Source organism: Nilaparvata lugens, chromosome 11, assembly GCF_014356525.2.
Source record: "Nilaparvata lugens isolate BPH chromosome 11, ASM1435652v1, whole genome shotgun sequence".
Lineage (NCBI taxonomy): Eukaryota > Metazoa > Arthropoda > Insecta > Hemiptera > Delphacidae > Nilaparvata > Nilaparvata lugens.
The window spans coordinates 41,786,935-41,859,023 of NC_052514.1; the positions used below are offsets into that span (position 1 = coordinate 41,786,935).

General features: G+C 34.4%; 3 protein-coding genes across 3 annotated transcripts in view; 2 read left to right on the forward strand and 1 right to left on the reverse strand.

The window, feature by feature from the left end:
- Positions 1 to 2,556, forward strand: part of LOC111059458 (keratin-associated protein 5-2) — a 12,982-nt gene extending 10,426 nt beyond the window's left edge. The window contains exon 4 of the mRNA XM_039437310.1: positions 1,739 to 2,556. Within this exon, the coding sequence (XP_039293244.1) occupies positions 1,739 to 2,188 (450 nt within the window). The 3' untranslated portion in view covers positions 2,189 to 2,556. The remainder of the gene's footprint in view (positions 1 to 1,738) is intronic.
- Positions 2,557 to 10,083: 7,527 nt separating this feature from the next.
- LOC111059456 (keratin-associated protein 5-4) lies at positions 10,084 to 13,887 on the reverse strand. The gene is made up of 2 exons (XM_022347113.2): positions 13,000 to 13,887; positions 10,084 to 11,058 (listed from the first exon to the last, which is right to left on the reverse strand). The coding sequence occupies exons 1-2, from the start codon at positions 13,048 to 13,050 to the stop codon at positions 10,255 to 10,257; spliced, it is 855 nt and encodes a 284-aa protein (XP_022202805.2). The 5' UTR covers positions 13,051 to 13,887; the 3' UTR covers positions 10,084 to 10,254.
- Positions 13,888 to 36,942: 23,055 nt separating this feature from the next.
- Positions 36,943 to 47,112, forward strand: LOC111059455 (pollen-specific leucine-rich repeat extensin-like protein 1). The gene is made up of 3 exons (XM_022347112.2): positions 36,943 to 37,042; positions 39,130 to 39,226; positions 44,566 to 47,112. Exons 1-3 carry the CDS (start codon positions 37,019 to 37,021, stop codon positions 46,266 to 46,268), a joined length of 1,824 nt encoding a protein of 607 aa, XP_022202804.2. The 5' UTR covers positions 36,943 to 37,018; the 3' UTR covers positions 46,269 to 47,112.
- The last annotated feature ends 24,977 nt before the right edge of the window (positions 47,113 to 72,089 follow it).

Sequence of the window (72,089 nt, forward strand, 5' to 3'; positions counted from 1 at the left end):
CAAATTCGGTAGGTATATTCTGTTGGACCATTAGAGGCGCACTAAGAACGGATTTGGAAAAATTTCCTAAGATACGCCCAAAATCTGCGTTTTTTTAACGTTTTCTCAGCTTTATCGAGAACAAAATGAACAGAAATTGTTCAAATTGAGTAAAGAAGCTAAGCTAGGGTATAATAATGTTGTGTTGGGAGGAATTTCAAATAACGCCAAAGATACGCCCAAAATCTGCGTTTTTCCAGCGTTTCTTGCGCTTTTTCAGCCTTATCGAGAACAAATGAACAGAAATTGTTCAAATTCAGTACAGAAGCTCAGCTAGGGTGTAATAATGTTGTGTCAGAAGGAATTTGAAATAACGCCTAAGATACGCCCAGAATTGGCGGTTTTTTGCGTTTTCTCAATTCTTTCATCAAGTAATAAACAGAAAATGTTCAAATTTGGTAAACACATTATTTAGCTAGGGTCTAAAAATTTTGTGATGAGGTGACTTTAATTTTCATCAAAGATACGTCCAAAATCAGCGTTTTTCTCAACTTTTCTGCATTTTCGCAGTACTTTGACTTTCTGATGGAATGAAGCACGCTCAAATGAAAAATGCAGGCGAGCAAAGCGAGCCCGCTGATCTCTTCTTTGGACGATCCAATCGGGGGTCCAGTGGGCTCCGCCCCCTGGCGGTGAGGGATAGAGGGGATAAACCTCTATCCCCTGGCTAGACGTATATGGCGAGCAAAGCGAGCCTGACGGCTAGTAGAATTATAATATGCTTCAAATAAAATTTGGAACAACGAATATATCATATTTCAGGAAGGTCTTACAAGGCTTACAGGGATATATCTGGTTATTTGAACAGGGAACAAATAAAGACTCTGAGGGATTTCATGATACTACAGACAAACGTTTTGAAGCCATAGTGAGGTCCACATTATGACGACTCTCTTTGATCAATATTACATTGGTGTTGCTATCCTTATCTAACATTCGACAAAGCAGATAGCGCCATTCCTTTTCAATAGCGTTACTCCGTAACGATGCCATATCGTTTTCAATAATATGCGAATATAATTTATTAACAAGATAATTTATCTGAGTCATGAAAATTGAATGATTATTCCATTAAAAATATATTTTCTTGAAAAATAAAATAATATTGATTATTTCAAACCAGGATGAACAGTTAATATTACATCAGATATACTGGTATCATTTCAAGAATCAAGAATAGGGGCAGATTGGAAGAGAAGACTGAAGAGTTTAAGATGAATAGTTGGAGTGAATTTCAAGTTGACAACTATCATTTAAAGCACAGAAATGAGCGGCCAATCACGAGCAAGTTCCTTTTTTATGAAACGCCTCCAAACTTCTCCCACTCTCTCCTGATTGGTCGACAGTTCAAGTGACTGTTTTCGGATACGGCCTCTAGATAGCACCACATGCTGGGTTTATTATGATTCATTCTCTTTCTGTATTTTGTTTTTGAAATTAGTAAAGAAGATGATGAAGAAGAAGAAGAAGAAGAAGAAAAAGAAAAAGAAGAAGAAGAAGAAGAATGAGAAGAAGAAGAATGAGAAGAAGAAGAAGAAGAAGAAGACAGGAGAAGAAGAAGAAGGAGAAGAAAAGAGTGGAGAAGAAGGAGAAGAAGATATTTAAATATTTTATATATTGATCATGTCTGTGTATTATGATATATGAATTGACTGGGTAGAGCTTATTCTAAATCAATTACTACTTTTTCTACTTTCAGGCTACCAACGCCTGTCACTGTGGTTGCGGCTGTGGAGGTTGCGGTGGTTGTGGAACCTGCGGTTGCGGATGTTGTGGCTGTGGAGGTTGCGGCTGTGGAGGTTGCGGCTGTGGAGGTTGCGGTTGCGGTACCTGCTGCCAACCTTGCTGCTGTTGTTGTCAGCCATGCTGCTGCGACTGCGGTAGCTGCGGTTGCGGTTGTGGAGGTTGCGGTTGCGGTTGCGGTAACTGCGGTTGCGGTTGTGGAAACTGCGGTTGCGGTTGTGGAACCTGCGGTTGTGGAGGTTGCTGTTGCGGAAACTGCGGTCGCGGTACTTGTGGTTGTGGAGGTTGCGGTTGCGGTACTTGCGGTTGTGGTTGCTGTGATTGCGGTTGCGGTACCTGCGGTTGTGGAGGTTGCGGTTGCGGTACTTGCGGTTGTGGTTGTGGTGGATGTGGATGTTGCTGTTAATCTGAAATTGTTACCTTTCTCCTCTTTGCCTCTTCTTCATGCATGAAGAAGAAGTCAAAGAAAATTCTCTGACAAAGATTCATTCTACCAAAATATCCCCTCCACTTCAAGTTCCAGTGATAGTCCCATCAACATACTAAAAATGTTGTTACAATCTCATTTCTTCTCCAAAATATTAATTCATTCTTACCACATATTGTGTATACAAGCATATTTTATACTCGAATCTGCAGTCAATTATACCAAACAACATGAATATTATTGGTGAAACGTTTTGTGTTTTGGATTCGAAATAATGTATGTACATCAATTTGGTTCACATTTAATCAATTTAAAAATAAATAAAAAAATCTTTCAATAGCCAATAACACTGTTGTTTGATTATTTTATGTACCCTATGCCCAAATTTACATGATGGCATGTATAATTATTATTATTGTATGGTGTTTTTCATCTTGATTATAGTACAAAAATGATAATTATATATTATACTATGTCGCTACACCCACTACAGCGTTGTATATCTATCTATACGGGTGGAGTGAATGTTGAGAATATTATTTTTGTGAGAATAGTGAATGATTATTATGTTGTTCAATTAATTTGGTCAAAGAATATGTTCCAGCTCCGAATCATTGCCATAATTATCTTATGTGGTACATGAAAAAATCTGATGAACTTTCAGAATATTATACCAAACAACCATGTTGTTGATTCGTTATCAATGATACGAAAATTTATTATAGAATATAAATTATGAAGAGAAATTTTCTCAATATGAATATAATAGCCTATCATATTTTGAGATAGGATTGATCATAATTAACAAGATCAACGATTAAATGGTATTAGATCAACTGGAATGACTTGAATCATAGCTATCTACTAGAGAGTACAGTAAAAAAGGGGGAACAATGCCATCCTACAATTTCCACTGAATTCATGACGCTAATCTCACGTATGAAGTAATATCAGTTGAAAAAAGCTTGGATTGTTGGCCAACAATCTCTATCCTTAAAATGGTTCGAGTCGAGGAATAATACAGTGTTGAAAATTTGCAGTTGATTCATGAAAGCGAATTATCAAAATAAATCGTCGAACAAACGAATCGACCAATAAATAAATCGTCGAACAAACGAATCGACGAATAAATAAATCGTCAAACAAACGAACAAACGAATCGACGAATAAATAAATCGTCAAACAAACGAACAAACGAATCGACGAATAAATAAATCGTCAAACAAACTATAAATCGTCAAACAAAGGAATCGACAAATTACTCAAGCCCCCAGTCATTTATTTATTCCCAATCGAGACAACGGGTTTCCCAAATGTGTCTCCTTTACAATAAAAATTGTACAGATACAAATGAAGAAAAAGTTATCAGTAAGAGCTCACTATGCTCACTCAATCATTCCTCTCCGACCTTAATTTTCAGCAATTTCCATACTTTTATTTGTGTTCTCTAAAAAAACTAATTATCCCAAGGTTAAGATAGGCTACTGTAGCCCACATGTTTATTTGAATAGAAAATTGTGAATATAAATAAATCTATTTCATAGACAAATCTGTGAATGTATCAAGTACCTATGTATGTATATATTCATATTTTCTTATCAATTCAGGATATGGATCTATTGAAGGAAAGCATACTAGACGAAACTAGCCTCAGAATGATATTTTGGAAATCATCTTCCTGAAAAATTAAATTCATGAATGGGACAAGTTTTGTGGATAGCCCATGTTTTTTCATTCCGCTACAATAATATTAGCCTGTGATTCGATGGATGCATCAATAAATACGTAATGACTATCGTATAAATTGAGATAATTTGATAGTGTTGATGAAATTTGAACATTAACAGAAAAAAAATCATTCTATTTGTTCACGGACTAGCCATACAAATACTGTGTTAAATAGAGATACATGCACAATATAATTATTCTATAATTTAAACATTAACATTCAATAGGTTTTAAACCTATGCAGGTATTATTCTCCCTCAAATATTACCCGTAATTATTTATAATAGACATAATAATTATCCCCAGCAGCAATGTTACTTTCTTATTAATGAACTATATATAGCTACATTTAGCATCAACTTGCTAATGCAATAAGTAAGTACCCATATTGTTTTTCGTTTTATTTGTTTGTAATGTTTTTTAGAAAGTAAAGTTCAAAGTGCAAAAGATCAATAGAAATGAAATACTAAATTGAAATGCCAGTTCATGGGAGAGCACGATTTCACTCTTTATGTCTCATTAACAAAAAAATGAAAATCAGTTTTCCAATACCGAACTGCACAATAATGCTCTAATGCATAACATTGAGCGCCTAATGTCAGTCAATGCCATTTACCTGATACTGCACTTCCCATACAAGGATAGACGCTGACATTACTCTGATCTACTTTCAGGTATTTAGATTTCACACAACTCTGGTTATTTATAGTAAGAAAGTTATTCTAGACAACTACCAAATCGACAAAATTGGAGGTAAAAATTTCATCACACGAATTATTCATATTCAACAAAATGCGATACAGTGTCACAAACTGAAAAGCTGTCATTTAGTTCAGTCATTGTTCTAGCCTTTCAAAAATAGCCGTTGAAGCCATCAAACATTATTTGGAACAAGCTTGGCAAGGAAGAGACTCTCGTGAAATGAAATCTCAAACATTAAATCATGAAGAAAAGACACTCAAATATCAATCTTATAATAATTGCTGCCTTATCGTTATGTCAAATAAGCCTAGATGTCTACTATCTTTGTGTTAATGAAGTGTGCTAATAAATTTTCCTAATCAGTTAGAAGAATAGATGTCTAAACTATATCAATAAAATAATATTAATTCTCTGATGGAATCCAATAAATTTATGGATCTACATATAATCAATCCAAAGAACAAGTATTAACTAATTATAGATTATATAAATAATATATAAATTCATACTAGTGACCCCCTGGGTTGTAGAACTCGCTCAAGAACTGTTGTATTGTAATCTTTGAAACACACAACTTTTAAAGTATAAAGAGTTGATGAGAATCATGGAAACAGCTGAATAATCTTCTAACAAGAATAATTTGACATTAGTTTTCATTGGAGAACCTATTTGAAATGGTAAATTATTCTGTCGCATTAACATCCTTGACTCTCATAGTATGAATGCAATAATTCATTTCTTGTAATGAGAAGTTCATTAATTCATGTAATACATATTATTTCGATACAGAGCTCCAAGAGAAAATAAATGGCGAAAACCGCACATTGATATCTCAACCCGCATCAGTTTGTTGATGTAAAAGTTGTAAATTATGTTGAATATTAACCAGCAGAAATCAGCGCATGTGATTGTGTCCCAAATAGCCTCAGCTGATGTTAGGAATGGAAATACTGTAGTAATTGCATGTAATGCAGAATTCTTCAGGTCACTAAATGATAAATCATAACAATTTTATTCTAATGCACTTTGAATGTTATTTTGTTGTCCAACGAACTAGACCTGTGAAAAGGTTCGAAGAATACGTATTTAAAATTTGAAGCTGATTGATCAATTTTTGCTAGTTATTGTAGAACATACAAACAGACGGACGAGTTAAAAGTGAAAAGTGAGAGTTAAAAGTTGAAGGTGAGAACTCGTTCAATGAATCTACGAATTTTGGCTGTGGTTGGACTAAACAAACGTATGATTGTTCTGAAACAATCCAGATACTGGATAACTGAAAATTTGAATAAAGCCAGTATAAAATCACTAGAGCTATGGGAACTTACATTTGAATAATACACTTTTTGAGACACACTTCTCATGTTTCGAGCTGTTTCTATAATTATGTTCTATTTTCCAGAATTCGTGCTCTAGTTCTATGCACGTTTGACCTTGAACTAGAATTTGTTCTATCTAACTTGAATTTGATCTTATCTTATCTGATAAGATAAGAACAAATTCAAGTATTAGTAAATCAAAATAAATGGAAAATAATGAAGAGATCCCGGGTTCAAACCCTATCATTAACAAAAGTTTTTCAACCAGATCACTCCTATGTTATCGGATGGGCACGTTATTTTGTCGGTCCCGGCTGAAGTTTGACAGTCGTGAGACCCATTGACGGCTTGAAAAATATATAGGTCAGGCAAGGTGGAACCCTCCCGCAAGGGACTCCCCAACAACAAAAGCCTTACGAATTTACTTAATTAAGCCTTTTCAAGAACTGATGGTAGCCTATAGGATAAAATGAGCATTATGAATGATTTAATTCAATAACAGTCTAGTTAACTATTCAATGGTTCTACAAAATCCATGAAAATGAAATGCAATTTGAAATTATTGTACCTTCATAATTGAGAGGAGTTCCAACAATATGAACTCATGGATGATGAGATGAGAGAACCCACAGTTTCATATAGCTTCCGTATAAAAAAAGCGATTTTTGTACTCATAAATAATGAGATTCAACAGAGCTGGTTCGAGTGGTCACCCATCCAATGCGAGAAGCCCACTCACTATTCTCATTTGTGATTGGATCCCAGCTCAACCAATCAGCGATCAGTATTATCGATGAATGAGTATGGCACTGATGATAGTCTATCACCCGGTTGCACAAATGTTTGTTAAATTTTAATCCCGATTAAATTCCATGATAACCAATCAGAGAAGCCTTCTTCCCAGAAAAACCGTCTCTGATTGGCTCTGGTGGAATTGAATCTTGATTAAAATTTAACAGGCTTTTGTACAACCAGGCCTATGAGTGATGGAATGAGTTATTATACAGATGGAATTAAATAGAGAATGCATTTATTCAAATGCTAATTAATATATAACTATTATTTAACGAAAATCCTAAATAAGTTATAATCCCAAATGAGTTATTATATATTTAATAATAGAACTGATTAATAATAATATGAATAAAGCTGGATTCTAAACAGTATTAGTGTGCATGTCCGGTACAGTAGAAATGTAATTCTCATGAGTTGTAATGGGAGTATTCACACTCAGTCCGGCGGAGCGAGTATGAATAGTCCTATTGAAACTTACAGGAGTAATATTTCCACGGAAATCAAACTTCCATGACCCTATTATAAATGCAATGGGATAGATAGCCCTACATCAATATCCTTGTACAGGGAGAATGATGAGCAGTCACAAATAATCTCTTAGAAAAAAGTAGCACAAAAAGTTATCCAAATCTTGTTAACTCAAGCCGATAATCCTATAGTGAGAGCCTCGTTATAATGGCAGTGTTTGATTGGCAATGATATTGTTATCCTTGTCTATCATTCAACAAAGTGGATAGCGCTATCTCTTTCTCGCTTTGCTCTGTTGCCAGATCGTCTTTTCAAATCAAATCAAATCATTTATTTGCCATACAATAAATACATATTCAAAACATAATAAAATACATAATTTTATAATCAAAAGTATAAAATAATTAAAATAAAAATTAAGCATAAATAATACCAAAATCATAATTAGATACTTCTCAATGGTAATCCGGCATCACCAGCAAAAGGAATCAAGCCTTGCCCGCTGGTGAGAGTTGCAATAAGCTAGTTACATTGGTTGTTTTCTAGTTTTATACAATAATAGAGAAGAAAAATAATCCACGCTTTGAAATATGTTTTTAAAAAATTATATAATGCTTTCAATTGAAAATAAATAGTTTTCTCTTATCCAAGTTTTTAGTATTTTGTAATTAATTTTTGCTTCCAGATCAAAAGGCAATTCATTTATGAATCTTGTACTTATAATATAAATGAGCTGTCTTCTAACTACTGTTAGTTTTGTTTTATAAATTTTATATTCATAGGTTGTATTTGGTCTAAAATCATATTGAACTATATCATTTAATAAAAATTTGTTTTTATACTTTATAATATATTTTGCTGAATTTTTCAAGAACAATTGCCTTACAGTCATCACATTAAATTCTTCAAATAGCAGATTAGTTGGATGCAATCGAGGTTTATTCAATATTGTTTTAATAATACACTTTTGAGTGATGAATAAGTTATTTAAATGACTATCGAAAGCCCCACCCCAGATTGTTATCCCATATTCTAATATTATTTTAATAATGTAGAATTGATAATCAACAAAATATTTCATCTCAATCATCAAAATTCATTATCAAATATAATTTCTTGCTTAATAAAATATAATTGATTATTTAAACGATAATGAAATGTATATATTACATCAATAAACCTGTATCAACTACCGTCTACAGAAGGTAGAGGATCGGCAACGTAGTTCTCTTATCTTTCTCCACTGCCATTATAACGTAGACCTCACTATATTGGTTGTTTTACTTTCCTTGCCCTATTACCATAGGTAAGGAAAGTATTGCTTTCCGAAAAAAATTAAGGTACCCCAGTTTCTAAATTTCTATACGTTTCAAGGTCCCCTGAGTCCAAAAAAGTGGTTTTTGGGTATTAGTCTGTATGTGTGTGTGTGTGTGTGTGTGTGTGTGTGTGTGTGTGTGTGTGTGTGTGTGTGTGTGTGTGTGTGTGTGGTGTGTGTGTGTGTGTGTGTGTGTGTGGTGTGTGTGTGTGTGTGTGTGGTGTGTGTGTGTGTGTGTGTGTGTGTTGTGTGTGTGTGTTGTGTGTGTGTGTGTGTTGTGTGTGTTGTGTGTGTGTGTGTGTGTGGTGTGTGTGTTGTGGTGTGTGTGTGTGTGTGTGTGTGTGTGTGTGTGTGGTGTGTGTGTGTGTGTGTGTGTGTGTGTGTGTGTGTGTGTGTGGTGTGTGTGTGTGGTGTGTGTGTGTGTGTGTGTGTGTGTGTGGTGTGTGTGTGTGGTGTGTGTGTGTGTGTGGTGTGTGTGTGTGTGTGTGTGTGTTGTGGTGTGTGTGTGTGTGTGTGTGTGTGTGTGTGTGTGTGTGTGTGTGTGTGTATGAGTGTATGTGCGTCTGTGTACACGATATCTCATCTCCCAATTAACGGAATGACTTGAAATTTGGAACTTGAGGTCCTTCCCCTATAAGGATCCGACACGAACAATTTCGAACAAATCCAATTCAAGATGGCGGCTAAAATAGCGAAAATGTTGTCAAAAACAGGGTTTTCTGCGATTTTCTCAAAAACGGCTCCAACGATTTTGATCAAATTCATACCTAAAATAGTCATTGATAAGCTCTATCAACTGCCACAAGTCCCATATCTGTAAAAATTTCAGGAGCTCCGCCCCATCAATGCAGATAGATTCCCAATTATCAGGCTTCAGATACAATTGAAACAAAAAAAAATCAAGTGGAGTAGATTGAGCATGAAAATTTCTACAATTAATGTTCAGTGACATTTTCACCTAAAATTGGAAATAAGCTCGAAATTCGAGAAAATGTGTTTATTCAATAATGCAAACGGTTGGCTACTGTTGATTCTATTAAATCATTCACTATGAAGAGATAGCAGACTTCGTGTGTCTCCAACGTTATTGTCCTGTCACCAGCTGGCAGATCTTTGAATAGTAGACTTGAGATGCGCGTGTACACTAGTGTAAGGTGATCAATTCTCATAACGGCAAGGAAAGTTGTGTGAGTGCGCCACACCAGATTTTTTTGTGGAGCTATTGACGCTGGTTGTCTCATACAGAAACTATATAATCATTCATTTCCACTGCAATCATACTATGGCGTTCTTACACTGTCACCCAGCCAAAACAGTTCTATAACAGATAGTAACCGGCTTGAGTTAACATAAAAACGGCTTCAAATTATAACATGATTGACCTATACCATGAGATGTCTTCTTATGATGTCTTTTCTTCATGCCAGTTAAAAGTGTTGAATTGAATGTGGATTAGGGTTTTGTAATATATAAGAGTGCTAAGTACTCAATATTGAGTATGAATATAGGCTTGACATGGGATGAATGAATAATAAAAGCAGACATCATAATTTGCTAATTGATTGCATACTTTATTATTTATGAACTGTTACAATACTGCATTTTTATACATGGTTTGACTGATAGGTAATTCATAGGTATGATAAGTACATTTTTGTAAGCTAAAATCACAGACATACATTTGAACTTTTGACACAAACATCAACTCTCTTATTTTTCTAACAACAACATGGCTTGTGACAACAACAACATGGCTTTGGACAACAACATGGCTGGCAAACTGGAGTGCAACAACAGGTGTCTGGCTCCTTGATCACAATGGTATCACCGCACTTTTTCTGTGGCACACAACAACATTTGCAGCATGGCTGACAACAACATGGCTTTGGACAACAACATGGCTGACAACAACATTGCTGTTGACAACAGCATGGCTGGCAAACTGGAGTGCAGCAACAGGTGTCAGGTTCCTTGATCACAATGGTGTCACCGCACTTCTTCTGAGGAACGCAACAGCATTTGCAACATGGCTGTTGACAACAGCATGGCTTTGGGCAGCAACATGATTGTTGACAACAACAAGGCTGGTGACAACAACATGGCTGGCAAACTGGAGTGCAACAACAGGTGTCTGGCTCCTTGATCACAATGGTGTCACCGCACTTCTTCTGAGGAACACAACAGCATTTGCAACATGGCTGTTGACAACAACATGGCTTTGGGCAACAACATGACTGTTGACAACAACATGGCTGGTGACAACAACATGGCTGACAACAGCAGGTGTCTGGCTCCTTGATCACAATGGTGTCACCGCATTTTTTCTGTGGAACGCAACAACATTTGCAGCATGACTGTTGACAGCAACATGGCTGTTGTTGGCAACAACATGGCTGGTGGCAACAACATGGTTGTGGAGGACAGCAGGGCTGTTCGCAACAACATTTGTCCTGTTTGATGACAACAGCTGTTCTGCCACAACTGCAGCCACAGTTTGATGAGTGGATTGGAGAGCAGTATACCTGTAAAACAGGAACAAGTGGATTAGAATCAATCAATCTATCAATCATTCATTAATCAATAAAATTATCTTAATAGTATATAATAACTATAGACATCATAATCTAAAAGAGAAAAATTGAGCTTCGGTTGTACTATTCTCTTTTCAAATGGTAATGAAAACCAAAAGGTTATGTCTATGTGAGGCTCTTCTGGTCCGAGAATACTCCTTGAGACTAATTATTGAATAGTGATAATAATTTTGCATTGAGTAATGTATTCAGGAAACAGAAAAAACACTTGAAAGCTTAATAATATTGAGTTGGAAAGAAATTTTGGGTCAAAAATTTACAAACAACCACAAGAATTAGGTCAAAAATTTACAAACAACCACAAGAATTGGGTCAAAAATTTATAAACAACCACAAGAATTGGTTAAAAAAAATCAGAACATTGGATGAAGTACTTTTGAATCTAAAACAGTATTTCTCAGTCTACTTTGATGCGGGGTAACTATGGTTGAAACGCTCTGGACAAACTAAAAATTGTGTAGGCCTGACTCTACATTCAAGCGTGAAGGTTGAAGGCCAAAATTGAAGGGAGCATAGATATGTTTATTGAGCCTATAGAATAAATAGTAGCTTTGTACGAGTCTACGAGAATATATTAAAGATCAGTAAATGGAAACATAGAATTGAAATTTTCTCATAGCCTCGAGGAAATAGTAGCCTACGATCAGCACTCTTGGGCCTGTATGCAGAAACTCGGTTTAAACGGAAAAACGTCAGCTGTTCGTTTAAACCCCATATGAAACACATTATGATAAAGGCAACCATACAACCATATCTACAAGTAAACGAGGTTTAGCGTAAAACGTAGTGTTAGCATAGCTTAGACTTACTTGAAAAGTATAGCCTACTCGGCCTTTTGGACAATAATTAATAATTCAAGATAAATAGTTTTAATGTTTATTTTGGACTACAATTTTATAAAAATTGTACACGTGAAATTCTAACCTTATCTTGGACTTTGTCACCTATAAATTTGGAATGAAAATAGCACAAGGACTACCTTATTATTTTATCTTTCAATGTTATTACATTAGTGTCATTTGCATTGTAAATTACGAATTCATCAGTGGAAAATATTTGAATATTGTTTCAATCCAATGTAATAACCGATCTATCTGCCTTGAGAATAGCCTACGGTTGTTGATCCGAATTGAGAAGAACCTATTGCAATATATTGTTACAATTGAATCCAAATGGAAGGTGAGAAGGTAGTTCAATATAATATAGCCTACTAGAGAAACTTGTGATAATGATTAATTCTCCATTATAATAAAATTGAGTAGTCTTTTCAATTATGATCAATGATACTGGCTTACGATAGCCAACTGAACTTAGAGTTATAATTTATAAATTCAACTAATAACTTGATTAAAAATATTGCATTCCATGTGAATTGAATATAAATATAGCTTGATATCAGTAGAAGTGACCAGTATGATAAAAATATAATTCTGATGGATATCAATTGAACTATTCCCATTTAGTCCGGCCGAGCAAGTATGAATAGTCCCATTAAAACTCATTAAAATAATATTTCCACTGTACCGGTCACGTTTACTGACACTGAGAAATCCAGTTTGACTATTGGAAGCTTTGAAGCGAATAAATGTGTGTACAATATGTTTATTCTCTCATAAATTTCAAATAAAATATTTGAGAAAGTGACGAGTAAAGCCAGTTTTACACACATCGTTTTTTGAACGTACGACTTTTTGCCGTCCTTATGAATTCTATCAGAATAAACGGAATTTGACAAACATTTTATGTTTGATATCCATTTGATCTAATATAATTCATAAAGACGGCAAAAAATCGTACGTCCAAAAATCGATGTGAAAAATAATACAAGTTTCAATATTTAACAGTATCTTTACTCTATTAGGTAATACTTACTTGAGAGATGACACCAAAGGCACAGAGAGCAATAGCCAATTTGAAAGCCATTTTCAATAAGATCAGTTACTCCTTGTTGAAACCAATAGTTCTAGAATGGTATTTGATGAGAAAAATCTCTCATCCTCTCAATTTATACAAGTCTATGCTATCATAATCACACTGTAATGCTTCAAATTTCTCGAGATTAGAGTCATTTCGAGGTGATTGAACCAATATTAAATTCCATAAATGCAGATAATTCCAGTAAATTATTGAGTTTTTCTGTCGTTTCCCTTCATTATCACACTCGACAATAAGAGCAAACAATGGCATTGATAAGGGTAAGATGAGTCCAAGTTGGGAAAGATGAAAATATTGTTGCGAATATTTAAATTTTTCATAAACAATTTCAAGATTTTCGCGTTCTTGTATCTCACTCTTTGCAGGCTAGGCTACTAATAATCTATGCAATTGCGAGATAGTGAGGAAATTGTTCGTAGTGGAGATTAGAGACGTTTAACTTGAGAATTGAAAGTTTCTGCTGAGATTATTGTGAGGATTAGGGCCAGACCATATTGAGCGTTTTCTCAGGCTCCAATCAGCCAATCAAAGAGCTTCCTGCCCTTCTGACTCAGCATGAAATAACGCTCAATATAGTGTGGCCTTTAGTTTTCAACTGGAGAACTTCTATAACATGACGAAAACATTCATGCTTTATTAGGGCCCGGTTGTACAAAAGCTTGTCATAATTTCAATCATGATTGAATTCCACAAGAATCAATCAGGAAAGGTTTTACTGAAAGAATACTTTTCTTATTGGTTATCCTGGCATTTAATAGTGATTAAAAGTTAACAGACTTTTGTGCAATGTGATGTACGTCTTGAAGCTTTTTTTCTCAAACTTTTTAAAATGTTCCATTTTTTGAAAACCATGAAACTTTCTCATAGAACAGATTATAATATGCTTGTAGTCTTCTATAAAATGCAGATGGGGAGATTAGTAGGTCATTAATAACGTTCAATGGGAGTTGAATTATTGAATACCATCCATTTGTTGGTTTATAAAATTGAAATGAATTTATTTGAACCAGATAATCGAACCAAAACTACTGAAAATTAGGCCTACCATACTTCCTGTAATTGTGTACGGCAATTTTTGAATTGCTATGTTAACACGTTCACGGAAAATTAGCTAACAAAAATCGTGGATTTTAATACGAAAGTGGTGCTTGATACTATAATCTTCGATAAATTTTAATAGCAGAACACAATAAAATTTGAAAAAAACTTATGGTTGTGAGTTAGATAATATTCCAGTTAACAATAGCTGAATGGAAGTATGAAAATGACTTATCGAATTCTAAGTTAAGATTACTTTATTGCTCGAAGTATAAATACACTTTCAGAAAACTCGATCAACTATTCTAGTTTTGCCAAACTCTAATCACTGCAGAAAATGGCCTTCAAAACTTTCTTTGCTGCTTTCTTGGCACTTGTTGTCATTCTTGAGGTAAGAGTAGTTGAAAATAATTTCAAATGCTATGAAAATATACAAAATTAACAAACTCAATCATAATATTATACAAGGTGGAAATATTGATTCTTCCTACTCGAATTCCATCAGCGAAAGCTGGAAAACTTTGTGATGCCACTATTAACTTGAATCGTTTCTCATAAATCCTCATAATAATTAATTATATTTCAATCAAATTATGTTCGTTGAGTAATCTTCCTATTAATTATCCCAAAGACCTTAAAGATGCATAGACTCACATGCAGCGCTAGTGTCGTACTTGGAATTGAAATCCGCCATTGTGGGGGCAACCCATAAGATTATTCAATACCAGTGCCACCAATGCCTTTCTGATCTATAGTATTACAAATATATTATGTATAATATCTCGTGCTAGAATACCCCAATGGCGGCCTTCAATTTCAAGTAAGAGCTATCATTGGGAAGGCATAAGCATTGTGAGTCTATATCTCTTTAAGGTCTTTGAATTATCCTATTGTATCCAAAATCAATTATTCGGCTCATTTTCAAAAGTGTAGTTGTATAGTCAGTCATACAAATCAATTACCTTTGATTATATTACCTAAAATAGTGCAGAATGGAATTCAATGTCCGTCGTGTCGTTAAATTTATAACTTTTCTAGAGAAGTATTGTCAGATACGTGGACTTCTCCAAAAGTATTATGAGTGGAATAGGAAGAAAAATTCATTAGGATGGAATAAAGCGTTTGAGAAATGTTGATTCACAATGTAAAAAAGAAAGACGGAATCATTTTAATGGATATTGGAGTATAAAATCAATTCACTAGTCTAGTTGTGAATTTTTAGAAAAAATTGTAATTGTCTTTGCAGTACGAAAGAAAATATAGTCAGATAGGATACTTCAAAGAGAAGACCTATGTTATAAAGTACAGAATGAATCAAATTGGGTAAGTTCTCATTTTTACTGGAGTTATGGTGATCCACTGTTACAAGTTTAGTGGAAACTAAATAAAACTTACTTTAGGTGAGTTTTTGTTTTAGTTTCAGGTTAGTGGAAACTAAACTAAAACTAAAAAATATGGAGGAAATAGGAACTTCGCAACTAAGACATTCAATTGTGTCCACTGATTTTATTACATGAATTTTACTATATGAAATATATTTAAGTCTGTTTGATTTTTTATTTTATTATTATAATTTTGAAAAATAATTTTTTAAAGTTATGAATCGATTCGAATTAGATGGATAAACTTATATTTATTATTCATTTATTTATTTCACTTTTATTTATTTATTTATTCAATCATTTAGAATTACACAACTTTCAGAAGAGTAGCACAGGCTTACACCCAAAACGGTTCCAATTCTAATATATACAACAGTCCAAATGTAGCTAGGTTATGTGTCACTCATTCTCCTATAATTACACACTCAATTTACAATTCAAAACACACAAAAATTATTTTTAAATTGAAAATACTTCAAAATTAAATTAAATCAATCACAATTAATTAGAAAATTCCAATCTATTGAACAAACTTCCAGATCGAATGTGGTCTTCTTGGATTCGATCCTTAATGATTCATTATTTTATATTCCTCAGCATTGTAGCAAATTCAATTCCTTATTGATTTGCATAAATATTATGGATGAATTTCAAATTTATTTATTCACATCCATAGAAAAAATGACAACATATAGAGGCTTACAGATTCATGCCAAAGCAAGCCTCATTGAAAATAATTTTCACACAAACAGAAACTAAATTAATATGGAGGCTCCGAAATGATTATTATTGAACGGAATTCCAAATCAAATGCAGTCTTTCTCAAATAAGGTTAAATAATGTTTAATTATTTTCATAATCATCAGCATCAGAACATATGCAATCTCTCCAACTAAATAAATAAATATGGAGGCTCCGAAATGATTATTATTGAACGAAATTCCAAATCAAATGCAGTCTTTCTCAAATAAGGTTGAATAATGTTCAATTATTTTTATAATCATCAGCATCAGAACATATGCAATCTCTCATCTAGAAAATAAATTTGTCTTTGATATTCTCCAGTTTTTCTGGAATTGAAGTGAGTAATATTTATCATTTCATATACATAAGTATTCAATACAAAAGCAATCTCTTATCTTCAGATGGAAATTAATTAGAAATTGAACTTGTTCAAATGCTGATCACAGCATTCTTGCCTGAATATAATTAATCTCTAATCTATTTTTATCTATAAAATGTAAATTTGTCGGTGATATTTTCTACAGGTAACCAACGCCTGCCCATGTTGTGGATGTTGCCAGACCTGTGGATGTTGTTGCCACAAGAAGTGTGGAGACACCATCGTGATCAAGGAGCCTGACACCTGTTGTTGCAAGCCATGTTGTTGTCAACAGCAATGTTGTTGTTGTCAACAGCCATGCTGTTGTTGTTGTCAACAGCCATGCTGTTGTTGTTGTCAACAGCCATGTTGTTGTTGCCAACAATGTTGCTGTTGCCAGCCATGCTGTTGCCAGCCAAGTTGTTGTTGCTGTCAGCCATGTTGTGGATGTTGTTGTCAGCCATGTTGTGGATGTTGTTGTTGCTAAATGAAGATCAACCATCACTTCTAAATCGAAAATGAGAACAACATGTAAAATTGAGAGCAATAAATGAGTCTTCTTGAAGTTGAAGACTATTTAATGACAAAAAAATTGTTGTGATTTTTCAATCCATTTCTTCTACAGTAAGTTGCACGTTATAATGGCAGTGTAGGAAGATAGGAGAACGATGCCAATCCTCTGTTTTGTCAATGCCTTCTATAGATGGTAGCTGATACAGGTTTATTGATGCAATTAACTGTTCATTCTAGTTTAAAATAATCAATCATATTTTATTCAGCAAGACATTATATTTTTCAATTATTTTATAATAAGGATGAAATATCTTATTATTTGGTTATTAATTCTACATTCTTAAAAAACAATATGGCAACAGAGCAAAGCGAGAAAGAGATAGCGCTATCCGCTTTCTTGAATGATAGACAAGGATATTCAATTCATTTTTTTTTTTCAATTCAATTCAACTTATTGCCAATTCAGAATATTCAAAGCATATAACAAACTCTTTATAATATTTTTTGTGTAGTTGAGAAGTTGATATTGTGGTAAATTATTCATATTGAATGAAAAAGACTAAGAAATTGTCAAAAACCACAGATTTATTGATACCTCGAAAGACCGGTTTCGATTATTACACCATTGTCAATCTCTGATAAACTCTAAGGTTTTTTAAAAAGACTAAGAAATTGTCAAAAACCACAGATTTATTGATACTTACAAAGACCGGTCTCGGTTATTACACCATTGTCAATCTCTGATAAACGCTAAGGATTTTTATGTTTATCAGATATTGACAATGGTGTAATAACCGAAACCGGTCTTTGTAAGTATCAATAAATCTGTGGTTTTTGACAATTTCTTAGTCTTTTTCATTCAATAATAATATAATATAATTTATAATTTATAATATGACATATCATTGATAATATAAATGAATAAACATACTAGTTACTCATACATATACTTAATGCCATTGCTAATCAAATACTGCCATTATAACGTGAACCTCACTATAGTTAAAAATACACATTCGTTTCTATTGATACATCTTCATTACTCCTTTTTATTATGAACAAGCAGGTAACCAATGCTCAGCAAGGGTAATTAAAAACTTGACAAACTGAAAACTTGACCTACTGGTATCTTGAAGAATTCAAAATAGTCCAATTACCATCCTCAAAAAATTAAGATTCTATATGCAACATTTTAAGTTAATCGGTCCAGTAGTTCAGACGTGATAGGCCTAATATTATTAAATTTGTAGTAGTTTAAACACTGTGAATCTTTGTCAATATTATTGAACCAGCAGGTAATCAGTGCTATGCAAGGTCAATTGAAAACTTGACCAACTGGGATCTTGAAGAATTAAAAAAAGGCCTATAACCATCCTCGGTGAATTGAGAATCTGTATGCAAAATTACAAGTTAATCAGTCTTAGTAGTACAGACATGATAATGCGTCCATCATTCCTGACTGTCCTATCCCGTACGTGTATAAGCAGAGAAAACTACTATAATGCTGTATTCTGTGATATAAGTCAATTTCAGTGGCGTAACGTTTCCAAACCGGGCCCCCCCGCAAAAAAAATTCCGGGCCCCTCTTTTAAAATCGTACCACCTTTCTCCAGCCCCCTTCTCCCTTAATCCCAAGCATTAAACTCTAATGTGAACGTACATCTTTCATGAGTGAATTGCATAGCTTAGTTGAAAAAATAAAACTTGTTCTCGATTGAATTCTACAATTCAATTTCGATTTCCAATATTATCAAAAGCTCTGCTAGCTGCCGAATCGAGATTATTTTTACAATTTCAGTCTTTAAGGCTACTCTGAAAGAATTCAACTGAAAACTGAGGTCTTCATACTCAGAAACAAGCACATTCACTTTTTCCGACACTTCTTTGTCGCTCGTTTGTATCAACAATTTTGGATTGAGCACAATGAATAGTTTGCTAACCCTACACATAGCTTGAAATCTGGTTATTAGCTGAGCAATGAGTGTGTCTAAGGTTGCATAAAATACTGTTGTCTTGAAATATTTTCAATTTCAATTTCAATTTCAGTTTCAATTTCAATATTTTTCCCCTGTCTAACAATCTCTCGTCTTGGCTCAGTTCATCGAAGTGCTTTTCTACTTTCCTTACTCTTTTATCATCAAATTCATTTAATGATTTTAATTCATTTTAATTCATTTTTATGATTTTAATTCATTTTATTCATTTTAATTCATTTACTCCCCAATCTCTCGTAAGGTCGATCGCGGCATTTTTTAATTCATCAAAATTGCTCCTTACTAAAGTCAAATTTTCTTTTGCTCTCTTTAACTGCATAGTTGCTTCGAAGAGATCATAGTCCTTGTAATACAATGAATGAAACCTGTAATTTTCCACAACAAAACTTCTGCTTTTTTATCAAAAGTTACTTCCATGATTATTTAATTTTTCTTTTAGTATGCAATATATGATTATCATTCCGGGCCCTAACCCAAATCAAATGTATTGTCTCACAAAATATGTTTAAAATTGAATACATATTACAAATGTAATGTTTCAGAATAAGAAATAAACTTACAGGCTACAGGCTATTCCCCATCAATGGTGAGAAATATATAGGAAGTCCCTACAGACCCTTCATTTTCAAACATTTCTTCAAACATGTGTGTTTTTTACATCTTCGTTTGCAAACTATAGATTTCAAACGTTTCTCAATTTTATTCTCAGTGAGTGAGCTACAAAAATTCTGGTTAGAAACTGTACGTGTTGATGAGTCATGAGTGAATCTCTCACAAATGAAGGCCGAGTTGTAATATTGTACAGAGATGAAAGATGAAAATTGATCAATAAAATACAAAATCAACATAAATACCTCCAGCTATCCTTTTGAGACTTATCTCTTTATACTACAATGGAAGGAAGAACTAACTTGGAAAGAACTGGGATAGTAAAATATTATGTTTTCCTACAGTTACGTTGGAAAGTGGCCATTGCTGCACTGATTACAGAACGCAAAGAATCACTTTTCCGCTCTAGTGCGGGAAAAATTTTTCTGCACTCCAGATTTGCAACATGGCAACGCAAAATACTTAGTAGGTTATATGGAGCAACAGTGCAGCAAAATCAAAATGAAGTTGGTAACAGTGACTGCTGTGGCTGCTATAGTGAGCAGACGTGCAACCAAGCACAACGCGCTAATTATTATTCATTATATATTATAACCAAGGACAACATTTTTATTCAATTTGACAATAAATTAAGGTTTTTATCAATAATAAAATTACACAGAAAAACATTTGATGCATTTCAGGCAATTTTACCCATAATTACCCACTTTTCATATTCAATGGTAACTGTAGGAAAAACTTAATGTGAAATACGTGCGCAAAGTTCCTCTGCTGCACTCAAGAGACCATTCCGCCCTCGCCTACGGCTCGGGCGTAAACGTTTCTTTCGGTGCAGCAAACTGTCACTTTGCGCACTAGTTGCACAAATAACTATTGACGCATCATCACGTCTGAACTACTGGATTGATTAACTTGAAATTCTGCATATAGATTCTCAATTAACCGATGATGGTTATGGGCCTATTTTCAATTCTTCAAGATTTCATTAGGTCAAGTTTCAAAATAGACCCTAGCGGAGCACGGGTTACCTGCCAGTTATAAATAACAGTATAAGCCACTATACTGTTCTCAGAAAACTTAATTATACCTCGTCTCTCGCATTAAGATCATAATTATATTATTTCACCTTTCTTATTTGAGCTAAAACTAATGTTTCTTCGTTTGAATAGGGGCTATGTCTTCCAAGTAATTACAAGAATGAATTTGTGTTGAAGTGAGTTAGTAGAGTTGAAGAATGATAAACCTTGTAGTACCAGAGAAAACTTATTTAATTGATGTAGACTATTCTGTGCTTGTACTAAGCAAGTACTTGCAGTGATACCATAGGCAAACTATGTAATCTTAAGAGATTGTAGCATATTTTCTCTATGATAATAGGCCTACTCTTATCCTTTGTGTTGTACTGTACAAACCAAAGTAGGTTTGCAAGTGATAGAGCTGCATAGTACGATTCCAATATACTTCACTTTACTTTATGTATACTATTTTGAATTACTTCACTTGCTTGCATATGGAACTCAAGGAAATAACGCTCCCGCAGTGCATGACACGTCAAAATATAATCTGATATATTATTCTAATATCATCTGATATATTATTCTAATATGATATATTGAGTGTAATCTAATATAATTGACCGAACGTAGTAAGGTCTACTCGATTTTGCTTTTGTCTGTCTGTATGTAATACAATCACGACCAAACGCGTTGATAGAATTCGATGAGATTTGGTAGGAGTATCCCTTTTTCAACTACACGTCGATGAATACACAAGGTTTTTTGAAATTTTGCATTCTAAGGATGATTTGGAAAGGAAAGGAATTCCTCCATACTCCGATATCACTATTATATATCATCTACTATGAAGATACGATCAATCAGACTTTTATAATCAATTATTTTATAATCAGAATTATTTATAATCAATCAGCTGACAAGTGGATTATTCATTGCATGCATTACACAGATGTCTGGCCGTGTCTATTTCTAAAGGTGGGGTTTCAATATTTTTTATAATGCGTGCCCATCAGTATCATAATTGCTAACCGCAGAAAGGCAACATGTCCAGTTTTCATAATTTTACAGGAGAGACAAAAAACTTTATAAAATCTAAACCTAAACCTGCAGTAAAAGATATATTCAAAACGTCGCCATTACAATGCTTTCAGTTAGACATGTTTCCTTTCTACAGTAAACGATGATCTTACATTATATAGTTTTGAAAAAGTTGGACATGTTTCCTTTCTGCGGTTAGCGATTATGATACTGATGGGTTTTTGATCTTGGAGAAAACAAATAAAATTTTAAGAGTAAATTATGATTCAACTGAATCAACTAGAACAGGTTTCAGTTACATTAGATACTTGTGGATGAGAAAACTGCGTGAGGTCTACTGTTCACAGAACTACTAGTATATTACTAATGTCCTTCATCTATCAAACACAACAGATACTACATAAGTGACATAGTACATAGAAGTGCATCAATGCTTTGAACATTTCCACTATTTATGAGGTCGCAAACTACAACCATAGATGAAGGATAACTATATTATTCTTGTCTCTGCTACAACTGTGAAATCTCAGTCTATTCCATTGACATCGTTATCCTAATAAAAACACACCACAAATGGATTGTCGTTCCGGATAATTTCCCAACATCATTCTGCTGTTACAGCATTTAGCATTTACAGTGTTATTCTCATTTCTCTGGTTCATTGTAACTGAAATCAAAGAAAATAAAACAATCGTATGAGTTTTCTTCGATGAAATCTATCCCGCACTAAACAATAGTGAATTTTTTGGAGCTCGAAGAAGAATACCGAATAATTGTTTCTGTGACACAATAGGATACTACTGATCTTGATTTCGTAACCGACTGAATTTGCTATCATTTTTTTTCAATAGGTTATAGTGGTCATTTTCTCAGTGGTCAGTGGTCAGTTCTAAACAGGAAAACTGAAATAAAATGGCATCAAGGAAGGAGTTTTTCACTCACACTTCAATTATGAAATTTTGTCACCATGCATTCATGCAATTATGTAATTGGTTCTTGAACACAGAAATGATGAATGGAAATCAAGAGCTCGAACTCCAGTTTGTGCTCAAGAGTTCTATCTCCAGTTTGTGCTCAAGAGTTCAATCTCCAGTTTGTGCTCAAGAGTTCAATCTCCAGTTTGTGCTCAAGAGTTCAAACTCCAGTTTGTGCTCAAGAGTTCAATCTCCAGTTTGTGCTCAAGAGTTCAAACTCCAGTTTGTGCTCTAGAGTTTCAACTGCAAAGGCTGAAAAAAAACTTTCTGCTGATGACATTTTTCAAAGTTTTTGGAATATTTGTATATCATCAAGCTATCATAATGAAAAAGTTCTCTCAGGAAGACATTTTTCTCGATCTTTACTTTTTGAGATATGAGCGCCTAAAGTTAAAATTTTTGTGACAGAACATTTCAAAATCGGTCAATGATAAATCCATGAGTTTTGGAGGATAAATTCTTCATGATATTGTCGATTGGATGAATAAAACATTTTCTGGGAATATCAATTTTTGAGAAAGTTATTCAATTTACCAAAAATAACTCAATAGAAGTTTATTTTTGGTACTTTTCGGTAAATTGAATAACTTTCTCAAGAATTGATATTTGAAAATGTTTTTGTTTCATTTAATCAACGATTCCATGAAGAATTTATTCCCATGGATTTATCTCTTACCGAATTTGAAATGTTCTGTCTCAAAACATTAAACTTTAGGCGCTCATGTCTAAAAAAGTAAAGATCGGAAAAAAATGTTTTCCTGAGAAAACTTTTCCATTCTGATAGTAATACTTGATGATAAAACAAATCGAAAAACTTTGAGAAATATCACCAGTAGAAAGTTTATTTGTAGCTTTTGCACAGCCTCAAGCTGTTCAACAGTTGAGCTCAAACTAAAGAGTTCAAACTCCAGAGCTTGAACATTAATATCATTAACTAGTCAATCATTAATAACATTAATCAATAATTACTTAAGCAATTCTATAGGCTACATTGTGCATATTGTTATTTTGTAATGTATTCTTTACTATTGTGATAGTTGAGAGTCTACCCAAAAATTTGAATAATCCTGGGGACATAATTATTATTCGAAACCTGCTGTACTTTAGGTAGTCTAATCTCTCGATTAGTTGTTGGAGTAATGACTACTGATAGTATTGGAATAGATATTATCAGAGTAATTGATGATAGAATAGCATGATCTACTGATAACACAGTATCTACATTGATGAGAATTGGGTCAATCTATGTGAATAATGTGAATATCAAGTATGTAGGTTACTACATAAACATGATCAAGAGATTACTTCTTATTGCCTTGTTTAAGGGGCGGTTTCCGAGCTCGGAATTTAGCTAAGTTCTAGACATTAAACAGCTGGAGTCAGAAAATCGGCTTTCAAAAACGGGGCGTGGTCGTAGTTTTCATGATAATCTTCATGTTCTCATTTCTATAAATTAATAATGAAAACGTTTTTCCTTGACGAAATGGAACATTCCTAAATAATTAAGAATAGGCCTACACTATTTTCTCTCCCATTCAATTTTGTAATTTTCCGAAATTTAATTTGAACGTGGACTACGACTACAGTTATTGGTTTCGGGAAGTCAATTCTCTGACTCCAGCCTAGAAGTCTAGCTAAAACTTGGAACTTTTGCTAAGTTTAGTTCCAACTCTCTAACTTCAACTTTAGTTCTAGAACTTAGCTAAATCCCGAGCTCGGAAACCGGCCCCAAATCTTCCTATTTTATGATCTCTCTACATACTTCATTATATTTCTTCCAATTTATCTTATACTTTCTATCATTCTCCTATTTCTTCACTCATGAAAAGTTCTGAAAGGGAATTATGATTCTCTTTAGAGATTTCAGAAGTACAAGAGAAAACAATATGTATTATTTTCTGAAGATCAGATTTCTGATATGATCTACTCTTCTGAAGCATATAAAATGTGATTACTAAAATAATTGGAAGACTTCACTTTACAATGATCTAATTTGTAAGAGTCTCAGCCAGACAGTATAAAGAATCTACATCCACTTGATAGATCACAAACAATATTTAATTCATAAAAAATGTATTTGTGTTACTTTCATGAATTACATAGCCTACACAAAACAATGTGAACTATTCTGTTACATACAAGCATTCTCAAAGTACATTACACTTGAATTGATAAAAAATTTCCACAGGAATATTAGATTTATTATATTAGATTTAGATTAGATTGGGAAAATAGTGAGAGATTTCATCAATAACTTTTATTGTGTAGGATAAGAAGACGTAAATCTCTATGAAAATTGAGACTCCTCAATTGCTAGAATATAGAGGCCCGGTGGCACAACAGCCGGTTAAATTTTAACCGTGATTAATTTCACGAGAACCAATCAGAGAAGGCGTTTTCGAAAGACGGCTTCTCTAATTGGTTCTCGGAATTGATCACGGTTAAAATTTAACCGGCTGTTGTGCAACAGGGACAGAGACTGAATTTTCAGGTAGCCTACGACATTTTTGATAGATAGTTCCAACATTGAACGTATTCATGAATCTCTATTGACCATCAGGTTCAGTAGCATACGTATCAATGTTTCACGCGAGAAAAAGAATAATTTTCTAGTACAAACAAAATACATAAATTAAGATCATATTGCATCCGCCATTCTGTATAGCAGAAGCATATGGAGTTAGCCAATCAGGAGCTCGGAACAAAATCGTCGACCAATTACCAATGGCCTCACTCCGAATAGTAATCTTCAACTCATTGACATTGACCAACAGCGTTTCTTCTATTCATCTATTGAAAAGTATCCTACTCCCGCAAGATAATATTAATGTATTGTGATATTCCGTATTCTAAAAGAGGATTTGAATATAGTTCATCTTTGTCTCTGTGGTAGCGTAATAACTCTACGTGAATCAAATAATAGAATAGATGAAAATTACTAAGATATTGCATTTATTCAAATGCTAATGAATAAATATTTATTATTGAACGAGATTCCAAATTGAATGCTGTAATTCACTTGTAATAATGAATTTCCATCTAGCTGTTTACCCTAGATTGTGTCATTATGTTTGTTGTCATTATTTGCAGAAGCAGAATCCTTGGAGGTGATTTACAGCATCCAATTTAAAATTTCGTTAAATATTAATAGTTTTCTCAACTAACAAGCCAACAATTTTAATTGATTAATTCGAAGACCATAAATTTATTTTCCAACAGTTCACTTTACAGGTTCAAGGTGAAACATTCCTCGAATAGTATATAAATATGAGGTATGTTGTTCAGAATTTGAATACTATGGTATTGTGTTGATATTTATTTATTTATTCATTTACATAGAAAATCTCACAGGATAAATTCATGAAGAGCCTTATTGACATCAACTAACTTGGTCACATATTTGATGCAAAATAAGAATGAAAAAATAAAATAAAATAGTAGGCCTAAACATAATTTTCGAATACTAATATGATAAGAAGAGGCCAAATGAAGAAAAATTACCTAATGATAATAGTAAAAGGAAAAATGAAATAAATGAAAATAATAATAATAGAAATAATAAAGTTAATATACATGAGAAAAATACATCTAAAATTCTATGGTCATATCATGAGACCATAGAATCACAAAAAAAAATAGTAAAATATGTAGCTTTCTATTTTCACTTGTCTGTAAGTGTCTAGATGTTGTAGATGATTCGGTAGACTATTGAGAATGGATGGTACAAAATATTCTGGTACAGCTTTTCCTATTTCAGTGAAGTATTCTGGTGTTCTATATTGTGTGTGTCTGGTGTTGTATCTGTTTTCATTGGTACGTCGATAAGCATTTTCAAAATAGTATTTCAGCAGTATTATATAATTGTACAGGTTTCTGAATGAGAGCAGTTTTAAAGTGTTTGTATCCACTCCTTGGAAAAATATTCTTTTGATTCTGTTGATTAGCTGACTTACTGGGTTCAATATATAATTGGGTGCATGTCCAAAGACAGTTATACCATATCGTATTTGAGATTCAACCAAGCTGAAGTAGACTGTTCGTTTTGCTTTCAGAGGCAGTAATTCTCTCATTTGGTAACACCTATGTGCTATGTACCTCAGTTTTTTTGCTAGTATCTGGGAATGGGTGTGCCACTTCATGTTTGAGTCAAAATTCAGTCCAAGATATTTTACTGTATCTGAGTGTTTAATTTTCTTACAGTTGCATGGATTGAAAGTGGTGAAGCATTTATAGCTATGACTTTTAACTCTATTGTTTGGGTCAAGGATGTTTATACTCATTTTTGGGTTTTTAAATACTATTGTTTTTGTCTTTGTACTGTTTATATGTATATAGTTGTTGTGGAAGTATTTTGTTATTGTGTTCAAATCTTTTTGTAAATTTTCAGCTGCAGTTGTTAAACTTTTACTTGCAAATAGCATAATGGTATCATCCGCATAGTTGTATACTTCTCCCTTGAAGTTGCAGTTTTTAAGATCACTTATATATAAGTTGAAGAGTAGTGGTGACAGAGGGGAACCCTGAATGACTCCAAATGTTTGAGATTTTGGTTTACTAATATTGTTTCCAATTTTCACCATTGTTTCTCTGTCACTGAAATAATTCTTCAATAACTCTAGATCCATTCCCAATACTCCCATCTTGCTCAACTTCTCTATCAGTATTTCATGCTGGATAGTATCAAATGCCTTGCTCAGATCCAGTAGTACTGCAAGGGTTGTTACTCTTTTATCTATATTCTTATTTATTTTGTATGATACTTTTTCTAGCAGTTGTGTTGTAGATTTGCCGGGTACAAAGCCATATTGGTTTTCATTCAGCAGATTGTTTTGTGTTGAATAGTTGAGTAGGTCTTCGTGCATAATAAACTCCAGTATTTTCATTATAATGGAGATCGCACCTATGGGTCTATAGTTTTGTATATCTTTTTTCTGTCCATTTTTATAGATAGGTTTGAGGATCGTTGTCTTCATTTTTGATGGAATTTTTCCTGTTTTTATTATGGTGTTGTATAAGTGTAATAGGATTTCTTTCAAGTTTTCAAAGTGATCTTTTATATGTTTTGGTTTAATATTGTCTATGCCGGGTGATGCTGTTGTATTCAGTTTTTTTACTATTCTTTGTAATTTATCCATGTTTATTGTTTTGACTATTGCTGTGTATGGTTCAGTTGTATGGTTTTCATCAGTTTCTGAAATTGATACATCAAGGATATCTGTTGATATGTTTTTATTCATTTCTTCTATTTTATTTTTGAAGTGTTCATTAAAGTCTTCACATAATTTTTCAAGTTCTTCTCCTTCTCTGACTTTAAAGTTCCCGACTATTGTTGACTGTATTGATTTTTGCTTTACATTTAGAATTTCATTAACAGTATTCCATGTCTTTTTAGCATCTCCTATGTAGTTGTTTATTTTATTGTAATAATATTTTCTTTTCTCTTTCCTTATCATATCGGTTAGCTTATTTCTATGTCTTCTGTATTCGTCTTTCAGATCATTATTATTAGGTTGTCTTTTCAATTTGCTCCATAATTTGTCTTTCAAGTTGATATGGTTTTTTATTATCTCTGTAATCCATGGTTGTTTGTGTTTATTACTTTTTCTGTTGACTGTTATTGTTGCTTTTTCATAAATATTATTGAATTTGTTGACTATAGACTCATATATTTTTGTTGGGTTGTTTGATGTTAAGTGGTCGTTCCAGTTTGTATTATGTATCATACTTCCTACTATTCGGTCAGAAATTATTTTTTTCTCATCTATTCTTGCCTCTTCTTTATTATTTTGAATGTTAAATCCCACCATGTAGTGATCTGCTATCTTTGATTTAATGACTATAGTTTCTATTTCAGTTGGGCTCATTCTTGTATTGATATGATCTATGCATGTTGATGTTATGTGATCACCATATAGTTCTTCTCTGGTTGGATCGTTTATTCCAGTTTGTATTCCTGCTGTATACAGTATGCTTAGATAGTTTTGTGCTTGTACAGTGATATTTTGCTCCTGTATATCAATATTCATATCTCCCAGGATAACAAGATTTTTTTTATCTTTAATATGTTGATTGTTTAGCCATTCTTCTAGTTCTGTGTTAAATTGGGATACACTATTAGATGGTGGTCTATAGAATACGGCAATCAAATATTGTTTTTCATTCATTGTCATTTCAAATAATATGGACTCACTAACTGTAAAGCTATGAGGTATGGAATTGATGCTCAACTCTTTTCTGTAATAGACTAATATACCACCACCCGCTCTCGTCTCTCTACTATAATTGAGATAGTCAAAATCTGGGATATTAAAGGACTCTATCTCATCTTCTTTTGTGTTTGTTTCAATTAGGACAAGTATTTTTATTCTATCCAATACTCCGCTCAAGGTTGCCATTAGAGTATTCCAGTGCTTCTTAATACTTCTAATATTCAGCATAATACATTCAAATGATTTTGTATCGGGTATTGAGTTTTTGAAGTCTTGAATAGAATCGTAGGTTTTTGTGTGTATTTGTTCGATATCAAACTGTTCCATCTTTATTGATGAGCTGAACAAGCTTTGAATATTCTAGTCAATGTGGGTTGTAAGAGGATGTATGATGTATGCAGGTTTATGTTATAATCTAATCTGAATTTTGGTTTGAAGAAATTAGTTTTGATTATGGGCTTTTGTGTGTGCCGATGTGAATAAAATATTTTCAATCTAATATTTTTAAATTTATAATCAAATTATTCGTGAATTTCAGGTTATGAAGTATGTCATTCTATTTATTTTTCCAATTTTTGATTTCAATAGACTAACAAGTGAAAAATAAAGGTGTGATACCGTCTTTCCATTTTGTTGTGATTTATTAAGTCTGCGTTATCTGTTATGATACTGATAGATAGTGCTTATCTCTATGGACCTTCTGTTCAATTTATTGAATGTTTCTGTCAGTTCGACTGAAGTAGGCCTAGTATTAAGTTGAGATCATAACCAGATGGAATATTATTGCTTGTGGAATGGTGTGCTTCTTATTTACTTCTCATTTTATTGCTTTTGATCACTCATTATTTGTTTGTTGGAGTTCGAAACAGCTTGGTGATTATAACTATGTGGAATTTATGAGTTTATCATTTCAATTTTTAATGGATACTGTGTTATCTATGTATATTGGATGTCTATGTATATTGGTTATCTGTGTATATTGGATACTGTGTTATTGATATCAGCAAAATGTAAATATTTTCTAGGTTTATGCTTCTTCAATTTAGTAATAAATTAATATTATAGGTCCTTGTTTTGAATATGTTTTAGTATGTTGCACACCATTACACATGCAATTCAATGTCAATATCAAATCAAAGATTAAACATAATTATAACACACCTATATCCCTTAAACTTAAAAGTTTTTGGTAAGTATTGTCCATGTTTTCCATTTTAATATGAAATAAAGAGTCATTTATTGTTCTTCTGTTATGTGGTTTATCACTTTTTTGTTCACTGATTGTCCTATAATATCCTCCTTCGATTGCACTCTTATTTTCTTTTCGTCTGTTGATCGTTTGATGAATATTTTTCCTTCTCTGCTCCATATGAATTGAAATCCACGTTGAGTAGCTTCTTGTTTGATTTCCCAGAATAGTTTCTTGAATTCTTTGGATTGATTTTCTGCCAGGTAAATTTTCTCTTCATTGTCGATCTGCAGGATGTCCTTATTTGTGAGTTGGATCTTTCTTTTTTGTAGTAGAATGGTGTCTCGTTCCTTCTTATTTTTCATTGTGATGATTATATTCGTGTTTTCTGATTTTTTCATTGAATTTGGTAATCTGTAGATAGATTCAACATCTCTTGATGATATATCAGCGATATTCAGCTTAGTTGTGAGAGTATCAAAGATTGTGTTCAAGTTCTCATTTGGTAGCTTTTTTAGTCCCATTACTTCGATGTTTCTTCTTCGGGAGTGTTGTTCCAAATCTAGTAGCCTGCCTTCTAACGAATTGATTTTTTCATCTTTCTGTTTGTTTTCTTTTTCCAGTTCATCCACTTTTCCTTTGTATAGATTGAGTTCTTCTGTGATACCGGTGATAGATATTGTGAGTTTTTCCATTTTCTTGTTTATTTCTGGCATCATATCCAATCTCTCCAATAATAATAATAATAATAATAATAATAATAATAATAATAATAATATAATAATAATAATAATAATAATAATAATAATAATAATAATAATAATAATAATAATAATAATAATAATAATAATAATAATAATAATAATAATAAAGTTAATAGAGAATAGAGAAAAATAGGAATATCAACAAGAATAAGCAACTGACGTAGTGATTTATAAGGAGACGACATTTCGATCATTTATAAGGTTATCCAGTTGATATCAAAATTTGGGAAGTGGAACATACCATCCACTCCATACGAGTAGTTGATGATCCTCTCTTGATAACACTTTAGCCTACTCAATGATTAACATTGATGAGGACTCATCGGAAACACCCTTATCAATAATTATCTTCAATAATAATTGTCCAAGCACTTGAAAACTGAATCTCAATCTCAAAATTGGTCGGGATAAAGCTGACATTCAATAACAAATAATCGATTATCGTTTACATCATGCCAATCTCCATGAACGTGTTTTGGTGAGTCTTACAAAAGATGGGATTGTGATTGATTGATTGATTGATTGATTGATTAGCTGCCTTTATTAAAAAAATTGTGAGTGGGTGATAGAAAGTATGATTAGAGTTTCTATCACTGAGCTACAGTTTCAGGTAGAATTTTATCTTATAAATTTCTCAGTGATTCGGAAACCAGTGGAAGTCATTCGTTTTCTCATATTATCCTTGATCTCCTCATAACTATCATGTCTCCATATAAGTTCTCATATAGAAGCATGTCAGATTGATCTCCGAAGATTGAAATTTCCGATGATAATAATAATTCAAAACGAAAAAAAGTTCTTGTGAAGAATGATAATTTAGTAAGAGGATAATCTGCGATCGTTCACTATATCTATTGAAAAATAAATGTTAACACTTGTTTCTGACTACACCATTCATCCAAAATGAGTAGAATAATGTCAAAATTAATCGGCCTGTCTCTGAGAACTCGATATTAGGATCATGAGCAGTGAAAGCACAGATAAATTAAATATTGTTATGTTTTCTTATTGCCGAATTTCGATAACCGAGATTGACACAAAGACGTGTAGCTACCTGATAAAACCTTTGTTGATTGCCGTGAAGAATTTGATTAATCAATGGTTAGTTGGACGCTATCAAAGTATGCTACGCGAGATTCAATAAATACAGCTACTAACTTCCGCTAATTTGATTAATTGTATTTGTCAGGCCATCTCACCACAATGGCCAAAATTTCATCTTGTGTGTGGTTGGCAGTAGCTGTTTTGTGCACTATTCACGTGAGTATTATCATAAAATAAATATATTTAATCATGGTATAAATCTCTGGTATTGTTCATTCATTTATTGTGACAAATCCTACTTAACGAACTGTGACAAATTTGAGCTTAAAATTCACTAAACTAGATCATAAGTGATTCTATAATGAGTTGTGATGAACGAAAAACCATTTCTGGTTCAAGATAAGCAGAGCCTAATGAATATTGCGTATTGTTTCCACTATTCAACTATCATTATGAACGATACTATTGTATGATGTATTTACATCATATGATGTATCATGTATTTACATATATTATGTAATTCTACTATTGTATAATGCTACTCTTCTTCCTATTATTAAAAATATTTAAGTTCTATATTTTATAAAAATGAAACAATATATTTGATCCGTTTATAACGGCTGGAGAAAGCATAGTATCCTGATGCTGTTTCACTACGAAAGTTCCAGTAGGCCAAATTCAATCATAGTGGTCAAACGATTGATTTGCTTATCATGCAAAATTTTAATTGACCGGTTTGTAGTAATGAAAGCTAATATAAATTATTTAAAGTTGATAATCGGTGAAGATTTAAAATTATCATTACACTGGAGGTTGAAAGGTAATCCAGTTGATACAGTACGGTATACAGTACTAAAGTACAGGCTCTCTATAGGCTACTATAAGCTACAGTATCCTATTATCATACAGTGAGGTCCACGTTATAATGACAGTGTAGGAAGATAGGAGAGAAGGGTTGCCAGATCTCAGCCTTGCCACCCAAACAGCTGATACTGGTATATCTGATTAATGTAACTGTTCATTATTGTTGAAAATAAATAAATTGTTAACCATATTTCATTTGTCAAGAAAATATATTCTTTAAAGAAATAATATATTTTCATGATTGAGATAAAAAAATTTGTCAATTAGTTGAATTTTTACATTGATGATAAACGATGTGGCAACAACGCAACGCGTGAAAGAGATAGCGCCATCAGCTTTGTTGAACAATAGACAAGGATAGCAAAACTATTGCAAATACTGCCATTATAACGTGGACCTCACTATAGCAGTAAGCTACTATTCATAGTGCCTGCTTGATAATTTGAGTTGATTTGTCTTGAATATTGTTCTCTTCTGTGAATCTACAGAATATTTTATTCACTTATAGTACAAAACACTATAGCATACTATAATCATAATTCAATGCATTGGATGAATGATGGAATATTGCTATGATGAGAAGGTGATTTTTGTCGTTTGAAAGTGTTTCTAATGGTAAAGTGGCTATCACTGTCAATTTTGTGTACAATATTTGCAACAATTATCTTAAAAATGTTACCTTGGAAACGTTCGAATTAGGATTTCCAAATTAATGGAAACTTTAATATTATTTAAAATATTACAACAACCAGTTTCGACCAAAACTTAGATCAATTTTTCTAGGATTTCCAAGTACGACTGAAACAAAGTAACATCACTAAGTAATACTTGATTTGAAACTGTGAAGTTTTCACTCACTAAGATGAATACAGATAGAGCCGAAATTGATATTGTTGAACAATATCATATCTTTTTGATATTCAACCTTATGATCGATAAATAAGTTAAGTAGTAACTCTTAGAGAATATCCGTTTCATTCACATTTTATAATATTCCTATGACATTTTTATTGATAACAAGTTTCGAAAGGAAAGAGGAATAAGGGTGCAGCTACACAGAGAAATCTTTGATCTGCAATCCAATAAGTTCCTAAATCTATATCTCAGATATATGTGGCTGTCCCCTAGGTGAATAGTCATGCATATTAATAACTGAAATTTGTCAAAACTCTCTCTTCACAGTTCGCCGCCAGACAAGCTGATGCCAAGTTCTTTGACGATGATGATGATGAGTGCTGTGGCTGTGAACAGTCACAATGCTGCCAGACTCAGTGTGAACCAGCCTGCAGCAAGAAGCAGAAGTGTCCGTGTGACTGTGAATCGGGCTGCGGCAAGAAATTCAGTCTGCCCAAACTTCCCAAGCTGAAATGCAAGAAAAACAAGAAACAGAAATGTGGCTGTTCCTGTGAGACCTGCAACTGTGGATGTTCTGCTCCATCCTGTTGCCAATCCTGTGGACAATCCTGTGGTCAATCCTGTGGACAATCCTGTGGTCAATCCTGTGGACAATCCTGTGGACAGTCCTGTGGTCAATCCTGTGGTCAATCCTGTGGACAATGCTCCTCTCAATCCTGTGGAAAATCCTGTGGTAAATCCTGCAAGAAATCGTGTAGAAAATCCTGTGGACAATCCTGTTGCCCATCCTGTGGACCATCTTGTAGTTATCCCTGTGCCCCAGCCCCACCAGCATGCTACCAGCCTTGCGCCTTCATCCCCTTGGCTCCACCACAGTTCTGTGGTAGCCATCCAGCCTACTCATTCACTCCAAGCTGTAGTTCCCAATCTTGTGGACCAGCTCCATGTCAACAGTCATGTGGATCCTCATGTCAATCATCTTGTGGATCCCCATGTCAACAATCTTGTGGATCTCCATGTGCTGCCACATATGTGCCAGCACCATGTCCTCAACCATGTGGCTATTCATCATGTGGTCCATCTGCATCTTCTTGTGCACCACAAAAATGTGTTCAATCATGTGCTCTTGCTTCTTGTCCATCACCATGTGGTCAGCCATCTTGTGGATCTCCATGTGGTCAGCCATCTTGTGGATCTCCATGTGGTCAACCATCTTGCGGATCTCCATGTGGTCAGCCATCTTGTGCCTCTCCATGTGGCCAGCCATCTTGTGGATCTCCATGTGGTCAGCCATCTTGTGCCTCTTCATGTGGCCAGCCATCTTGTGGATCTCCATGTGGTCAGCCATCTTGTGCCTCCTCATGTGGTCAGCCATCTTGTTCAACCCCATGCAGGAAGGTGACCTACTACAGACAGTCCTCATGTGGTCAGCCATCTTGTGCATCCCCATGTGGTCAGCCATCTTGTGGGTCCCCATGTGGCCAGCCATCTTGTGCTTCTCCATGTGGCCAGCCATCTTGTGCCTCTCCATGTGGCCAGCCATCTTGTTCATCTCCATGTGGTCAGCCATCTTGTGGATCTCCTTGTGGTCAGCCATCTTGTTCATCACCATGTGGTCAGCCATCTTGTGAATCCTCATGTGATCAGCCATCTTGTGGTCAACCAGAATACGTATACTACTCTGAACAACCATCTTGTTACTCCTGTTATTGAGATGATCCTGATCTCAAAGAAATATATTTTGTATGATTCTTGCTGTTTGAACTGAAAAATGAGAAAGACTTCTACAAAGATTATTATTGGATTGTGAACAAAGGATGTTTATTATCATACAGTAGGCTACGATACAAACTGTGATCAAGCTGTCAGTAGATGCTGAACAGCGATAAATGCTTGAGTTTCTCCATAAATCAAGCTACAAGAGTTTTCACAATGTCTAGCAGCAGTCACATTGAGTGATGCATGATAGCAGGAGCATGAACGTGTTCTCAAGCTGTCGAAAAAACATGTAAATAAAAAAATATTTTTAATTTTTCATATTTGTTGTATTTATTCTATATGCATTCAACTTCTCCAATACAATAATTCACACTTTTGAAATTGAGAAAACAATGATGCCTATTCAGTACTACTCAGTATTTCAGATGAAAATACAATAATTTTAAAGAAGTAGTCTCAATATGATGGAGTTATAGTGAGATGTACAATATAACCGTTCATAATCTATCAAAATTTTCATTGTGACGACTCCAAACGATTCAACTGAGTGAACAATATTTCAGAGTAGTTTCTGAATGAACATACTCGACCAATATACATGAAACAGTACTAAAACAATAAACATGCTTTACTAACTATGCTAGGAGATATTTGGATAACTAAACATAGGCTGTATAATGTTTCATATATTTTTATCAACCAACCACTATCATCGATTTTCATGAACGGAACTAGAGCTCTGGAAACGGAGGCATTACAAAAGATTGCAGAAATTCATGATAGATCATTTTTTTGAAACTTAAATCAATGGGGAATATGAAATATTCAATAAAGTATTTGAATCTTCAATTTCATCTCATCTATGATCGTTTCTGTGACTAGTTTAAACGAGAGTCTCTAAACTAAAATTTTAATCATTATTGAAAGCCACAAGAACCAATTTCAAAGAGCCTTCCTCAATTCATTGGTTCTTGTGAAATTATTCAATCACGGATGAAGTCTAACAGTCTTTTGTGCAACTGAGCCCTAATCTTGTATTTAAACTGTTACTCTCCTGCAGAACTACTGCAGAACTGAAAAATGCGATAATAGAATATCCTGTAACTTATTTGGGTATCTATTCTTTTCAAAGACAAGAAAAATCACAATTGAATAAAAATTTCAAAATAATTTTAAGGAGAACGTTGAAATTGGTGATGGGATAGCTATTCTACAATCGATGATGCAGTGATCGACCATAGAGAAATGAAACCAGAGACGAGATGAGAGTGAATCAATGATCGATTAGGACAGGAAAAATGGTGGGAAATTGTGAAAAAATGGAAGAAAATTCGTGGGAAGGAAGAATCAGCGAAGCGGTCCGACACGTGAAAAAACGGAGGAAAGTGAGAGAGGTAATAGAGTTTGTGTGGAGATAACAAAGGATGGTATACTAGTTCGTAGAAGAGAGAAAGGTTGATGTAGTGGGTGTGCAGATGAAAAAGGATGGAAATTGAGTTCATTACTTTGCTTTTTTAAGTGATGCTGAACGGGAGTGATCAATTGTTTCCTGACCGATCACAGATAGTTTTCTTCCTCATTCACAACCAATCTCAACTACCGTTCATTCAAGTCTGCAATTATTTCTGTCTGCTTACACTCTCACAATGGTCTACGATGTCAACTTGATTGTAAGTACCTGAAAAATTTATATATTTTTACAATTTCTTGATGAAATTTATCTTCATCACTCTATATTATAGTGATGTGGGTTGAGCTAACTTGATGTGTGACTCTAGTTGTGGGTTAAGTGGAAGAGGGGGCTTTTAAGCCCTGTACACGCACATCGATTTTTGTACGTACAATATTTTGCCGTCCCTATGAATTCTATTAGATTAAACGGAACTTGACACACATCATCTGTTTGAAATCATCTGCCCAGTCTAACAGGATTTATAAAGGTGCGTACAGATTTACGCGCCACGAACATGAAAAATTCACTTTTAATCAGCTGATGCCAAGCTTTTTATATCTGTATCTTAACGTTTCTGTAAAAATACAGAAATAATCAGCTGATTAAAAGTGAATTGCTCATGTTCACGGGGCGTATATCTGTACGCACCTTTAGGACTGCAAAATCTGAAGAAAAATCGATGTGTGTGTAGCTAGCCTTAGTGCTTCAATTTGATCACATCGCACTTTCGATGTTATAATGTGCAAATAAAAAGACATTTTTATTCATCTTTCTATCCATATACATTATTGATTCATGTTTAGAGCTTGTGTATAATAAGTGAGGCCCACACATAATGACAGTGGAAAAAGATAGAAGAACAGCGGCTGATTCGCTGCCATGCTACTGCCTTCCATAGCTCATACCATCATTGTCTGATGAAAGAACAACTGTTCAGTATCCTTGTTCAAAATAATTAATCATATTTTATTCGTTGAAAAAAATTCAATTTACAATGGTTTAATAATACATTTTCATGATTTAGATTCAATATTTTGTTGATTAATTATATTTCTACATTGTAAACAAACGATCAAGCAATGGTGGAAAAGGATAGATCCATCTGCTTTATCGGATGATAGACAAGGATAGCAACATCAATGTTAATGAAATACTGTTATTATAACGTGAACCTCACTATAGGAAGTGACATTGGATTGAAGCTTTATATCCGAGAGGATCTTTCTGTCAATATAAGCTATAAGAATAAATAAATAACGTCTAGCACTTTTCCAGTTAATATATCGTTAAGAAGAAATGAACCAGAGCATCTGTTCAAATCAATTATTTTCCTCAATGATAGCAGTTAAAAAATAGATGTTTCATTTCAAGGAGACCTAACAATTCCAACTATCAACTAAAAACTATTAATTGAACACTCAATTTTTGTGATGAGAATAGTGAACCACAACTTGTGATAATTTGATTTCAAGTCTTCTATCAAGTTTACATTTAATCACTGAGGCTCACAAGAACTATAGTTTAATTATCATAAGATGAGATGAATTATTATTCGGGCCAACTTGTCTTGTTCAGTCTATCATTTTTATAACAATCCTGTAGAGTTCAGTGAATTCAACATTTGAACATTTGATTTTGTTATCAAGGATTAGTTTCTCATCTGTAGAATTACAGGAGAACTAATTCAATGATAAGCTGGGATGAATTATTATTTGAATAACTGTAGTTATAGCTTTCTACTTCCTTTTCAAAAATGCACAGTTTTCCATAATGATAGAAAATCAATTTGATCCAATCATTCACTCTGGAACTGTAGCATTGTTAAGAGTTTCATTCTAAATATAAGATCAATTCAATATTCTAACAATGATAAAATGATACACACGTAGAATGGACAGTCGAATTCAAACTGCAGAAATGAGGTTTCTAAGGAGTGTATTTGGTTGCACTAGAGTTGATAGAATCAGAAATACTGATATAAGACAGGTTTTATTGGTTGCTCCTCTGCATGGAAGAATTATACAAAATAGACGCAACTGGTGCAGTCATTTGGATAGAATGTCACCTGGAAGAATGCCCGTTGTAGTCCAAAACTATAGACCTACAGGAAAAAGAGATGTAGGGAGGTCAAGAAAGAGATGGTACCGGAACAGGTTAATTAATAAACCTAATCCCTGAAGTGAAGATGATGAGATGATGATGATGATAAAATGCAACATTATGAAACTTCATTGAACTCTGATTCTCATAATTTTATTAAGATTTTGACGGAAATAATTATTGTTGAAAAATTGTTAATTGCAGGCTACTCTATTACTAGGATGGACTGCAATGTGTTACGGCAAAATGATGGATAATGCCGACGAACCCAAATCTGTTATCAAGGAATATAAAGCAGGCAGTAAGTAACATTTTGATGAAAAATTAATCTTTCAACTCTTAAAAAATACTTGGTCATGGTTCCCCAAAGACCATTAAATTTGAATCCTAATTAAATACAACGAGTGCCAATCAGAGAATCCTTTTCAAGAAAGCTTTCTTCTCTGATTGGTTCTCGTGACATTTAATTATGATTAAAATTCTACATGCTTTTGTGCAACCGGGCCTCGATATCTCAAGGCAAGGAATTCAGGAGTAATGAATTTCATGAAATACTTCTATATCTTAAATAGTATTACACTATTTCTAATGCTGAATTTGCACACTACGGTGACATTGAACAGTGAAAAATTTTAATAGCCATGAGTTCTTATCGTATTTTTCATACTAACTCGGCCGGGCTGAGTGAGATTAGACCAATGAGAACTCTCAGGAACTATATTATTCTCACTGTTCACTGTCACTTTTGTGTGCAAATCCAGCTTCATACTTTCAAAAAAAGTCTTAAACTTTTATCAAGCCAGACCTAAAGATCAGATGAATTACGATTTAATTCAATGTAATTGGAATGTATCTTCCATTGTTTAATCACCTTGGTCCTGTTAATTGAATCCATCATGTTTTCTCATTCACTCGACTTTTTTATATTAATATTGGGCTTTGAAGCCTGTTGTTCCTTTTCCTAATCAATGTAGAAATAAATGAATAAACAGATTAAAATCAAATCAATATTCCGACCTTTATTGGTGGGTTTATGATTGTTTTTCAGTGTTATGTAGATGGTGTTCTGGTGGATTTGCATATTGGATTAAAAAGACTTGAAGTTGTCAAAACAATAAATTTATTGAGACGGTTCAAGATACTATAGTGAGGTCCACGTCATGGCAGTGGAAGAAGATAGGAAAACAGTGTTACCAATTCTCTGCCTTGCCACTTCCTTCTATAGAATAGGCTTTAGAGGATACCGGTGCATCTGATGTAATATCAACTATGCATTTTCGAATGGAAATTGAAAAAGTCTTCGGGGTGAATTACAGCATTTATTTGGATTTTCTTTTAATAATAATATGCATTTTCGTTTTGAAATGATTAATCATATTTTATTTGTCAAGAAATAATCTTCTAATGATTGAATTATGAAGTTTAAGACACTTATGAATGAATATTTTTATTATTCGTTGTTAAAAACCGATTTGGCAACGTTGAGGAGCTATAAAAGGCAAAGCATCATCTGCTTTGTCGAATGATAGACTAGAATAGCAACACCGATGTTGATTCTCTGCCTTGCCACTGCCTTCTATAGAATAGGCTTCAGGTGATACAGGTGCATCTGATTCAATATCAACTATGCATTTTCGGATGGAACTTGGAAAAGTCTTCGGGGTGAATTACAGCATTTAATTTGGATTTTCGTTTGATAATAATACGAATTTTCGTTTAAAATGATCAATCATATTTTATTTGTCAAGAAATAATCTTCAAATGATTGAACTATTAAGTTTGAGACTCAAATAATTGAATATTTTTCTTGTTCGTTGTTAAAAACCGATTTGGCAACGTTGCGTAGCTATAAAAGGATAGCATCATATGCTTTGTTGTGGGTAACGAGGACCCACTATAGTCTCAGTTGTAACTCAGTTATCAATCTCTAGTAAACTAAAAGCTTGAATATTGAGCAGCAGAATGTATAGTGTGGGTGAAGACCAATAAACGTTGAGCTCTATTGTGAGGCTAGACACACCCATATATTCCAAATATGGTAATTTATTGAAGTTTTTCGGTTTATCTTTTGACAGTTTGACATCTTGTGAGACCGGAGTCCCCGTAATGAAAGCAACAAATATGAAGAGTAGATTAACTAACAAAATCTAATGGATGATACAAGAATGAAAATTGTACATTTTTCATTCTTACTCAAATTATCCATTTTGTTTCGTTTCTACTCTCTCAATTTCTCTCTCTCAATTTATTGTTGGTTAACGGTTCTCATGACGGTTCTATTTGAAATACTTGAGCGTGTCTCGACCAATGACAGTAGAGCTCGACTTTCATTCGTCAACAGCTAATGGCCAATCGTAGTAGGGCTTCACTCATTCTATACTCATATCCTGCTAATCCTGTTCATGAGAGATTGATAATGGTGTGACAACCAAGACAATTATCTCTCATATATATTTTTTTAAATTAGTGGTTCTGACAGTATCAAGTAGTTTCCATCCGTTAGGATTACATTAGCATTACATTACATTCCATTCGTTAGGATTACTTCTTCTGAAGAGAAGCCAAACCTTATATTATTATAAGATCAAAATGTATGTGTTTGTGCTGCTGAAGAATCATAACCTCTTAAGAATCATAAACCTCTCTTCGACTAATATGCAACCAGAATTCGGGAACGGAATAGTAAGGGCTATAGTGAGGTCCACGTTATAATGGCAGTGGATGAAAATAGAAGAATAGCGATGCCGATTCTCTTCATTAATTAATTATATTTCTACACTGTCAAAAACATAACTGGCATCGTTGTGGACCTAGAAAAGGATAGTACCACCGACTTTGTCAAATGATAGACAAGGATAGCAAAACTCAAGTTCATCAAATACAGTCATTATAACGTGGACCTCACTATATAAGACTGTTTTCTCGTTTCTTATCCTTTTATGATTGAGATGTTTTGTCATTGTTGTTGAATAAATGAATAAATTATAGATCAAATCTATATGCAGACCCATTCTGGTAGATTCATATTTTGAATTGAAAGACTAGATGCTGTCTGTTCAATTTCATTCAGTATGGATGACTAGCACGATATAACCTTGACAACTTCTCAGAATAGTTATTTGTGCAACTAGTGCGCAAAGTGTCAGTTTGCTGCACCGAAAGAAACGTTTGGTTTCTCGAGAATGGTTTCTCGAGTGCAGCAGAGGAACTTTGCGCACGTATTTCACATTAAGTTTTTCCTACAGTTACCATTGAATATGAAAAGTGGGTAATTATGGGTAAAATTGCCTGAAAAGTTTATCTGTGTAATTTTATTATTGATAAAAACCTTAATTTATTGTCAAATTGAATAAAAATGTTGTCCTTGGTTATAATATCTAATACTAATAATTAGCGCGTTGTGCTTGGTTGCACCTCTGCTCACTATAGCAGCCACAGCAGTCACTGTTACCAACTTCATTTTGATTTTGCTGCACTGTTGCTCCATATAACCTACTAAGTATTTTGCGTTGCCATGTTGCAAATCTGGAGTGCAGAAAAATTTTTCCCGCACTAGAGCGGAAAAGTGATTCTTTGCGTTCTGTAATCAGTGCAGCAATGGCCACTTTTCAACGTAACTGTAGGAAAAATATATATCACTTGAATGTAACAATTTGAGGAAAACTAGAATCTTCCATCATCCAAGCTCTCGATCAAAGACCATCCTGGATAGATCGCGTCAGTCAGTAAACATATACTTCAACTTGAAGAAAAAAAAAACACTTGTCGATCAGACTACACTTTACTTGATCTTGATGGCAGTGTCACAGATCACAAATATATTCATCAAAAATGTCACTGATAACCATCAATAATATTGGAATAATTGGAGAGTTGATCAATATTGATAACACTCTCGTGTAGAGTATTTGAATAACTGACTCTTGATACGAATATCAAGACCATAACTGTTATTGATCTATATTACTGTATTGATCTATGTTATCATTCAATAACTAACTGTTATTGAATATATTGACTTTGATTTGCAAATTGATTTTAATTTGATTTGTATTATTCTCTTTTACTTCTTAGTTCCAAGTTATTTTCCATCAGAACTCTTTCCCCACACACATACTTGTCTATGTGGGGAAAATTCACAAGTGTTTTATATTATTATTTATACATGTACTGCATTTGTAATGATTTTGTGAATAAACTCTATTTGAAATGAATTGAAAAATATTCAGATTTAGTCTGACCAATTTCATAGCCTGAGTTGTTTAGAGTATTGTGTATTGTGCTGATGTTGTGATTTATTGAGGCGAATTTCTCTCTAATCAGCTTTTTGAGTTGATTGTCGTTGAAATTCATACTTTTTGTGAAATCGAAAATAACGCATTTTATCAGGTCATTTTTTCAATAATTTGGTTGATTCATACTCGTTCTTATTATGGTCAAGATCTCAAACTGAATTATTGGTTTATCCTGTCAACATCGAATTACTAACACCAATGGAGTATCTAATTCTTTATTCATTGAAAACTTTTTTATGAATTGTTTTTGTATTTTAGTTAAGTCCATGTTATAACGACAGTATATTTGATTGACATTGGTGTTGCTATCCTTGTCTATCATTCCACAAAGCAGATAGCGCTATCCTCTTCTCCCTCCGCAACGATGCCAGATCGTTTCTCAACAATATTGAAATATAATAAATCAATAAAATACTCCACTTCTACATTTCCACCTCTGCCATTAAAACGTGGATCTCAAAATAGAGAGTGTGACAAAATTTGATCGATTTTAAAGCTTGTAATTGATAATTTGATTTGAGATAATGATTTGGTAATCTTGGTTCTAATACAGAGATATCACATTAAATGGAAAACCATATCATATGAAATATGCAGTACAACATGAGTAAACAACATAGGTGAAGAATAGACTGAATTTGAATCGTAATATTGAAGGTTACCAGTACGGATTATTAGTATTATATAACTCTTTATTAGTATTATACTAATTCAAATGCAGTATGTAATTCAACCTAGCTCTTTAGTGGTTTCCAGTTGAAACCTAGAAATATCACATTGAATAGTGTTCAGTATAGTGCTGTAAAACAACGTTTGTTCAAACACAACACAGTTTTGCGGTCACCCATCCAGAGAATCGACCGGGACTCGTTACTTCAATATTAATGAGTTAGTGCTCTATGATTAGTATCAGATATTGGAGCATAGTGATTATTATAGTGAGACTGTTGGTAACGAAGTGCAATAATATAAATAGAAAAGAATATATATTTTTGTCAAACATGTACAGTGTGAATTTAAAAAAAATATTAATCAAAACTAGTGATTACATAATAGAAGTCAATAATATGGAAATAAATGATTGTCAAACTTGTGCAAAGAATACAGAGTGAACCCTTTCCACTAAAAAAGAGCACTATGAAGTCAAAGATGATCATTCTATTGGCTTAGTGGAGAAGAAGCTATACTATTTCAACACCCTCTTTCTTTTTCTTGAAGAGCTTCATCGAATGAAGTTGGAGACGTACAGTTGAAGTCACACTTAAAAGTTGAATGAATTTGATGATGCCACACTTGAAAGTGAAAGTTGAAAGTTGAATGAAAACTGTGTTTTGCGTTTGCGCAGATCTGAATGAGAAGCTGACCATCGATCACGTGACCTACGACAACCCACGTGGTGCGACAAAGAAGGCGAAGCTGGCCGACAGGGAGGAGGGGAGAAGTGTGACCTTGAACTTGAACCGTGACGATGATGACGATGATGATGATGAAGATGATTCACCCCCCACCACGATGTTGACTGAGCCTTCATCTCTGAAACCAATCGGCATGAGACGACCAGTTTCAACCTCACCAGAACCCACAATCCCCGAGGACCTCCTCAGGGAGGTTAGCCTCATGAAGATCCCTCAGTACGACCTGCCGAAAACAATCACCTCGATCCGAACTCAACCGTTGAAAAGTTTCAAAGATGATTTCCCCAGCTACGAGAACGACGACATCATGAAACCTGAGTACAGTAAATACTTCAACGACGATTACCAAGTGCCTGTGGAGTACCAGAAATTCAATTTCAAATCACAACTACCAAAGGATGACACCGAGAAACATGTGAAGATCGAAATCGGGAAAACGAAAGTGAAAACAATTGTTGATGAACCTATAATCATCACAAAAACTAAACTTATAGATTACAATACCTTGGAGGGAAGCACAACCCCAGACACATATACCTCCTACTATCACGATCATTACAGGAATGTACATAAAGATAAAGTGAGGGCTGGTTGTTATAACTGTTATGGTGGTGGACCTATGTATAACCCCCCGATGTATAAACCTCGTTTACCTTATCCTCCACCACCTCGACCTCTCCATTACCCCTTGGGGAGCCCCTATATACCCAGGTATGCCCCCAGGTATGCAAGGTCCAGGTATGTGAGACCAGTCTACCGACCTACCGTGATGAGGTACCCACCTCCAAGGCATCTCCACTATCGACCACCCTACAGGAGACCTAGACCTGTCTATCTACCTCGACCTCCTAGAATACATCCTCCTTACTGGTACCCCCCACCGCCTCCTCATCATCCTCCACCTCCACCTCCTCCTCCTCCTAGAGTCCCTCCCCCTAAACCCTCCTGTCCCCCGAGTAAAGTTGTGAAAGAAGTTCATGTGCACCATTTTCCGACGCCTTCGAAAATCGAGAAAATTCCGGTACCAGTTGCGATACTGGAGGCTAACCATGATGAAAATTATGAGCATGATTCTATCATAGAACCGGGGCCCTATGATGAGGAGGGATTAGATAGTGATGAACATGCCGAGCTACAGGAGATAAACGCGCACTTGGATGAAGCATTGAGAAACAACAAAAAGGAGCTTGATAAAAATTTGGAAAACGGACAAAGATATATAATAGAACAGGAGGACAAGGATAGAGGTGGGACCGGAAGTGGTAGCAACGAAAACGAATACAAAAAACCAAACTACAACAAAGTCATCGATCAAGCTCTAGTGAAAAACCGGAAAGAGTTAGAAAAAAACCTGAAAGACGGACCCGATATCGTGAAAACTGCATATCTACCAGATGATGGCATCTACAATCTACATAAGTTCGCAGATAAAAATCATTTATACAATTTTCCTGTCAAAACTAAAAGTAAAGGCCAAAAGACGTCCTCCTCGTCAAACGCTAATGACTACAAGTTGCATGTGGAGAGTTTGAAAGATTTCGAGCCGAGGAAGATTCTACATGATGGCACGCCGATACGGTACATACTGACTAATAAGATGAGCTATAATCATACAAAACCGCAGGAAGCTTGAGAATCGGTGAATTTTGTAAAGTGAATAACTGAACAGAGAGTGAGTTGTTAAGAAAAATGGCGTTACAAATCAAACAGTCTTCAACCGTAGACGAATAATAAATAATATTGGCATGTATGCAGTGAGTATAGAATCTCTTCTTCTGTCTTCATCCTACTTGAACTGTTGATATAAATTTTAATGAGATGAAATATTATCCTACACTTTTACAACAGTACTCACGATTTTGTTGCTTGTCGGACGCGTTTCGTGGCACTGAGTCACATTCTCAGCGTACAAGGAGTAGCTAGATACTCTGAGTATCTACCTTCTCCTTGTACGTTGAAGATTTTGCTCAGTATCACAAAACGCGTCCGACAAGCAGCAAAATCGTGAGTACTGTTGAAAAAGTGCAAGATAATAACACAATTTATTATAAACAGTGGAGAATGTTACATGCTATTATAAGTATGTTGATTCTACCTCTTCTCTATGATTCAACTCCAACAAGTGTCATGATTATGTTTGGAACTTAGATTGTTTCGAGCTCAAAATTCAGGTCTGTGTTACAAATGAAGTTTAAAACAAAACATCAGGTCTGAGATTAATTTTTTTGGAATTGATTTGAAAAATTGTTTCCTTTTACTTACATTAGATCTGAAACCTATTTTTGTGTAGGATACAAAATCAGTCACCATAAAGTATATTGAACAAATATACAAAGTAATTTTGTTTCATTTGAATAGGCCTATAAGTTTTCTCTCATATTTTAAATGGGATTGAATACAGGAAAAAGAATTATGATTTAATGAGATCAATGTTACAATCGGAGCTTAGAATACAACATAAGATCTGAAACCTATTTTTGTGTAGGATACAAAATCAGTCACCATAAAGTATATTGAACAAATATACAAAGTAATTTTGTTTCATTTAGATATAAGTTTTCTCTCATATTTAAAAATGGGATTAAATACAGGAAGAAAGAAAAAGAATTATGATTCAATGATGAATTTATATAATTAAATTTGAATATTTTGGTGAAATTTTGTGTACATTAGTAAACTAAATAATTTGAAACTAGCGTGAAATCTGAAACCAATTATTCTGTGGGCTACAGCAGATGTAATAAATATTCTTCAAAAAAATGTTTCGCATATCCATAGACTTCATTCTTCAATCAAAGTAATTTTATTTTCAGAAATATTTCATTCAATATTCTTTGATTAATATTGTGAGTAGAGTGGAAGAGTGTGAACGTTTAAAAAGTATGATAATACTGTATTTTTGAATTTATGTATGTCTTTCATTAACTTTGATCTAAACTACGATGAGTAGGCTATAATATTTTTGTGAGTTTTAAACCTTCTTCGAAGAACTTTCGTGGAGTAATCTCAGGTTAAGGAAACGTTTTTGTGCTACAAAAATTTGAAGTGGAGAAGTGAGCCCATATTGCAACTCCACCATGATTTATACTCGCTTCGAAAAACTCATGTAGTTCCAATTTCATAAACGAAATCTGAATTGTTAATATTGTGTCTAAATTCATGTTTGTGTTGTTCATTGAACGTGAAATACCTCATGTGTAAATTTTGTAATTATTATAATGATTTTTATACTAATTTGAGGTTGTTTATTGTTTCCATCACAATACCTTGAAGTAATCTCAATGAATTATATTGAAGCGTGAAGCTCGTCAATCACTTTTCAAAAAAACTTTATTCAACATCTTCAATTGTGAATTTTCTCGTCGAATGAAAAAGAATTGAATTAAAATGGCATTGTCAACTGCTGTTTTGAACAGTGGAGCAGTAATAATTGCGAAATTACTAATCCTTTCTCCATCAAAAATCATCTACAGTAGTTCAATCTCTTTTGAAAAAAATCATTTACAGTATATTGAACAAATATTGATTTTGTTCTATTTGAATATTACTTTTCTCTCATATCAGAATATGAGAATTAAAATGGCATTGTCAACTACTGTTTTGATCAGTGGAGCAGTAATTGCGAAATCACTAATCCCTTTTCCATCAAAAATCATTTACAGTAGTTCAATCTCTTTTGAAAAAAATCATTTACAGTATATTGAACAAATATTGATTTTGTTCTATTTGAATATTACTTTTCTCTCATATTCTGAATAGGATTGAATGCAGGGAGAAAGAAAAATAATCATGAATTAATAATGAATTTATAAAATTAAATTTCAATATTTTAGTAGTTCATTATAATATTTCTACATGGTTCAAAAACTTGTTGGCAACCAGTGATGAGCTAGAAATGATAGAGCTATCTGCTTTGTTTGATGACACACAATAATAGCAAACCGTTGTTACACAGCTGCAGACTTTATGACAGGAATCTCACTATGATGGTTGTCAGTTTCTCTTTCTGGAAAAAAATAATAAATCATTTCTCAGTTGCTACTGCTATTAGACATTCTCATCACTCTGAACTAGTCTCCTACTTAGTTTAGTTTCGGAAAAATATACACCAGAGATCGTGCTGTGCAGTTAACAATCTTTATTGTAAAACAATCTAGACTCTAAACAATTCAAAACATTTTTTAGTTGCTTCTGCAATTATGATATATTTTTATCTCTCTGAACTAGTCTCCTACTCAGTTTAGATTCGGAAATACACACCAGAGATCGTGCTGTGCAGTTAACAATCTTTATCGTAGAACAATCTAAAATCTAAACAATCCAAAACATTTTTCAGTTACTTCGGCAATTATGATATATTTTTATCTCTCTGAACTAGTCTCCTACTCAGTTTAGATTCGGAAATATACACCAGAGATCGTGCTGTGTAGTTAACAATCTTTATCGTAAAACAATCTAAAAAGTATACGTTTTCTGTGGTACTGGTTAGTCTTTTGACAGTAGCCTACTATTGATCGAAAGTGAAATTATTTTTTTTAAGAAGTGGCGAAGAAAGAATTAAAGGTTGAGTGATTAGTGCTGAGTTAAAACCGGAAGGAAATCAAATTCGACATCTATATCATAGTCATTGAATATAGCTTTGTTACATTTCATTGGAGATAACAAATTAATTATTAGCCTTTCTTTCTCACTACCTCTCTCCACTACTCACTCCTCACCTATCTTACTCTCTCCGTCACACTCATTGATTCAATATCACTTTCTCTTTCTCTCTCAAACCTGCTCTGTTCCTAAAAGTGAATCCTCTTGAACATGCTATCTTTCTTCTTTCTTTATCTAGTCTACCTGCCTCACTCTCCTACTCTCTTACTCTCTCCCACAATCTTAATCAACTAAGGCTACTTCTCCGTCACTCTCTTCTTCTCTGCTTTATCTAGCCACCCTGCCACACTCTCTTACTCCTTTACTCTCTCCCACAATCTCAATCAAATAAAGATTTTTCTCTTTCCCTCTCTCTGCAAATCTTTATCTGAATCACGTCCGAAACTAGGCCTATTATGAGACACTGACCATCGTCCAGGAACTGGTGTTTTGTAATCTGTAATTTCAATGCTTGATCAAGCGATTCTCATTCGATTATGAGATGTTTTACGTTCCACCTTGTTGAATCTTCATTAACCTAGGGTCGATTTGCTTTGAGGTGACTGAGACCACGAATTTGAGATTGATTATTAAATAAAATTATTCATTTGAAAGTGGTAAGATGTTTTATATAAAATTAGCCGTCAGGCTAGCTTCGCTCGCCATATCCGTCTAGCATGACCCCCGACTGGATCGTCCAAGAATGAGATCAGCAGGCTCGCTTCGATCGCCTGCATTTTTCATTTGAGCATTTTTATTATATGCTAGGACGATCCAGTCGGGGGCCCAGACAAAACGTGTGGCTAAACGGATATGGCGAGCGAAGCGAGCCTGACGACTAGTAATATAATATTCCCAGGAATAGCTCTGATTGAAGTAGCAGTGCCCAATCAATTTTTCCGCGATAAATGCATTTCAATATTCAACTTGGTGCCAACCTAACAAAGTCAACTCAACTTAATGCCAACCTGACAAAATTATTAATTTAGTTACCAGCTAACAACTGTTTCGAAGAGGTACTCTCTAGATTAAAGTTCTATAGTAACATATGATATGGACAATTTTCAATTATAATTAAGAGAATAAGAATAATATACATGCTCAAAGACGAACTTTAAACCCTTAAAAAACACCCTTACAGTTTAAATATTGCCAAAAGATTTCTTAGTGCGCCTCTAAAGGGCCAACTGAACATACCTACCAAATTTGAACGTTTTTGGTCCGGTAGATTTTTAGTTCTGCGAGTCAGTGAGTGAGTGCCATTTCGCTTTTATATATATATAGATGGGATTTAGAAATGAGGTGCCCCTGGGCCAATTTTTCCAAACTGACTCTAGCTAGAGCTCACCTCTGAAATAACAAATAAAACTAATAGCAGGCCTATATTCCGATTGCTTGAACACCATTCCACGATTCAACTTCGAAATCATTGTAATTTATAGCGGAGGGTAATAGTTTTAGCGGAAAGAGGCTGAACTCGAAACTTTAAAAATATGAGAGTGGTTATGCTAACATGAGCCACGCATCAAATGCAACGAGCAGTCTAATATTTTAACAGTGACGTACATGAGTGACGTTTTCAAGCTGCCTGCTTCCTATTGGTAGGAGTCTGTGAGGGTGGAATGGTGACAAAAACTGAGTTTTCAATTCTTCAACGTTTTTATTATTCTCTTCCCATCAACCAACTCTCATGAGAGCTACGAATAATTTTCTTCTATTCACATCATTCTGCTAATGGTGTCAAATATTCAAAAAAGTAACAATGGAATAGGCCTAGTTCGATTCGAAGAAGTAGGGCGATCAGTTTCTGAGATCTTCCACCTTAAATAGATTGCTGATTATATTCAGATCATCGTTGTATTGGCTACTATGAATAATATATAGTTTTATATTATGTTTATAATATATAGTACTATAGAATAATAATATAGCTACTATAATAATATATAGTTTATATAGTTACATAGTTATAGTTTTAATGAATATATATCATAATAATAATATCAGCTGTGCTAATAGTGAAGTTGTGTTTCTTTTCTGGCTCAAAATTTTGCAAAATTACTCAAAAATTTCTAATTTGTAGAGATTTGAGTGAAATATTTTTGTTTTTAATCAGTTTTTAAGTATAAAAATTCAAAATTTTTAGTTCAGTCATTAGTTTTGAAGTGGAAATTGGACTTTTTGAAGTGGAAGTGAGATCTTAACCTTATTATTTTTTAAAACTTTTATTTGTAAAAATTTGAGAGAAGACAGTTTTGGGCTATGCCTGTTGTCTTCTCCCAATCATATTATATTTATTATAAGTACGGTCTGTCTTCACTCTGATGATAAAAGTGAGATTTTAAAATGAATATATTTTTTCTGCAATATCATTCATTGTTTTTAGTTCATACCATAATAAGACAGTTGTTAGCTGTGTCAACAATTATTACTGATTTTCTTATAATTGATGAAAACAGTGAAATGGTTCAAGCTACTAAAATTGGAACAACGGAATTCATAAACTGAATTGTCAGTGAAATGGTAAATGATTGATAAATATGATTCAATACAACTGACTTAACAGTGGACTACTTTATTTTTTCTTTTAGTTTTAACTTGCAAGTGGAGTCTCTTCCAATAAACGTATTCTTGAGTATCATTATAATAATACTATAGTATACAATCTACTATAGTGAGCTCTACGTTGACTACAAGCAATGGACAAAGATAGGAGAACAGTGTTGCCAATTCCCTGCCTTGCCACTGCCTTTTATAGAAAATACAGCTTATACCGAGAGGTGATACCTCTTCATTCACCAAGTTCCAACAGTAACAGTAAGGCCCGTATGTACAATCTGTTAAAACGCAGATAGCTCAGGTATTGGTTGAAGTTAGAAATGGAAAATTAATTAATGCGACTATAATCTTGAACTTCATGACTGTTATCTTAAATTAGCGATGAAGGTACAGTAGATGGTGCATATTACCCCAAAAAAGGTTGACATGATCCTTTCATCTTTAATGACAAAGCTGTAAAAACAGTGGATCATCAATATTTTTGATTTAGGCATTTAACTATCAACTGACACACACGAACGAACGAACCCCAAAAATACTATACTATACTACAATGACAATATTATTTTATTGTTTCAAATTACAATTATTAATTTATTGGATTTATAACATTTAAAACTGTCGATTCAATTTCACTTCTACCGACATCAGAAAGAAAGTAGACTAGCTTATTATTATTGCCTGTAACAAACTAATTTCAGTAATGATTTATATCCTCAGCAGAGAGATTCAAGAGGAATTTACCTTGCATTTTTTCTTGATTCAATAACAATAAATCAACAATAATATATTACCGATGGCAACAATGATTATTATTGCAGCTTGTTACTATTTGCTTTTGCAGAGAAAACTTCCATAATAGATTATAGAAATTGAGTACTGATTGCTGTATCCTGTGACTCTTGCTCCAAGAAGTATTTATTATTTGAAGTTAAGATTTGCTTTGCAGAGAGATCTAGCGGAGAAAACGAGCAACCATTGCAGCGGTAGTTCTACTCACTACCGCTAGATGGCGTTAGCCTACAATGTCTATTGACAGTCCTGTGTCCTAAGAAGCTGTGAGAAGCAACACAGATTCTATAGTAAGATCAACGTTTTAAAGTCAGCACCTGATTATCATTCGTTTGCTATCTTTGTCTGTCATTATAGGCTAAAGTAGGACTCAATTCTTGAAATTTCTCCACCTCGTAGTAAAGAAGGCGGTGGAAATGGAACAGTGGCAACATTGTGTTAATATCTTTTCCACTGACATTATAATGAGCTAAATATTAATTTGCCTCATTGCTTACACAAACTTACAGCATCAAACGTATTATAGACTAAGAGATCCACTTACATTAGACCGGTCACGTGCACTATTGAATTGAATTTAATTTCATTCGTTAAAATTCATATAATACAAAATGCATCCCAATAAGACTAGTCCAAGTTTATCGAAAACATTTCTTCAACTGAGATCATGATAACATGAAAACTTGAATATTTGTAGAATTATAAAATGTAAAGGACTCTGAACTCTGATACTGATGTGTCCAGTATCAATGAGTGATATGTGTCCGTTAAAAAAACTGAATCACACTCAGGTTCCACTTTAACCTGTTCTCCGATCATTCAGTTACTGTCTCAAATCAATTATCATTTTCAGGAATATTGGAGGACAACACTGCATCCTCTAACACCATTGACAACAACACATGCTGCAATCGCAAGGACAGTTACTTGACAAGCAATCTCACATCAAACTGTTCAAAGTCTCTTGGCCTCAAAACAACTCCGAGGCGTCACACACGTTCACCCATCATGGTACCAGTCGATTATTCCAAAATCGACCTAAAAAAAGTTGTCGATTATTCCAAAACCGACTTGAAAGAAGTTGAAGAATTCGTTGACATCGACAAGGAACCCAGTGAGCTGCAAGACCTGATAGGAGCTGTGAAACCACCTGAGGATGCCTGGGAGTTCCACAAGGATTTCAGGAACGACTACAATAGGACTGGACAGAGAAACACGAAACATCCAAAAGGACACCATCCAACACCTTCCGAGAACATAAGTGTTGAACCACCTGAAGATGTCTGGGAGTTCCACAAGGACTTCAGGAACGATTACAATAGGACCAAACAAAGGAACATCAAACATCCCAGAGGTTATTATTCGACACCTTCTGAGAAAATAAATTTTACTGGAGGTCACGCGGTGAAGGAGAAAGATGACAATGGAAGTGATGATGTTGAAGACAAGGTGGAGAAATGGAGAGAAGATCCTGTGATGTATGATATGACTGGAGATGGCAGTGATCAGGATTATACCAAGGAGGATGCAGGAGAAGAAAATGTTAAAAATGGAGAAGAAGAAGGGTTGAATGGAGGTGAGGATGATGATGGTAGAGTTGAGGAGGAAAGGGAAGGAGAGGGAGAGGGTGAAGAAGAAGAGGGGGAAGTAGATTTGTCGGACCAGTTTGAGGATGACAAACTTGAGCCTCCTGAGTTCAGAGACAAATTCTACAAAACTAAGCCTTACTACAAGTATTTGAAATATCCTAAAGATGTGATAGCAGCGGCGAGTACAGAAAACGAAAAAACTCCTGATGAAAATGTTCAGAAACCTAACGATGATGTGAAAAACGTTACAGTCAGTTACAAACCGTTGAACGAGTCTATAGATGTCGGGTTTTATAGATCAGTTCCTCTCCAACAGCCACCACCCTTCAATAGATACTCTCAACCTCCATACAGACCTTACAATGACAGACCTTACAATGACAGACCTTACAATGACAGACCTTACAATGACAGACCTTACAATGACAGACCTTACAATGACAGACCTTACAATGACAGACCTTACAATGACAGACCTTACAATGATGGTGGAGGTATGTACGTATTTCGTAAACGGTCACCTTATGATCGAAAAAACAGGAAAATCATCATAGTAAACTCACCCGTCCCTAGGAAACCTAAATTTATAATCAGAAGTAGTAATTGTAATGGATGTATGATGCCCAGGAATGTAGTTAGGAAAGTAGGTATGCCTATGTACTATTATCCTATGTCGAAAGTACCTCCAAGCAGGTTTAAACATACTGTTCACCCCCCAAAGTATCATAATAGACCAGCGTATGGCTCTCAACCTTTTCCCGGTGATCCTAGGAATTTCAGAGGCGCTGGAGAAGGTAGGTGGAGCTCTGGAGATTATAGAGGTCCTGGAGATGGAAGGTACATAGGTTCTGGAGATGGAAGGTACATGAGTTCTGGAGATTTCAGAGGTCCCGGAGATTTCAGAACTTCGGGAGATAACAGAATCCTCTCTCCTGGAGTTTCTCCTCTTGGGGACCCTAAATCTCAAGTCACCCCAAACCTTACCGAACCCAGAAAAGATTTACAAACTCGACATCAGAGACATCACCCTAATTTTGTGACCGAGGAAGCTGACCCAAATTCGGGGAGAAAAGAGATACATATAGTGAGGGATACGCCCGGTGGTTATGATGATACAGTGATCTATCATGAACGAAAATATGTTCCAACTGATTTGGAGATCAGTGCGAGCGAACCGTACAGGCCTGATCCTTTCAGAGAGGTTGAAGATGAGTATAGTGAGAGAGTAGAGCGGCTGAACGATTTAATTGACCGTGAAACTGATAAAACTAGTAGGGAAATCGATCTAGAGTATGACTACTGGGATAATAATTAGTTATAGTAGAATGATGATGGGCTAAGGTCTATATTTGTAAATCAAAACAAAATGAGTAATGATCACAAGATTCACCAGGAGGAGTTTTAGTTATCGCAATAGTTGGTAGAAAATACTGTCAAACTATTTATTGGAATTGGGAAAGATTGATGTTGATCAAACACATATTAGTAGTTCAAAACCCACCGATAACTGTCCGCCAATTTCTCAAACGAACAATATAATTCCTTCGCTAACCACGCTAACCTGTTGGAAATTTGTCATACAACCATCATCCTTATAGAATATAGTTCCATCGATTCAATCTGTTAGTATGTCAACTGCCTCCGTTGATCCTACTCAAATTAGTTATTGGATATTCTACAAGACCAGAAGAGTAATTTACAGTAATGTATAACAGTTGACTAAATTAAAGTGAAATGAAAACGTTGTTGTCAGTTCCACATAATTTATCTGAGTCAAACTTAAGTTTCAATGCACTGAGGCATCATCTCCAGTGGCTTTCCTGGTTAGACCACTGAAGATGATGCCTTAGTGCATTGAAACTTAAGTTCGACTCAAATAAATTATGTGGAACTGACATCCTTTTTTATCACCTTGATATGAAGGAATTATTCCACAATATTTCTGTTCATAGTAAGAAGTTGACTGACTAAATCCTCTACAATACAGAAGTTTTAAGTTATGATTTTCAAACTTGAGTTTTCTAAGACCTCAAATTATTCTAGTATGGAAATTTTTAACCTTGAGTGCAACTTCAAATTCCACGATCATGTAATTTTTTAACAGTTATTGAATTTTGGAAATGTTTTGTACGAGTTTTACAGTTTATCAATTAAATGTCTATTATTGAGAATTTGAAAACATCTTTAAATTCTTGGAGAATGAACCATTCCGTGAATAGAAACTGAAGCCTCTCCTTGAAACTCTTTATTATATTTGCATAATTAAAATTGAACTATTACTATCAGAATATCTCATTTTATATTCCCTCAAATATGTCCATTAGTGTTGTAGCTTATTTAAGGAACTTATGCCGTGTGATTGATTGATTGATTGAGTACTTTATTTATGTAGATTACAATATATACTGGCTTATACACTTAAATACAATAGCTTACAATACAGCAAAATTATAGATGAATTTACATAATATAGACTAAGAAAATAATTATTGAACTGTATATGATATGAAAAAGTAATTTGTAATATAATAACTATAGATAATTATATTGTTATGCATCTACATAAATTGGCGGAGCTTTGGACATATCCTCCCCACTACCTCTCTACCACATACTCTCTGTGAGAGAGATATCTAATGATATTTTGATGATACATGTATAATATCACGAATAATCTCACATGGGATTTTTCTCTGGATAAGTAACGATTTTCAATAAACTAGCTTTCCAAATTATTATGTAGATCTCTCGTGCTATAGACCCTTGCTGAGATAATGTTGCACCCTTGACATAATGACATTGAATTACTTATAATAAGCAACAGTATAGAAGGAAATACTTAATGTGCTATGTCTAAGCTAGGAAGTCATCAATAACCGATAGCTAAACTGACATGAGTTACGATAAGTTAGGTGAGTTACGTTTATGCCTGAGTTACGATATGTGCTTGAGTTCTTGTACCGCACAGAAAAAATGAAATTAACTATAATGTAGATAATCGGTTCTAGATAGAGCTGAATTTACGTATACTTATCCTGAATTATTATGTGTGGGCTGAAACTTTTACAACATAGCAATTCAATAAACTTGGATTGCCGACTCTCTTGTATCACGATATTAAGTTGAGAAAATAATCGAATTAAGTCACTAAACCTTGGTAATTCATAGGAGCTCGGCTTATTATTTCTATAATATATTGCTATTTTTACAGACTTTGTTATAGCCTACTATTCACGTAAAAAAATTACGACTTACTTTAGCCCTGAATGATAGAAATATTTTTGAAGAAATTATAGTCACCATAGTGAATATAGTAACATATTTTATTATGTACTATTATATTATGTACAATGTACTATTCTATTATATACTATTCTAGTAAATGTTAAGCCAGTTACACACACATCGATTTTTGTTCGTACGATATTTTGCCGTCCTTATGAATTCTATCAGATTAAACGGTACTTGATAAACATCATCTGTTTAATCTAATAGAACTCAATTTATTAGGACGGCGAAAAATCGTACGAACAAAAATCGATGCACCTAATAGTGCCGTTAATCGCATAGTGGAAGCTTTAACTGAATATTGAATCAGCTAGTGGTTATCTCAATACAATCACATTATAGCAAATGTAGCTCAACATTGTTTCAATCTAGTTAAAGCTGAGATTTCGTTTGGACTGCGTCTGTGCAAACAGTCCTTGAAACACAAATTATCTGATTAACACTGATTAAACACAAAGTCCATACAAGTGTATTATGAGAAAAGCGTAGATATAATGTCAAGAGATAGCTGTTTTCTTTAGGGCCACTGAAATATTATTGAAAAAGAATAGAATTTGTTGAGTATCCTCTTTTCTTATCACCTTAACATTTTTTGTTGTTGTTTATTTGTTTATCTATGTTCAACTACAATTAATAATAATTATTATTAAACGAAAATCCAAATTAAATACTTTCAATCACCCTGCCTTTCGTTTAATAATGAATATTTATCTTCATTAGCATTTGAATAAAATCTCAGTAATTTTCATCTGCATCTACAATATTATTAATAATCATTATTAAACCAAAATCAAAATTAAATGCTGTAATTCACCCCGAAGACTTCTGCTACTGCAAATATTGACAACAGGGTAAACAGCTAGATGGGAATCCGATGAGCGCTACTATTCAAGAATTATTTGTCAGCCCGTCGAATTTCCATCGAGCTGTTAACCCTATTGTCAATATTTGCAGTAGCAGAAGTCTTCGGGGTGATTTACAGCATTTAATTTGGATTTTCGTTCAATAATCCATCTATTTAATAATAATTTATCAGCATTTGAATAAATGCAATATCTCAGTAATTTTCATCTGCACCTACAATATTATTCTTGTAAAAGGCTCTTGAAGAATTGGAACTTGTTGTGTTGTGATACAATAAGAGAGTACTTGATAACTTTTATTGTGTTCTCATCTTTGATTTTGAGGTAGGATAAGGAACCCTTGTTTCCACAGATCTACTAGTCGAATAAAGTTAGGTGTGATAAGTATGATGATAAATGTTGGGGCTCCCAGTTACGAATCTCTATCTTTAATCTTTAATCTATATAAAAACGAAAAGGCACTCACTGACTGACTGACTGACTGACTCAGTCACTCACTCACTCACTCGCAGAACTAAAAATCTACCTGACCAAAAACGTTCAAATTTGGTAGGTATGTTCAGTTGGCCCTTTAGAGGCGCACTAAAAACGGTTTTGGGAAAAAATCCAAAGATACGCCCAAAATTTTCCAGCGTTTTTTTAGCGTTTTCTCAGCTTTATCGAGAACAAAAGAACAGAAAATGTTGAAATTTAGTACAGAAGCTCAGCTAGGTTATAATAATGTTGTGTTAGAAGGAATTTGCAATAACGTCAAAGATACGCCCAAAATTACCGTTTTTCCAGGGTTTTTTGGCTTTTTCAGATTTATCGAGAACAAATGAACAGAACTTGTTCAAATTTAGTACAGAAGCTAAACTAGGGTGTAATAATGTTGTGTTATTAGAAGGAATTTGAAATAAAGCCAAAGATACGTCCAAAATTAGCATTTTTTGCGTTTTCTCAGTTCTATCATCAAGTAATAGACAGAAAATGTCCAAATTCCAGACAGAGGTTTAGGTAGGGTCTAAAAATGTTCTGATGACGTGACTTTGATACTTCATCAAAGATACGCCCAAAATCAGCGTTTTTCTCAGCTTTTCTGCGTTTTCTGAATACTTTGACTTTCTGATGGAATGAAGCATGCTCAAATGAAAAATGCAGGCGAGCGAAGCGAGCCCGCTGATCTCATTTCTGGACAATCCAGTCGGGGTCCAGGTGGTGGAGCACCCTGGCTAGACGGATATGGCGAGCAAAGCGAGCCTGACTGCTAGTATTCTTATGTATTATTTAATATTAAGAATCTTGAAAACTGTGTAGCTTAATCATTAGGGAAACAATACTTCCCTTGACTATGGTATTGAGTGATAAGATTAAAATACTCTCAATCAGGAAGATTAGAGACTTTGTAGCTCTCTCTACAAGTTCCACTCAAGTCTGTATCAAGGAGAATTATAAAGTTACACTCATGAACAATATTCATACAATAATCCCAATAGGTAGCTTTCAATCAATGAATTATAAAAATTCATAGTGAATATGATTCAATAATAATATGTGTAGGCCTACTAGAGTGAGTGTATTAAGATCCATGACGGATAATTTTCTGACACCTCGACAATGTCTTAATACTCCAAGGTCCCCGATTTCACACATCACAGTATTTCAGTTACATTCATTACCCACATGCATAGATTTTGCTGTTCCCTCACACTAATATTATAGTAATAAATTGTTCTCACCCGGAATACAACATGTATGAAAATGTATGCACAAGCACTTTGCATACATCAGTCAATACGTCACGCTTGAAACACAAGAATTTCTAATAAGTGCACCTACAATGAACAAGTGTTTTTATTACATCTACGACAATTTATCACTATATTGGTGTGAGGTAACAAAATCTATGTGGGGAAAATGTGGGTAATGAATGTAACAACAATACCTTGAGTGTTTTTATGAGCGTGGTGGGATAATTACTAAATTAAGTGTAAGGAATGGAGTTTGAACACGATTTATAAATCTTTCTCTGTAATAGAAGCGGTACATTCGATTCAAAAGCGGGCTCCATACTTTATTACACCAATAGTGTGAATATTATATGCGTGTAAACAGTGTGATACATTAGTAGCCTACACTGAGATTCACGTCCCTCTGTCAGCAATCCTTCCATATATCATCAATGCCCACCATTCAACCAATACTGAAAGTTTTGAAGTGAATCCCCAGCGTCTTTATTACACCGGGGGAATAGTTTTGCAGTGCTGTTGTTACGTTGGCAAGCCTGTGTGACCAATTGGAAGCTTTCGCGCGCTAATTGCCACCACGCTGCAGGCTTGCCACTGCACCGTGCAAAATGTGCAATTTGCATTGCTGGAGTGCGTTATTGCAGTTGCAATTAAAAAGAGCAAGTAGATCGACAGTTTCGCGTGTTGGGAATGTGAACAGTAATGATGTGTTGAAGAACTACTGATTGGGATGTTGACACGTGAGGGTCCCAGTTCGTCGTGATCTCAGTTCATCGAGTGTCTATTGTGACCATCTCGAGATTTTAGTTCATCGATTGTCTGTTGTGACTATTTATTGAGATATCGAAGGGAGTTACTAGAAGGTACTGTGAAAGAGGTTCAGATACTTCGTCAAGTCTCATCACACCAAGTCCTCCTTGTAGGCTGACACCCAGTCAGCTACACCGTTGCACCATTAGCCCACTCACTACATACATTGGTGCATGCGAATAATTATATTGTAGTTCTGATTTTTACTTTCCTTGCCCTATTACCATAATTAAGGAAAGTATTGCTTTCCGAAAAGAATTAAGGTACCCCAATTTCAAAATTTCTATACGTTTCAAGGTCCCCTGAGTCCAAAAAACTGGTTTTTGGGTATTGGTCTGTATGTGTGTGTGTGTGTGTGTGTATGAGTGTATGTGCGTCTGTGTACACGATATCTCATCTCCCAATTAACGGAATGACTTGAAATTTGATTTGGAACTTAAGGTCCTTTCACTATAAGAAGGATCCGACACGAACAATTTCGATCAATTGCAATTCAAGATTGCGGCTAAAATGGCGAAAATGTTGTCAAAAAGAGGGTTTTTCGTGATTTTCTCGGAAACGGCTCCAACGATTTTGATCAAATTCATACCTAAAATAGTCATCGAGAAGCTCTATTAACTGCCACAAGTCCCATATCTGTAAAAATTCCAGGAGCTCCGCCCCATCAATGCAGATAGATTCCCAATTATCAGGCTTCAGATACAATTGAAACAAAAAAAATCAAGTGGAGTAGATTGAGCGTGAAAATCTCTACAATTAATGTTCAGTAACATTTTCACCTAAAATTGAAAATAAGCTTTTAATTCGAGAAAATGTGATTATTCAATTGCAAATTATTGTTGATTCTATTAAATCATTCACTATGAAGAGATAGCAGACCTCACGTGTGTCTCCAGCGTTATTGCCCTGTCACCAGCTGGCTCAAATATTTGAATAGTAGACTTGAGATGCGCGGGAACACTAGCGTCAGTGATCAATTTTCATAACGGCAAGGAAAGTTGTGTGAGTGCGCCACACCAGATTTTTCAATATATTATTTGAGTACATAAGAGAAGACCAGAACCAATTTCATCATGCAAAATTTCCTTGTGCTAGATACAGGATGGCCCCAAAACCTCGTATTTTCAGCTCATTTTCCAGTTTTCAGCTATTTCTGCAAATCTCGTGATCGGACAGAAAAATTTGCTCCTGCCTTTTATTTCATTTTATTAAATTTTGAATAGAATGAGATGATTCGGAACTCTCCATCTCCAAATAGTACTGAGTTATGATTTTTCATAACTGAATGAGTGAGAATGAGTGAGATTTGAAAAAAAATAATTTTTTATGAATTTTAGTTTTTGATCAAAAATATTTTCCGATTGTTAGCATTTAGATGTATGATCCAAGATCCCTCTGAGCGTATTTTTGTGCTCCACAATCTGAGATCAGGTAGAGCGCTTCATCTCATATAGATTTCCAGGTACACCTGACAACAATGCTCCTTGTATTGTGAAAACACACAATTTTCAGCTTCAACCATCATCACCTACTACATTGTCCTCACATTGGTATATTTCTCACAATGACATAAGTTCATGAGATTATGTTCTATGAGAATTACCCGTTGGATGCATTTCATTTCAGTATTCCCTAGTGGTGAGGCGCGCTTAAGGACACCTCAATTATCAAAATTTCAAACTTTTGACACAATTATCAGATTTCATCGTACTACACTTCATTCTTTTCAGCTCATCAAGGCGGTCCAAAACCATGCATCATAAGTCAAATTCGGTTGAAAAATGGAAAATCTATTATTGAGTGTACCTAAGCTCATATTCCAATACACAAAAAAATACCAATTTCTATATTGATAGGGATTAGTGAGAAAGGGTTAAGGAGTTATTGGGTTAGGCTAGTTACACACACATAAATTTTTGTTCGTACGATATTTTGTCGTCCTTATAGATTCTATTAGATTAAACAGATGATTTCAAACAGTAGATATTTGTCAAGTTCCGTTTAATCTGATAGAATTCATAAGGACGGCATAATATCGTATGAACAAAAATCTGGTGTGGCGCACTCACACAACACTTTCCTTGCCGTTATGAAAATTGATCACCTGACGCTACGGTAGTGTTCCCCGCACATCACAAGTCTACTATTAAAAGATTAGAGCCAGCTGGTGACAGGGTAATAACGCTGGAGACACACGAGGTCTGTTATCTCTTCATAGTGAATCATTTTTAATAGAATCAACAGTTGCCAATAGTTTGCAATTATTGGATAATCACATTTTCTCGATTTTCGAGTTTATTTTTAATTTTAGGTTGAAATGTTACAGAGCATTAATTGTAGAGATTCTCATGCTCAATCTATTCCACTCGAAATTTTTTGTTTAAATTGTATCTGAAGATTGATGTGGCAGTTGATAGAGATCATCGAAGACTTTTCCAGGTATAACTTTAATCAAAATCGTTGAAGCCGTTTTCGAGAAAATCGCGAAAAATCATGTTTTTGACAACATTTTCGCCATTTTAGCCGCCATCTTGAATCGCACACACATATACACACACACACACACACACAACACACACACACACACACACACACACACACACACACACACACACCACACACACACACACACACACACACCACACACACACACACACACACACACACCACACACACACACACACAACACAACACACACACACACACACACACACACACACACACACACACACACACACACACACACACACACACACACAACACACACCACACACACACACACACACACAACACACACACACCACACACACACACACACACACAACACACACACACACACACACACACACACACACACACACACACACACACACACACACACACACACACACACACACACATACAGACCAATACCCAAAAACCAATTTTTAGGACTCAGGTGACCTTGAAACGTATAGAAATTTAGAGATTGTGGTACCTTAATTTTTTTTCGGAAAGCAATACTTTCCTTACCTATGGTAATAGGGCAAGGAAAGTGAAAATCGATGTGTACGAAGACGTGTTGCAGTTTAGGAGTAGTTGAGATTTTACTTTCAAATGGCAAAAAGCTATTACTTTTCTTGATAATTTTATTATATAGAAATGAATATAATATATATATATATATATATATATATATATTATATATATATATATATATATATATATATATGATACTGATATGATACTGTTTCCGCTGGACTTCATTGAAACATCAGTATCTTGACGAACTGGAAACTGGACGTACTGAAGTTGCCTCCCAACCAGGCAGATTCTTGATCAACTGAGATCTAGATGATGTGAATGTAACTTGCTGCTACCTATTGTGAGGCTCACTCCAAACTGTCAGCATTTCCTATACTATAACATCAATGCTTCCCATACAAACAATACTGTCAGTTCTATTGAACTCCTTTGTAGAATTCTTCAATCTTGTTTTCCATCACGAATTGCTTAATTATTATTAAATCACTTTTTTGTAGACGTTTTTTATCCTTTGTAGACTTAAATGCTATTGATTAAAATTTTATTGTATGGGATTATGAAGATCAGTATTATATTGTATTATTATAATATACTATTTAAGCCAGCTCTTTCTTTTATTGGATTGAAGATTTCCACAAGAAAGGATGTAATAATCTGATTGTATGGTATGAGATGTTGTGGTATTTCTCCATAATTGAGAGAATGAGACCATAGAGAAACAATAGCATAAGTAGATATCCCATGGCATAGGGCGTTTATGTCGCAACTTTTACTGTTATCTCAAGCCGATAGCCCACGTAGTTCTTTCCCGTGAAGCTTTATGACGCTGGTAGTCTCTCATATTGTGCCGTTCATACACTCTTATCCGGTCAAAACAGTAAAAATCAACAATAATGGACAGTAATCGGCTTGGGATAACAGTAAAAGTTGCGACATAAACGCCCTATGCCATGGGATATCTACTTACGCTTTTGTTTCTCTATGATAAGACTTTGATATTGTCAATAACACTTTTATTTATTCGAGAATTAATTCATAATTCAGTACCAGGTTTCATGGTAAAACCTACCACATCTTCAGCTGAACTAATAAGTTTGTTGTTGTTAGAGGAACAAGAAACTCAATCCCAACACATAACCTAAAATTGAATTTCTTGTTCCTCCAACAACAACAAACTTATTAGGTCAGCTGAAGATGTGGTAGGTTTTACCATGAATCCTGGTACTGAATTATGAATAATTAATTCTCGAATAAATAAAAGTGGTATTGACAATATCAAAGTCTTATTCTTTCAAGAAAGGATGTAGCCTATATGAACAATAAGGAATATAAACAATAATCTTCTCTGGAAAACCGTTCTTATTAATAAAAAATGATGTCGGATTATCCTATAATATTTAGCGAGCAGTTTCTGTATAACTGTTTATATTTTTATATCTGGTTATCTGGTTTTTATGTTCAACAGATCTCGAAAACGGCTCTAACGATTTTTACGAAATTTGGAACATTGTAGGTTTATGATAAAAATTCGATTGCACTAGGTCTCATCCCTGGGTAAACAATAAGGATAACAATAATTATTCATCCTTGAAAAAGCAGATGATAATTTCGTCGTCTGTTGAAACAGAAGATGCGTGTGTGGGAGAGAGACCTATTTCCAGCTGTGTAATCAATCAGCGAGAAGTATTATCTAGAAATTTTAATCGGCTTAATCAAAATAATCTGATTTGTTGACATGACATGATAATCATTCGAAACTAGAGTATAACATAATTTCCAAAGTTATTCATTATTTGACAATTTCAAGTGATTAGTGAGTGTTATTTTGTTATTCAATTTGGTTTGTGAATAATCTAAATTGGAACTTTTTTGTTTTTAAATGTTTGGGCTGAAAATCGAACCTGAATTCAAGTTTATGGAACATAACCTACTTTCTGGACCATTCATAAAGTATAAAGCAAAATTCGGTGAAGAAACAGTTTTGGGCTGTGCCTGTTAGTCCTTCCCCAATCATTATAAAGAATTGTGATCTGTTCAGTGGCGGCGTGTCCATGAGAGCACAAGAGCACGTGAACCCCCTATGAAATTGCTGCAATAAATTAAAGTTCAAATCAATAGAAAATTGATTGAAGTAATAGTAATACTCAAATTTCTTGTAATATTAAAACAATAAGGAGCGCACCAAGCAAGGTACACGCATTGAGATAACCTTTTGAATTACGCGCTACAGCAAGCAGGATCACTGCTCCAAGCGTTAGTATGGGTTCAAATGGTAGCTGGGCGAGTTCAATTCCCTCCCCGTGGGGGGTGGGAGACTATTTACATTAGCTTTACGGTGAGCTGCTTTCCAAGCAGCTCATAGCTGTGATAGTGTGTTTTGCATTGGCGCCATTGCCTTCTAGAGCCGTTTCCACTTATGAACTGTTCTAGCTGGCACTGGCTACTACTTTGATTACTGTTTGCAGTTTCGCGTTCGCGCTACATGTGTTGTCGATTTTGAGGTTAATTCTTGTTTCTTCTTTCTTGTGTTTTGAAAAGTGAGAATGGAGGGTTCAAGAAAGGTTTCAGTTAGCTATTTAAAAGAGATAGTGTTCTCTAATTTATCAATCGAGGAAAAAATATCGATTAAGGAAAGTGGTTGGCCTACACCGACAATTGATATACATCAGACTTCTACATCGAAATCCAGGACATACAAGAGAGATTTCAAAGACCAACAATATGAAAAGACATCTTGGCTGTGTGGTTGTGAAGAAACTAACAAACTTTATTGTTTTCTGTGCTTGTTGTTTGCTCGCGGAAGGAGGGTGAGTGTTAACAAAGTCTCTAAAAGCATGTTAATCCTTATTTCTTTGATTGGAAATTATCTTACATCGAGGAAAAATTATTGCTGTTTTCTGTATAATTTATGATTTGTACATGAATTATTCAATGGGAGTATGGGAGTACATCTTCTAGGTTGAGAATCCTGAGTATATCTAAATACTTATTATTATTAAAACGAAAATCCAAATTATTATATAGGTACTTAATATAATACAACCCATTAGAATATTTTGTTACCTACGTAATAATAATATGATAGGCCTAGTACTCTTCTAGGGAATAAAAAATTACATTCCACTACGTGAAACGAACAAAATTCACTTGAAACATGGGGTTTAACAAATTATTAAAGATCTAGATCTTGTTGCTCATGTTAAATGTGAACCCCCCATTAGTATTTGCACGAGCCGCCACTGGATCTGTTTATCAATAGTTTATAAATAAATAACGAGTGAAGCTCGGTGCCCCGATATTGGATAATTTTGAAACAACGTATTCTTCACACATTCTACTCAAAAATTGAATGTGTTTCATAACGGTTGGTGTAGGCAGGTGTTACAAGGAAAAATTCGAGCTGTACTCACTCTATCGTAAAACTGAATTATCCTCGAAAACAAGAACACTCAGGCAAAAAACATGAACATCTAGGTGAAAAACAGGGAGTTTAATCACGCCTTCACTGAAAACCTATTAGGAACATTGATTACAGACTGGAGCAGCCAATAAAAAGTTCTGTCTTCTAATAAACTCGGAGCGGCGCCTTATTAATTAATGAATGACTTACGAAGCAAAATGTGTTTCGCATCAATTTGAGTCTCCTTTGATGATGAAGCGATAAACCTGATTGAGTTGTAAAATTTGATGACTACCGAATTTGAATTTTTTTCGAATAAAGTATGGTTCATAACAAGGGGCGCCGAAGACAATGTATATCTGGGCCATTTACAGGATTACAGGTTTTTACTAAGTGTGAGAGGGATATTAAACAATAATTGGTACTGCAAGGAAGAGGGAAGAGGATAGAGGGACAAACGAGAAAGACAAAGACAGAGTGGAAGTTTAGGACATGAGAAGGAATAATTTACTGAACTATTTTATTACTAGCAGGTGACCAGTGATCCGCAAGGGACTTTATTTTAAAACTTGCCAAACTGAAAACTTGGCCGAGTGGAATCTTGAAGACTTTGAAGTAGGCCTAAAACCATCCTCGGTTAATCAAGAATCTATATGCAAAATTTCAAGTTAATCAGTCCAGTAGTTCAGACGTGATGATGCGTCAAACATAATTTTCCTATCCCGTACGTATATAAGCCAGTTCTTTCTTTATTATAGTATAGATAAGTTCTTCAACTTGATACTAGCATAATAAAGTGACAGAAATAAAATCTTGTTTAAAAACCTTCCTCAACTTGAAGCCAACCTGGCAAAATTGGACTGGTTATTAATTCTGTTGCCAATTTTAACCATCTGTTTCAAAGAGGTAGTCTCTCTAGATTAGCACATAGTTCTATATTAATATGATTTAATGATTATGTATTAATCCCATGAATGAAATTTGATTATCTATTTTCAAAAATATAGAAGGAAAATTTAAATTTGGGCTTCGAGGTGCACGAGATTGATATTTTTAGAATCTATGTGCAAAATTAGGAGATCTAAATCATTCCCGTTTTTCCGGTATGCAATCCACAAGTTAACATGCTTTGTTGCGAACAAACACAACTCTACTCTCTCTTATTATATAGATATTCAGCAAGGAGTAGATGTTTCTCTTTTGTAGAATTATAACAGTGTGGTTGTGAAATAAACGATTTCACGAAAATCTCATCGATTTGGTTTGAAGATCGCTTATGACGACGACGTGGGTTACTGGTGTGTGAACAGGATGCTGACATTGGTCATTGACCTTGTAAATAAATATTTTGGGTTACACTAGAACAGTACCTATTTCACCAAAGAGAATTATACGATGTAATAGTATTCAATATTGGTAATTTAATTAATCTTATACTCAAACGTACGAGGTTTTTAATTATGATGTGAATCATTCTATGCAGAGAATCCTTTGCAATCAATAATACCATCGATGTCTCAACAATTATTATTTTCCCTTCAAGTTTTTCCAGATTTTGATTAAAGTTCAACAAATACCAAACAATAGAATACTAGCGGTCTTTAAAGTTATAACGTTATTGAGGGCCCCATACACTAGGGAACTTGGATCGGCGAACATGGCTCTTGTTCCCCAGTGTATGTGGAAGATTGGCGAACCGCGAACCAAATTCGTGACGAACTTGGTCTTCAATCTGGATTAAAAACTTCGATTCGGTTCGTCCGCGATATAACTATCTATATAATATTCAATTTATTTTCTTCCAACAGCAGCTGCAAACTTTGAAACACTCTTCTCTAGACCCCGTAAGACACTGAAGTAACGAACGGTTGTTCGCTCTCCCCACTACAGTGCGTGGACAAATCCTACACGAACTTGGTTCCCCGAGCCAAGTTGGCCGATCCAAGTTTCCTAGTGTAAGGGGCCCTTTAGGTAGGATATCCCTGGTTGACTCATTAAACGATTTTGTATGGAAATGTTCAAATTGAATGGATAAAGCAATTTCCACTGTTAGTTATCTGTACGAATCTGAATCGAATATTGGATTTAAATAATTGATCTTAGTTCCTGAATATCAAAGTTGTTGATAAATACGAATGAAATAGTTTGAGCAAAGGATCCGTAAGATAGCTGTGTCAAACATTCTATAAAGAAGTTTAACATCCTTGTTTATCACGATGAATCCCGTCAAAAGTGGTATCAAACATTTTATACAGAAGTTCAACATCCTTGTTTATCACGATGCATCTCGTCAAAAGCTGGAAAAGTTTGCATTCTTGTTGATCATGTACACGTTGAGGCCTCAACTTGCAATTATCAGACAACTGTAACAAGCATTTGACCGGTCTAATTGTCCTAATTGAATTTGAAATGCCTCCTTGATCTGCAACGTGCCGCTACAGGTTTCCGCTGCAAAATAGGTGTTAATTTCGGTCGTTTTGCACAATTAATCGCCGTGCAAATTATGATTTTGCACAATAAATCGGCCGTCAAATGCAGGCGGCAACCGTCAATTTGGTGTCAGAATGCTTATGAATTATTCATTATTCATGCAGAAGCGGGCAACGTGTCTGCAGTTGTATTTGACGCATCATCAACACAGTTTTAACGTGAAACGCTAGCAACGGGGTAATAACAAGTTTATGAAGATTGTGGATAACATGATGGAAGAAGAGGAGACAAGGAAGATAGTAAACGGGGAGGGAAAGAGTATGACAAGGAAGGAGCGATAAGATTCAGATTCCTTTATTCATGTGATTAACAAAACAAAATTCAACTTACGTTCTATAGTGAGGTCCACTATAATGGCAGTGGATAAAGATAGAAGAGCAGCGTTGCCTGTTCTCTGCCTTAATTAATTATATTTCCATATTGTCGAAAACATATTTGGCATCTTTATGCAGCTAAAAAAGGATAGTACCACCTATTTTGTGGAATGATAGACAAGGATAGCAGCATCAAAGTTAATCAAATACTGCCATTATAACGTGGACCGCACTATAGCGTTATAAATAAATACCAGCAGCAGTAAAATACATGGTGAATCATATTAAACTAGAGTTCTACAAAAATATTGTGCTAGAAAAATGCTGAAATATGCGGAAATTAAGGTACTACTGTAATGTTTTCGCATAAAACGGTGAAGTTTCAACATTAAGGCTGTTCGTTACACCTTTTTATTTTTATTTAAATTGAATCATCTTTTCCAATATTGTTAAGATCATTATAAGAGTGAGAAAATGTGGCAACTGAAATTTTTAAGTGGTCTAATAAGCGAGTTATGGGTTGTTGAAGTGCTAAACTCCGTTTTCTTTCCAGATCATAAACGGTTTCGAATTTTCCATTGGAGTTTTTTTTAATACATTCAGAATATGATTGGCTTTGTTCTAATATGCGTTATTTCACGATTAATGCCAAGTTATCAAGTTATTATTATTAAAATGAACAAGTTATCGAATTTACAAAAAAATGTTACTTTTTATTTATGAACGATATGGGGAATAAAATGATTCAGTTTGGAAAGATACATTTTTTTAATTTCGAAGAGAAGTTCTAATAATATAGTCGACACCGTTTATGATCTGGAAAGAAAACGGAATCTGGAAAATTAGCACTTCAACAACCCATACCTCGCTTATTAGACCACTTAAAAATTCCAGTTGCCACTTTTCCTCACTCTTATTAATAATGATCTTAACAATTATATTGAAAAAGATTATGCAATTTAAATAATGAAAAAAGTGTACCGAACATACCGAAGTCCATTCTCAGAGAGGGTATCGAGGATACCCTCCCCTTTAGAAAAGGTGAAAGAGGAAGAAAAGGTGAAAGAGGAAGAAATGGCGGAAGAGAAAGGAAAGGTGAAAGAAGAAGAAAAGATGAATGAGGAAGAAAAGGTGAAAGAGGAGGAAAAGGTGAAAAAGGAAGAAAAGGTGAAGGAGGAAGAAGAGGTGAAAGATGAAGAAAAGGTGAAAGATGGAGGGAAGGTGAAAGAGGAAGAAAAGGTAAAGAAGGAAGAAGAGGTGAAAGAGGAAGAAAAGGTGAAGAAGGAAGAAGAGGTGAAAGAGGAAGAAAAGGTGAAAGATGGAGGAAAGGTGAAAGAGGAAGAGAAGGTGAAAGAGGAAGAAAAGGTGAAAGAGGAAGAAATTTGAAAGGAAGAAGCGTATAGGAGGAGGAGGAGGTAGTGAAGGAGTTGGTGGAGGAGTAGGAGGAGGAGGAGTGGAAAGAAAAGAAGGAGGATCTAGTGGTCGTGAAGAAGGAGAAAGAAGATGGAGATTAGGAGGAACAAGAGACGGTGGAAGAGGAGGAAGATGAGGAGGAGATGGTGGAGGAGGAGGTGTAGGAGGAGGAGGAGCTGTAGGAGGAGGAGGAAAAGGAGAAGGTGTAGAAGGAGGAGGAGGAGGAGAAAGTGGTGAAAGAGGAGAAGATGTAGGTGAAGGAGAAGGATTAGGATTGATTTATTACTTTATTTATGTAGACTACAATATATACTGGCTTATACACTTATATACAATGGCTTACAATACAGCAAAATTATAGATGAATTCACCTGATATAGACTAAGAAAATAATTATTGAACTGTATATGATATGAAATAGTTATTTGTGCAACTAGTGCGCAAAGTGACAGTTTGCTGCACCGAAAGAAATGTTTACGCCCGAGCCGTAGGCGAGGGCGGAATGGTTTGTTGAGTGCAGCAGAGGAACTTTGCGCACGTATTT

Bases quoted from the DNA above. Each gene is read 5' to 3' on its own strand.
- LOC111059455 (XM_022347112.2), top strand. From the start codon at position 37,019: ATGGTCTACGATGTCAACTTGATT. The intron at 37,043-39,129 runs GTAAGTACCTGA...TGTTAATTGCAG, and splicing joins TCTACGATGTCAACTTGATT to GCTACTCTATTACTAGGATG. The intron at 39,227-44,565 runs GTAAGTAACATT...GCGTTTGCGCAG, and splicing joins CAAGGAATATAAAGCAGGCA to ATCTGAATGAGAAGCTGACC.
- LOC111059456 (XM_022347113.2), bottom strand. From the start codon at position 13,050: ATGGCTTTCAAATTGGCTATTGCTCTCTGTGCCTTTGGTGTCATCTCT. The intron at 11,059-12,999 runs GTAAGTATTACC...CCTGTTTTACAG, and splicing joins CCTTTGGTGTCATCTCTCAA to GTATACTGCTCTCCAATCCA.